We start from the raw sequence: 72089 nt of genomic DNA, 5'->3' as shown, positions 1-72089 counted from the left end.
TTTATTCCAAATTAATGCCACTACTATATTGAAAAGCAAGTAATTAATCAAAAGATGACTGTATTGTGGACATTGCTTCTTACTCGACATGGTGTTGCCCTTGACAACCAGAACAACACAGTTTACAGGCAACCTGGGAAGAGCTTCTGGTGCTGTGAAGGATGCTGTGGTCTGTTGATGGAGCTGCACAATCCCGAGCATTCCATCATTTCCATTCAAAAGTGCTACCCCTATAAATTCCTAAGTTGAATTTATTTAGCTCATATTTTCAATTCCACAGTTCAAGAACTAACACTGTAAAGGCCTTCATACTAAACGGTGATCTTTATGTTGAACTTGAAGAATAGAGCTGAGGTTATTTTTTTTCAAGGTAATTAATTATTGGTTTCCTTCTTTATAACTTGGATTTGATTAAATCCAGCCAGGTATCTCTAACTCTGTTCATCATATTCTAAATGTTAGAAAATAGGAGCGTTTATCATTCCCTTTCTTTTCTAGTGTTTCTTCAAAGAATTATATATTGTAATCCACTTCCACTAAATAAATCCCTTAAAAAAGAATTCTATGTCTGTCCTTGACAGACTAGTTGTTTTAGTTTGGGCATATCAGACTAGAATGGTTGTTTTGTTATGTTTTGAGAGTATTTGGCTCCCTATGTTCAAGATAACAGCTACCATCATTCTTAAGTGTTATAACCAAAAAAAGTCCACTCGGGGCCAGCTATGGCAATGCACGACTATAATAACAGTACATTACATGTTAAGGCAGGTGGGGTATGAGTTCATGGTCAGTCTAGCATACAGAATGTATTCATTGCACATATACATACTAACATACAGGTAGACAAACAATGTCCTGGAGACACTTTGAATAGTAATATATCTAACTCTCCTGAACTCTCCAGTCTTTGATTCGTGGAACTTTGCTTCTGCATACTCTTCTCAGTGGAGCTCTTAAAACTTCCTCTTTGATTGGTCATACAAAAAGAACGTATCACAATTAATTAGAATATCAGATAATTATGACCTTATGACCATTAAAAGATGAGACTGAGTCAATTCTGAAAAAGAAGTGAAAGTCAAACTGTCCAAGTGGACATGTATATGAGTGTCAGAGAAGTCAAGCTGCATTCACAGAAAAACCAGTGTCTCTGTATGAATGAAATCTGGAATGGAAGATAAAGAAATGTTACAAAAATGAAGAACCGAGATAAAATAAAGATCGCAGATCATATTCATTATTTATTTTCTCACAAGAGGCAAGCATAGCATTACAGAGAATGGGCTATACACATGGAGGTTTGGAATCTATGTGGGGTTCTGAAAAAGAACCCCATCAGTTTCAATCTTCACCGAAAGAATAAAAGCTCCTAATTGTGCCCAGACTCTGACTAGATGATAGTGTTCCAGAAAATACCTATCTTTCCTCAGAACTTATGCCTTTTAAGGATCAGTGTCTTCTTCCAAGCACTCGCAGAAACAAAGGCAAGATCCAAGCTCTGTGTCCTCCCACCTAGAAACAGCATCGTTCACTCGTTAAAAGCAGCTTCTCTTTGTGCCATCTGATTATCAATCTGTCTTTCTGCATTCCATTTTCATCTATATTGATATCCCAGATACTGTATCCCTGTTACAACAATATAGTGCATGCTTCTATAATATCACTAACTGATCACAATGTGTATTTATTTCTGGCTCACAGAAAGTCTGGAGGTAGAGGGATGAGACTTCATGGCAGAGAATTCAAAAGAATACCGAGGTTTTACATTATCTTGATTCTATTTTTCTTTGGCTGGTAGAGACTTACATGAGTTCTATTCACAGTCATCCACTGAGGTAATCATTAGAAAACAACCAGTTTGCAAGAGGAGTGGCTGGAGAATATGGAATAGGAGGGTAGAATGTTTCTCATGTAAAGAATTCAGTATGTTTGCTACACTTCTCCCTCCCTGTCTCTCCTCATCTTTCTCTTTCTTTATATTGTTCTCTTTCCCGTACAAAGATGTACACTTGGAATATTTTTGCACTTTGTTGTTGAAGCATTTGTAAATACATTATTTCATTTGTTCTCCTCAATATGTGTGCCCTGCTTCATCTCTCAGTGTGGGTAATCCGACCAAAGCATAACACTAATGAAGGAGTAGTCTATTGTTTGATCTAATCTAATTCTAATCTAATCTAATCTAATCTAATCTAATCCGTGATTACAGCCCCTATCTCTAAACTCTGCTGCTATGTTTAATAACATTCAGTCTCAGTCACAGAAGCTTACAGGTCCAGTCACAGCACAGATTCCCAAGCCCCACCCCTCAGTGTCTATGACTTGGTAAATCATATGGTATCTCAAACTTTATACAGTTGTCACATACACTGCTTGCTGGGGGGGCTGTTTTAGGGTTATATTATATTATTGCATCATTCATGAATTTAAAAACTTTATCTGTAACCAAGTACTCAACTAAAACATTTTCTCAGAATAAAAGTAGTACTTGGAGGACAGAAGAAGCTGTGAGTGATGCCTGTAGATTCACTGTAGCATCCACTTGTGATCAGTTTCCCTATCTGCCTACCTAGACACAGACCAGAGGCTAAGTTTTGGTTTCAGAAGAAACAGAGCATGCTGGTTAGCCTCTTTGGAGGAAGGAACTGCCAACCTCTTTCTCTAAGCATCCCATCTGTCCAACCCACACTGAGCTCTTGTGTACATATTCTCTGTTTAGAGGAAAAAGAGAGCAGGAACAGTTTTGCATTTCTTCCTGCCCATGTCTCTGGCAGACATAATCACAGACCATCTGTTCTCTTAGAATCTTCCCACCCTTGATCTTTCTTTTCTTCCAGACGTTACACTTCCAAGAAAGACAGAGTCATTACCGGTTACTTCTGCTCAATTCAGATTCCTCAGAATTTGGGGGGTTGGAGGGAAGGATCATTTCTTCGCTTGTTTGTCATTGTTTTGCATTTGGGGGAGTTAAACGCAGAAACCAATGCACATATTGTTATTATTCCCAAACCCCAAAACTCAGTGTCTAAAAGCGAAAGTTCTCAGCCTTTCTTAAATATAAACTCATTTAAATACTAATATGTTAATAGAATAATAATAAATATATATCTATAAGCAAATGAGTTTTTTCGGATCCAAACCAATCTATCCTAGTATGTAAAATTAGAAAGAAAAAAAAAGATAACTTTTTTGTGGATGTACTTTTGCTTTCAAAGAACTTTTAAAGCTATTCTTTAGGCAATTTTAAGAAAAGACTGTTGAATCTGAAGATATTTTCTGCTTCTTCCTGTCTTCTGAACATCCTCTTTTTACCTCTGTTTTGTTTGATGAAACCCTAGAAAACTGATACCGAGGTAGTATATCTGAGGTGAGCTGGCCTAGATCCCACAAACTATAGCGTGAGAAAGAATAAATTCCAGTCCACCAGATTCGTGTGAAATGACTTGTTCTGAGGCGGTCTGCAGGACTGAGAAAGAAGATCTGCAATTCCAAACTGCTAAAGTCTCCACACTACAGCAAAGTGATAGTTTCAGCAGCAGCATCAATAATACCATTGTCACGCTATCCTCCCCTTCATGCCCCATTTATCTGGGAGAGAACTCCAAAGCAAAGATTAACCAGAGGACTTCAGCTGGACTTGTCCTAGAAATGAGACATGTTCTATACAGATGAGTCTTAAACAGTCACTTTTAAAAATCCTTTAACTCGTTATATATTTTCTAGTCCAAGAATATGAGGCAGTTTCATTGGCAAGGGTATATGCACCGACAGTTAATTTACGTTTATGTACACACACATCCCTATTCTTAAATCTTCAAATCTTCACAGAGGCCAATAAGCCAGAATTCCTGGTGAACTGCTGTTAAATACTTAAGCTCATGGCCTGAGTTATTCAAACTGCAGAATCCATAATAACTGATCAAGCTAGATTCCATGGAAAAATGAGAGAAGTAGGAAAAGATAGAGAGGCTTGCTTTTGTGAAATACACTAGTTTTTACTACAGATTCATCATTCTCCATCTAAGAAACACATATTGGTTTGTTGATACTACAAAGCAGGTCGAATAAATAAGGTCTGGTTGCTAGCCTGTTACTCACAGTCATGTATGTAGGATATACACAGTCAATGTTTACAATGTAAGGATTGGCTATGAAACGTTTAGAGGCACAAGTGACACATTCATCCATATAGGTTTCTAAGGCCATGGTAGGTGAGATCTCTAAGCAGACATTTTCAAAAATTAGAAGGCTGCTAAGGAATATGGTTGGTCTACTTAGTGCAGGGAAGAAATGTCTGAACAGGACACTTTTTACCACAAGCAGTAAGACAAACTACAAATAAATAGGACCTCATGAAACAAAGGCCTTCCATACAACAAAGGACACCATATTTAAGTGAAGAATTTGCCTAAAGAATGGGAAGAATCATTACCAATAGTGCATCTACATAGTGTTAGTACCTGTACTAGACAAAATACAAAAAAGCTGAACATCGATAAACAATGCAGTCTTTAAAATGGGGTATAGAAAAACCACGCACCTCTCAAAAGATGAAACACAAATGGCTGAGAACCACTTAAAAATGTTAGACATCCTTAGTCATCAGTGCATTCAATTCAAATTAAAACCATTTGTTTGACTTTTCATCTTACTTTAGGAAGAATGGCCAAGTTCAATAAAGCATATGACAGCAGATGCTAAAGATGCAAGGAAAGAAGAACACGTCTTCATTACTAATGGAGAAGCTAACTAGTACAATAACTATGGAAATCAGATTTTTTCAAAGAGATGAAAATGTGTCTTATCAGAAGATTCCATTTACTATTCTTGGGGCATACCACCCAAAGCACTGCACAGCTTACTACAAAGACACTCTCTCATCTGTGTTCATTACTCTATTCATAATAGCTAGAAGTTGGAAAGAGCATAGATGAATAGATAATTAAAATATGTCACATTTACAAATGGAATATTATTCATCTGTTAAAAATGAAATAATAAAATTGACATATAAATGGTTGGTGCTAGAAGTAACCATCCAAAGTGAGATAACACATACCCAGGAAGACAAACATAAGCCATTTCCTCTTATAAGTGGATGTTAGCTTTTAAGCTTTGGATATGTGGGTTTCATTTATTATATTCAAAGAGATGGGGTAGCTAGTAAGGAACTGGAGGGGAGGGGAGAGTTCTCCCAAGGAAGGTGAATAGAATATAGTGCTACAAAGGGATAAAAGGAAAATTAGAGTAGGAAAATTAAATGGATTTATGGCAGAGGGGGATAGATAAAGATAACATCAAAGACCTTTTCAAAGACATGTATACCTATTACCTGGTAATATTCACAAATACATACATATATTTAATGTATTTAATTGGTGCTATCACAAAATGGAGGACACACAACCCTAGCTGGATATCATATGCTACCAAGTAAAGCCAGAAACACCAAGAATAGGCTATATAGTTTTGAATCATTGGCCAAAGGGGTACCATAGATATCTTAAACAGTAAAAGGCTATTACCAAATCTGTTAGTTGACCCACACACTCTGATGGTAAGACCCTGTTGCTGAAGATAGCACATGCTTAAGGCAGAACATGGTGAGATTTACATGGTACTCAGTCTCTAATAACTAGCAACCCCAGTGCTAGAGGGTGCTGTCTGTGTTACCTAAGATTAAAGTAATCATCAGTCTCCCAGATATGAACTCTATCATCAATCCCACATGCAAGATGCTATAGGAGTATGACAGTTACGGGAATACCAAATACTTTTTGATTGAATTTAAGGCCCGCTCAAAGATATGAAGCTTTTACCTGACACTGTTAATGACATCAAGGTCATGGGACTGTAGGGAAAAGAATATTCTTGTTATTCTATCGAATAAACATAGTAATAAAATGATTCTTAAAAGGATATTTCTATGTCTATAGGTGAGTATATTTCTCAACATTTATCAGAGAGTTTCTTCTTGTAGTAAATGCTAATAAACACACACACACACAAAATCACATAACTAGACAATGTACAGAGGGTGAAAGAGCTTGGATCACAAAGCCTTGAAAGGCTCATAGCCCTCCCCTCAAATCTCTAACATAGGTCTAATGTAGAAAGAGGAAGTAGAAAGATCTTAAGAACAAGAGGTGGTGGACCACCTCAACAGAAAGCAGTTTTAGAACACAATGGGGGTGATGCACTTGTGAATTCAGAGATGGTGACCAAGCTTACAAGACCTATACAATCTTAAAGGAGAAAGAATCCCAGCATAGAGGAAAAACAAAACAACAACATAGGCACAAAGTCCCAGCACTAACCTAGAGGCTAGCTGGAAGACTTTCTAGGGAGCAAAGTCTAATTTTCTTTATTGGAATGACACTGGGTATATCAACTACATTCCAGGGCTGGCTCCATGCTCAGGGCTAGGGGATAAACTCAGGTAGTGCTCAATTTTTTTTTTTGGGGGGGGTGGTTTGGCTTGAGTTTGGTTTTTAAACCAGAGAAAAACACAAAGTTGTTTGGGTAAGAGAGAGGTCTGAGAGAAGTTATGGGAGGAGGAAGTAGATCTAAGCATATTACATGAATTTCTTGAAAATAAAAACATAAAAATATGAAATACATGGAAATGTTGGGAAGATTCTGAGGAACTATTAAAAGTGCTTGAAACTAGGACATTAGAGGGAGACATGGAGTAAACATTAAAACTGAGCTTGAAAATCAAAATATTGCCTAGAGTTAGTGAAATATAGAAGACAGAGCTATCAATGGTGCTAAAGCAGGAAAGCACACATGAAAAATTATCCTTTGGAAAGAAATACAAAAGTGTCCAGATGAAAAGGAGATGATTTCAGAGTTGATCTAGCCTATGGAAGGCTGTTCCAATGATACATGTGCACATTCACTCAATCAATACTTATTGAACCCTTGCAGATAGCACGGAGCATGTTGTCATGTTTTATTCATTCATTAATCCATCAAAAATGTATGCATTGAGACTTGGGCGGGATGCTAGGTGTTGCAAATAGAACATTAAACCAGTAAGAAGAAATCTTCACCTATATGGAGCACCTGTTCAGAACCAGACATTAGAGTTTGTCCTCCTGTGCACTCACAGGCTAGTTAGCGTCTGTGTCCTCTGTTGAACCGCACTGCTCAACACTCAAACCACACTGTTCCCTGTTCTGTGTGTGATTTGTCAGGCAGCACTTACTAAGGTGACTTTACTGAGGTGGCCTTAGCTCTCTACTATGGCCTCCTTAACACTCCTACATTAACATGACATTTTGTCCTATGCACATCCTTTTATGTTTGTGATTAATTTCATATAGAACTATCTTCTTGCGGACATTCTAATATCGTCTCATTTGCATAATTATATGTAGATTACAAACATCTCTGTGTATATAATCTCAGTTATATTTGGCAACTATCTGGCGGGGGGAGGTAGTTTGTCTGAGAGCAATCTCTGTGTATTTTATAAAACAGAGAGGTGCACACACACACATGCACAGTTCTTTGTTGGCATTGTGATAACAAAGAGACCCAGGAAAGATCTTAATCCGTCTCCAGGAGCATCTAGTTTGTGAGGAGGAAGGGACATTTGAGCTGACAAGTCTGACTTAATAAACGGTCAGGGATCCTGGAGGAGGCATGGCTACCACTTTCTGAGGGAAAAAGGAAGGCCTCACAGACTGTCATACTCCCTCCCACACAAATGCTCTACTTAGAAACACTCTGAAAAACGTTGCCAAATCAGAGAAGTTGTGGCATTTGAGCTGAGCTTACAAGGAAAGTCAGGGATCTCCAGAAATGCAGAAAATTGTCAGGTTCCTTAGGGAAAAAAAAAAGTTGGTATTTTAGAGATTCTGGTTTGGCATGCCTTTATTTGTGATTTGGTCATGGTGCAAATTTCTTCCAAAATATTCCACTCCTTAAAATATTATTGATTAATTTCCAGAAAGTGAGAAAATGAAAACAAATGTGTATTAAAGCTAATTAAAGTATTTTATACTGGAAATTATAAAGAGGACGGGCACCAGAGGCCTGTGAATGACTATCCAGCAGCCACGCATGACCTGCAGCTGGCCTTTGTAAACAGTTTTATCGTTACCTAGCCAGGTCTCTCATTGGCATGTTGTTTGTGGATGGATTCCTGCCTCAGATCTAGCAGACCACATGTACTGCCAGCCAACCATATCTACTGTCTGGATCACACTGGAAAAGGCATGCCAGGCATTGGTCTAAAGAATGGGGAAAAGATGAGGATATTAAATGACTGCATTAGACCCAGGGCAGTTCTGTTTGAAAGCATAGTCTGTGAAAAGTTGGTGATTTGTGATTTAAAAAAAAAAAAAAGAAGAAGCACATAAATTGAATATTAGCTCTTAGAAACCTCTATAGTGAACTGAAATAGAAACTTTAATGGTGTAAATTTACTAATTATTAAAATACTCAGCCTTAATTTTATTTTATTAGCTTTCATGTTTAAAAATCACTCCCTCACATTTGGTTTGCTTAATATCAATATATTAATATCAATATATTAAGAAACGAAATTTTAAAAATTTGTCATGACTCAGTAGTTCAAGCAGTACTACTCTAGATGACAGGGAGCCCACATTATCTATCTAAAGGGCCGAGGACCAATGCAAAAGGCCCAGGGCAGTTTTTGTTGGCTACCAGTTTTGTTGGCTTTTTAGTGGTTGAGAAAGCAATTATCTTTGTGTTGTATCTTTTCATCCTGTCTACACTCCCCACTGAGACAATGTGACTTGAAAAGGGAGACACAAAACAGCAGAGATCCCAACCAGCTCCATTTGGACCTAACATCCAGAGAGCTGCCTAGTTTGCTCGTTTAAGGAGACAGTCTCTGGATATTGGAGTTTCCAATTATTAGCTTCTTTGTGTTTTTAGATCAGGAGATATTAAATGGAAAAAATATTACCCATTCCCCTGAGTTAAAAAACAACTTATGAATTTCAATATTGAAAGTGCTGATTCTGTAGTAAAATTATTCATCAGTCACTCAAAGTCCCTTCAAGACCCAAATAGTTATGAACTTCTGTTGCTATTGCCATCGCTAATCAGAATGTTTCATACATAGTATGGAATGAAGGAATTATACCCTGTGAGGAAGTAACCCCCCAATATGACAGCAGAATATATGCGGGCTTATCTCCCTGGACCCTTGTCCCCTTTGCATTATGCACAGCTTGCATCCTAATCTGCCGTGTTCTCTATATGTGGTTGCCTGGATTCATTTCTGCACACCAAAGCCTTCTATGGGGAGAAGGTCCTTGCTGGGCAGTGCTGGTAAACAAATTAGAGGAACTCCATTATGTTATATGAAAGGCCTAGCATTTTTCTCTTGCTGATTGTAATTAAGTTCATGTGCAGGTCAGCTGCAAAGGGCTCTCTGCGATCACGGCTGCTGTGGATGGCAGAGCTTTGTCATATTTAATACTGCAGCTTTGCTGTGGGTAGCTCATAAGAACTGGAGCCATTCCAACCCAGGACTGCCTCGCTTTGTGTCTGTGAACCCTTACGGCACAGTATGTTCTGCAGCTCACATCGCTCAGAGGGGGGAGGGGTCCTGGATCTGCAAACACAGCTGCTTTTGAGGAAGCAATTCCCAATTAATTTATGATCATGAATAGCTGATTCCCCGGACTTCCACGTGATAAAGTCTTTTGTAAGTTTAACATAAATGCCACATTACAAGGTAGCATTTGGTACGTGTTCCAATTCAGAAGCTTCAATGCCACAATGCCACAAATTCTGCCTACACCATCTTGGGGATTCAGGGATGAGCCTTCTGGAGGTTTTGGCTGAATAATTCTTGAAGCCAACACGAAAAGTTCCTCTTGGGTTTTCGTGATGTGTGCACCTAGAAGCCAGTGTCTCTCGCTGTTCGTCATCAACCATTGTTCCTGTGAAATGGGCCTCCTCGTTGAGCACAGGGCAGTCCTCAGAATCTGACACTGGCTTCGGCCACTCTGGGGAGCTACATGGGATCTCAGTCATGCTGGGAATATCTCCTTTGTGCAAAATGGAGAAGTGCTATTTATTCGCAATTACACGGTATGACTAGGAGTCTCTTCCAGGCAAAGGGGAGTCCGATCTAAGTGAGGTTCATTGAAAACCTTTCAGGTAAAGTTAGATACATGGTTCTTTTCCTAACACCAGTTACTGCAGGAAAACAAGATGTCTACATACATTTTTAAAAAACCATTCAGCACAGACTTCCTTCACTCTTGTTTGAGAAGGTCAGGTGCAAAAATATTACAAAAAAAAAAAAAAAAAAAACAAAAAAACAAAAACAACCACATAGTTTTGATTAGTACTATCATTCAAGACAGCTTGAGAGCATTTTTTTAAATAAATGGTGTGTGTGTGTATTATAATTTCCTCTGAAAAATAATCTCCTTAATGTATATATGTGTTTTTCTATGCATGTATATAATAGACATATATGTATATGCATATATGTATGCATATACCCATTTACGTATAAATTTCTCTAAAATTAATGTCCTTAGTACAAACATTTATATCTGATATATATGCATACACTATATATACGTGTGTATGAATGTATGTATAACAATAAGAAATATATGCACACATGCAAACTTTCCTCGGCACACTCAGTGCAATGACAGAACCGTAGAGACATGCAGACAGCACTAGCTTCATTTCAACGTGAAACTGGATGCTCTGCAGGCTCTCTGAGCTTCCTAAATAGAAGCTTCTGTGTTAGGGAAGTTGCAACTTTCTCTATAAGTAGTATGTGAAGTTCTGCCAGGCTCTAGCCCTTTGCTCCAAATGTAAGTCCCTGGAATCTGAAATCTAGAAAATTACCATTTCCACAGGGTTTTCTTAAAGAAAGGCTCTAAATGAGCTCAATAAACTTTTCAATATCCAAACCTACCTAAACCATGGCACATTTGTAAAAATCTTAAGAAAAATACTGGCTCATAATTATTAATTAAAACACAGACTGTAGAGTTTTAGTTATAAATTTTAATTTTCCTTTACATAGTTTGACTTTGTATTAAACTCCAGCTTTTAAATAAATCTGTACTCCCAAAGTTATTCAACATATCAAAAACACAGAGGCAAACAGGCAGCAATGATAGAAGTGTTCATAATACCCATCAGGAAATCTCTAATTTCACTGAGAAGCTGGTGTTGGGTATGTACATGCGTGTGGCATGAGGGCTGAAATTTTAACCAATCTCCCAACTGAATGAGTCTCAGGCTTATGTCCTGTCTCTGAAACTCAGAGAGATACCCACCATGGAGCTGTAGCTGGCACTTACGGATAATCTAAGTACTTTATGTAATGGTCAGCTGTGTATCCCAGAGGACAGCCACACAGAAATGAAGGGGGAAAGCACAGCTTCCATTGTTGGATACAATCATGCTTGCCTTTGATCAAATTGCCCCTCCTTCCCTTCTTTCTCTCATTGTTTGATTCCGTTTTTTTCTTTTCTTTCCTTATATAGTATCCTTTTTTAATCATTTTTCCAAGTCACCATCATGAGATTTAATTTCCCAAAAGAGAAGATCAGGCTCTTAGCTCGCAAAAGAATACCATGAAGAGCTGGAAGACAGAATTTGTTGCCACTATTCTCTCTCTCTCTCTCTCTCTTTTTACATGGATGACTTTTTAAAATTTTTTATTAATTACAGTTTATTTACTTTTTAACCCCCCTGTAGCTCCCACCCTCCTCCTCTCCCAATCCTTTTAGCTGCCTCATTTTTCTCAGAATATGTTTGAAACTACAGGGGATAAGGGACAGTCTGGCTGTTTGGCAGATAGCGCCCACCAGCAACAGTGAATTCAAAGAGCTTCAGATCTGAGCTTGAATCCACACTTCAGAACATGGGTTTAACCACTGTGAGATCTTTAAAAATAGTTTTATTTCTTGGCACTTAAGTTTTCTGTTAGATGGCAGTGACCATGCTTATGACATAGACATAAAGGAAAAGTTCAATGGCACACACCCACACAGCACATCACAGAATGTCTGCAAGCGTAACTCTTCCTCAACCAAGACCATAGCCAGGAAAGTCAATCAATCAATCAATCAATCAAAACCCATTCTGAAATGGAGGAGATGGATTGGACAATTCATGCTCTCCAGGCTCCCCTAACTGTCAGTTAGAGTTGGAATATGAGAACCTTACATTCAACACAAAGTTGCCAGTTCTAATTGGGATCAAGTGATAGAAAAAAGAATCAATATCCAGTTACTAAGGGTTATAGACATGGTTATTTTCATTCCCAACCCGAAATCTAGTGCCCTCACTGATCAGCTGAATTCTATCTTTAACTTTGCTTTCAAGGTCTTGCCTGATTTACCTGACATGACACAGATAGATCTTACTCTGCTGCGTTTCTATCTACTCTCCATCTCTGCCATCTGCCTGATTTCTTCAATAACCCTTCTCAAAATAATAAATAATTTATTCTCTTGTAAGGTGTCCTGTCTTGCATCTTCTATTATCTAATCTTCCTGATGTATCTGAGTTCCTATATCCTGGATTTAAGTACTCACCACTTTGACTTTCAGTGTAATCCTTGTTTCTTCATCACTCCTATGGCTTCTGCCTGATCTTCTCAAGGGACATCTGCACATGATGTATGTAAAACCCTTACCCAGTTTCCACATTTGCTTACTTCCTTACAGTTTTACTTACAAAAATACACAGTTGGATCACTCAGCATTTTGAAAATGACCTGTTCTGATGTCATACACTGAAGAATCATATGTCTAAAATCAATTCAGTGTTTACTGTATCTTGTGACACCATAGAATCAGGACTACAATCTCCCTTCTAGGAGGTAATGAGAATATAAAATTGATAATAGAGTCAGCAGTGAGGAAAGATAAAGAATGTGAAAATTCTTTTGGAAATCCCTGTGCATCATAAGAAGAAAAACAAGAAATGAAAAAAGGAAGACACATAAATTGCACTTGTTTTAAGTTAAAAGTTAGGTTTCCTGTGGGTATGAAGGCAAAAGGCATAACATGGATATTTAGGATTATGAGTACTCAAAAGTAAATTTTATGCACACAAATATATTTCAAGTATCCTCAAATGTTGTTGTTAATAAAAGTGGTATTTATGTTTCCCAAATAAAATGTGAGAGTCTCTAATGATGGTCCTCAAAATATTTATCAACATTTTTGATGTCGTACTTTGAAATAAGCACTTAAATATCTTGGAAAATCATAACCAAAATTCATGTTTTTCAGTACTCTGTACTGGTGGCTGTTGACATTTCATCATACTTTGTTTTTAACCAGGAAAATGTAATAGATATAATGTCTGCTTCTCTCTCACAGTCAGAGCCACTCTCTTCTCCCTATTTAGAAAATAGACATGGAAGAATTACAATAGTCTTTGTAGCCTTGACAACACATGTGGTTTGTGTCTATGATCAACCATTTACTGTAAGTATTATATTTATGCACTTATTTTTTATTTGAACTTGCTGTTACCTTTTAATATTAAAGTTTCTTTGTATGTCTGTGTATTTGCTTATATTATATAATATAATAACATACTAATAAGTTATTATATTCCATACAATATTCCATGTATCATTCAGGTCTAAAGTGCATGTAAATTGCTTTTTAATTTCTTGTTATAATTTTATAAACCATGCAATAAGGAACACACTTATCTAAATGTCTAAATTATTGCAGCATGAAATGTGTATTTTTGAAATGATCCTAGGTAATGTGGAATTGCTCTCCAAAGCAGAGGAAACTATTTAAAATTCTAAATACAGTATACAAAATGATCAGCCTGTGTTCCAAAACCTTGGTCTTGTTAAACATGTATGGATAGCATCACCTTTGTATTCATTTATAATCCCCATTATTAAGGAGAATTGTGGTTTGAAGGTGAAATGTCCCCTATAGGTTCATAGGTTTGAACCATCAGACTCTAGCTGGTGGCCCTGTCTTGGAAGGTTAGGAACTATTAGGAGGTGATGCTTCATAGGGGAAGTGCTTTTAACTGAGGACAGACTTTGGGGCTGGATAGCCTATCCTCACCACTGTTCTCTCTCTCTGCTTCCTGACTGTGGATGCCTCCTCCATGCCTCTTGCTGTGTCATCCCACCGTGATGGGCCATTTCATTCTAAAACTGTAAACCAAAGTTACCTCCCCTTTTTTAAGGTCATAATAATGAGAAAGTTACTAATATGGAAAGTGAATTTCATAAGTGTTTTTTTTTCCATTTTGTTACTTAACTGTTCATTATATTTGTATTTGCCTCAGCAGAGTTCCTTGCCTTTCCATTCATATTTTCATTTTCTTCGGTGTTAGGTAGCAAGCCCAGTGCCTCACATACCAAGCAAACACTCTACCCCTGAGCCACACTCCTACCTTCATTGTCTTTTTCTGTTTTTATATTCTGTAAACTCTTAACTTGATATTCGATATTGCATGCTGTGGTTTGAAGGAGAGAGATGGAGGGTAAGTGGCATGATGATATAGAACAAAGCAACTGTGTTTCAAATAAGAAAAAAATAATAATTTCTTCTGCAAAAGTCAGCACTGTCAGAGAGTCAGTGTTCTGGCTACTTTGATGTCAACTTGACACAAGCTAGAGACATTTGAGAAGAGGGAAATTTAATTGAAAAAATATGCTTTCATAAGATTGAGCTGAAGACAAGCATGTGGGACATTTTCTTAATTAGTGATTGATGCGGATGGAGGGTAGCCCATTTTGTGTGAGGCCACTGCTGGGCTGGAGGCCCTGAGTTCTATAAGAAAGCAGGCTGAAAAAGTCAGTAAGCAACACTGTCCATGGCCTCTGTATCAGCTCCTGGCTCCAGCTTCTTGCCCTGTTTGAGTTCCTGTCCTGACTTTCTTTGATGATTTAGTGATATGGAAGAGTAAGCCAAATAAACCCTTTTCTCTCCATGTTGCTTTGGTCATGGTGTGTTATCATAACAATAGTAACCCTAAACTAAAAGAGTACATATAATGAATGAATTAAAAGTTTCAGACTGTCTTTCATGTTCATTAATACTTCTTAATTAGTTAATTTGGTAGATCCTTTGTCTATGGTTCTGTGTGACACACTACCAAATCTTTAGCTTTTTTTTCTGGGCCTTAGCAATTTGCTGAGAATGTAGCCAATAATATATAACAAGCTTTTTTGACATGACCTGACTTCTACTAGTGAAATTCCATATTCGTTATGCACAAGGTAAGCATCTATCGAAAATCTCTATTGATCAGATGAGCTTAATTTCCTGTCTATTACATAAAATTTGATAAACTGTCACAGGATTAGCATGATTGTTAAATGTTAACAAACTTAATGAATCACTAAGATTTGTTTCAGTACTTGTTAATTTTGTTTTTATCACCTCAGAACTATGTTTTCTCTTTATTTTTGTCAGGTGTTTGCATTTTTGTTTTTCTAAAAAAATATTTAATGGTAATAGATGTTTCCTCTTTGGTTTGTCTATTCATAACATTTTAAATTTTTCAAAAGTTAGTTATCTTTCTCGTTGATTCAAAGGTTACCTATCTTCTCATTGCTTTATATGTTTTACATTATTAAAATGTGTTCTAAATGTAATTAATATTATACCTTCCTTTCAAACTAAAGAACTGAGATCTTTCATTCTGGTCATTCTAATGTCTCTCTTCTCATCTTCTACTCATTATTTCCTAAAATATTTTCTTGTTTTACAATAGAATAGAGTCTTTAATGAACAAAGTGCTTCAGAAAAAAAAATTGAGGGGACTAGAATTTCAATACACAGAATCTAAGTAAAAACTGAGGTAACGTAGGCATGCCTCTAGTCTTAGCATTCGGGAAGCAGAGACAGGGAAGTCAGTCCCCAGGAAGAGCTGGCTACAAAGACTAGCCAGACTCAGTGAGCTCTGGGCTCAAGAGAACCTGTCTGAATAGATAATGTAGAGATCAATTGAGCCAGACGCCCAGTGTCAACAAGGGGCCTCCACACGCATGGGAACATATGTCCAGGCAATGCATCTTCACCCATATGTAATCACAGAGGTAAAAGCTCACACACACACACACACACACACACACACAAAGTTTACAGTTTGGTAAAATCAATACTATTGTTATCACAGTATACAACTATTTTTCTAGTGAACTATGTAATTTCTCAATTTCCCTGACATATTTCGCTTTTCATTTCATTTCATTAATTCTGAAATCACTTTTGTATTTTTCCCTATTCAGTCTCTATGCATTATAGCACACTCCATTAGTTTTTCTAATAATAGGAATGTCATTCACAAGTATTGATTTTTATAGCTGTAGACAGCCCGTTCCCTTAAACCTTTAATATGACTTATCCTTTTCTTGTGTGTTATTATATTATTGCTGGTGGGAGTTCTACTGTCATTTACATATTCACCTGCGTGGCAACACCGTCTGGCTGGAATCAGTTCCTTGGGTGGAATGGCAAGAACGTGGTCATCCTTGCAGATTGGACCAGACAAGCCATCTTCACTCCCTCAAGATATTTCGGTTTGCATCTTTTGCATCCTCTCCCAGTGTTTCTCGGGAAGTTTGCCTCAGAGAGATAGTTACTTATTCTAAGCATATTTTGTCTAGCATATCTATGTGCTTGGAATGGAGTGTTACATTCCGTGCATATAAAATTCTGTTTTATAATTTTTCACTTTTTACTTTAAAAACAAACTTTCTAGAGCCATTATTATTTTAACATGTATCATCTTCTGCTTATAAATGTAATGTGTGTTAGTTATACAAATTAAAACATGACTGGATTGCATTTTCTTTAAACCTCTTTTCAAAAATAAGGCACTGTTAATAACATTAAAATGTGATGCTGTAATACCAGCAATGGTTATTCAACCACATAATGTAAAGACATTTAAAAAGCAATTGTATATTAATAATTTTCTTCATTCTTTTAATCATCCTGGGCACGTATTGAGTTTATTTAGGTATTCCATTTTCAGGCCAATTTTGTGGGAATATTGACTGACAAATCACACATTTTGATATGTTATTAATATTTACAGAGCACCCAACCCAGGTTTATCACTAATGTCACCTTGAGTAAGAAAATGATGCTGAAACATTATTTAAATTTATGGCAACAAGCAAAAGCAATTATTATTATTTTTATTTTAGAAACTGATGCATGAAGTTCATCTCAAATGGCCATCTCATAGAATATTCATTACCGGGAATTGCTGTCAACTTTTCTCTGAAGAAAGGAAGTTTAGGGAAGCTAATAACTACAACTACAAATAAAGCTGGGTCCTAAGAGGAAAAACTTATTCTCATGTTGTTCTTACGGAAATAAATTTATATTCCCCGGAGTCTTAAAAGACGAAGCGGTAGAAACATTACTTGCACAATTGGTCCACATGTGTGACATAGTGAGACAGAAGGCAACCCAAGGAAGCAAGTGCACCTGCTCGATGCATGGGGTAAATGCGCTTTTATACCCGCTCCATGATAAGGACAGGATGAGGTTCCGTTGTTAGTTTTTCCTAAGGGGTAGTCCTTGTTCTCCCCAAAGAAGAGGAAAATGAAAACAGGCTTTCCATATTCTTCCTTCCAAATATGGTAACATGTATGTCCAGAATTTTTCAGGGGGACATTACATTAGTTTGTTTCATTAACATATATTGTGTTTCAAATGTCAACACATATTTGGTCCAGTTAGAAACTTGGTATGCTCTTTTGAAGAGAAGCTAATCAAGCTTTTAGAAGGTAATCCACTCTTCTAAATCACCCAATAGCCCTTCCTGGAGAGACAAACTACCATAACCATCTCTACTTCTTTCCAGTCCTTTTGGTAACATGAATAATAGTTCTTCTTCCCTGTATCATCATTCAGGGCTCCAGGCTTTTGGAAAATAGCCTAATGTTCAACACAGAACTTCTCCCTCATCCCATTTGTATGATATAACAATTGCTTGGTTACAGGACTCACTGCTTCTTCATAAACCAGTCCAAGGTTGTCATCACAATGCAACGTAGAATATGTCATTGAAATATCACCTGATTTCTGCCAACCAGCAATAACATTCTTTAGATTACAATTTTCCCTTGACATTGAGCTGTATATGTTTATGCGCTGTCAACCATTTATATATGTTAATATTGAGAGTCTACCAGCAGGGCTCAGGCTCCCTGTTCCGTTAGCAGGCTTGAAGTTCAAGACTAGAATTTGGTGGGAGTGTTACCCTATCTGTTACTGTAATAAAGTGCCCCGACCAAAGCAACCTAAGGAAAGAGGGGTTTATTTTGCTTCATAGCTCATGGTTACAGTTAATCCTGTTGAGGAAGGCATGGTAGCAGGCAGGGAAGACATGCCTAAAGTAGGCCAGCTAGTTAATATTGCAACTGTAGTCAGGAAGCAAAATAGCATGAATATTAGTCCTCAGTTTTTACTTTTATGTGTTGCATCCAGGACCCCAGCTCTTGGAATGCTGCCTCCTGTACATAAGGCGGACTTTCTCACTATAACTGACCTAATTAATGTAAAGCCCGGTGGTTCACCTAATATAGAGATATAGATATATGCTATAGAGGTATGGCCAGAAGCCTGTCTCTTTGGTGAGTCTAGACCTTGCCTTATTGACAATCAATAGCAGTCATCACCACAGAGCTGTTTTGGGTAAAAAAAAAAAGAGAGAGAAAGAAAGAAAGAAAGAAAGAAAGAAAGAAAGAAAGAAAGAAAGAAAGAAAGAAAGATTCCTTACTTAGGGAATGTGACCTCCATTCCAGTGGCTCATTTCCTAGTGTTTTGTTTTTTATTGTTGTTGTTGTTGTTTTTCCCTTTAAACAAAATGGTGTTGAAATAGAGATGGGAGCAGATTTAGAAATCTCCAATGTGCCATTGTCACTTTCAGATAAAATCGCCAGTTCTATCAGATTATGATATAAGGTCAATAATTTGAAATAGCAGCCAAAAGACGCTGTCTCAAATACAGTCACAGGACATAGGCTGCAAACAAAAATTTGAGGAAGATGGAATTCAGTTTACAGCATCATTAATATGTGCTTTTTGCTCAGGATGCTGAATCTCCACTTGTGACTTTTTTCCTCAAGACAAAAACATAAATAAAATATCTGAAACAAAGTTTAAACAGGGTATGATTATAATTTTCAAGGGAATAAAAGAAAAATGATCAAAAGGCAATGATTTCAGTTTTTATAACTGAATAACATAATTAATTACTAAATTAAATAAAAACAGATTTGTCCTTTTCTTTCTGTAGAATTCATTACTCCCCATTGCCATGTGCACACACCACTCCTATGAATCCACACAAGGCAGTTTTACACTGGTAATTGTTTCCTCTTTGAGAGAAACAGAGACACAGAGACAGAAAGATACAGAGACAGAAACAGAAGAACACAGACAAACAGAGGACAATGCCTGCATGTATATGGTATTCCTTCCAGCATGGGTGTCTATACCAGATGCATGTAGAGAGCTCAGGGGTCAGTGTCAGCTGTTGGTCATCACCTTCCATCTTATTTGAGACTGGTCTTATTTGAGGTAGGTATTTTATTCCTTGGTACCTCATATAGCAGCGTACTTGGCCCTTGGGTCTCCAGGGATTCTATCTCAGCATCTCATCCCATTGGAGAAAGAATGGGATAACAAATACAACACTACGGTACCTGTGTTTTAATGATCCTGCCTTAGGCCTTTACACTTGCATGGAAGTCCACTGAGCACAGAGCCAGCTCCCTAACTCCCCAGATTTACCCTCTGCTTCCTAAAACTCAATGCATTGCAACCTTGTTCTGTAAGTTTTCAGTGTAATTTCTTACCTGGACCTCATACAAGATGTGGGTATTTCATTTGGGAACCACAAGACCTGAGATTTTGAATGAACAATAAAACCAACAAAACACATGAGTGCGTGACTGTATGATCTACATAATTTGTCTAAATATTATAAATTTTATTTAATCAAGTTCCCAAATATTCTACACAATGAAGGTCCTTTTTAAAACACCCATGCCCAAAAAGCACACAAACACAAAAAGTGAGACATTTCTTGAGTGAATTCAACAGAATGCTATGATATTAACAGGTATATTCTCTCTCTAATCTCTTGAATTTTTGAGACTGTAACAAGACATTACTGGTGTTCTGCACAGGTAAATTATAAACAGCAACTGCTTATTCATCTCATGGTTTTAGAGCAGTGGTTCTCAACCTTTCTAATGCTGCAACCCTTTAATACAGTCCTCCAAACATGAATTTTTTTTTCACTGATATTTCATAACTGTGATTTTGTAATGAAAATATCTTATACATAAGATATCTGATAAGTGACCCCCGTGAAGAGGTCATTCAATCCCCAAAAGGGTTGCACACCCTTTTGAAAACTGCTGTTCTAGAGGCTGGGCATTTCAAGATAAGGGACTGGTGCAATATTCATGCTGGACCATGATGTGGTGAAAAAGAACCTAACATCTATGAAACAGAGGGAGGTTTGGCCTGGGTTTACTCTAATGAGACATCTTCTCTTACTATGGAATCTGATGTATCTCCAAACGCTGTTATTTCTGCGTGTATAAATAACTATTAATGTGATAGTTTACATAATGGTTTTGTACAAACTCTTTGAAGTGTAGAGGGTTTGCCTCGGTTACAGTTCTCTTGAGAGACAGAACCAATAGATTAAGTAAGATAGATCATAAAAGATTCATTAGGGTAACAGGCTCAGGAGACTCTAACCACAAATGCAGAAATGTCCCAAGACAGGCCATCTGCGAGCTGGAAATGTGGTGTGCTGGTGTCAGGGTCTGGTTGAATTCTGGAAGTCTCAGAATGACAGAAGCAGATGGTACAGCTCCACAGGAAAAAAAAATATCTGGGTGAAATGCTTTATTTGTACAAAAAGGTGATTATATTAAAAGATTGTGTGTTGAATTGTGTGCCGTGGGCCTGACATCCCACGTGCTGCTAGCATATGTATCACCATTCAGCGTTTGCAAAGACTGGGATTCTGATGTCAGGAGCATGAGAAGGGTACAACCCAGCTCCTGGAGAGACAAGGTTGCCACTTTTGTTTTATTCAGACCACAGCCAGATGGGTCTGCCCTACTTAGTCCATTCAGAATTATAAGCCAATTTGGCCTGTTAACAGCCCCAGCAGGCTTTTGTAAAGATCTTACATGTACATACAAGTGTGCCTTTTAAACACACACACACACATTCAGTAATGACAGTGCAAGAACATGGAAGTATGTTTATGATAACATCAGTGGGAAATCCTCTCCTCTCTCTTTCCAACTTATTTCTGACTCTATTTAACAGATTATAAACACGGTGAAAGTTTTAAGTAACACAAGCACTTGGCTAAATATTGATTTGCTCCTCCCCAAGTGCAACTGGTGACAAGAAGTTGTGATGGGTAGGAAACTAACTGTATTTGTGATGGGTAGGAAACTAACCGTATTTGTGATGGGTAGGATACTAACCATACCATCAGGTCAACACACATGTACTGAAAACCTAAAGCTTTAATCATTTTTCACTTATATAAAAGTGTTTTGAGGTAGCTTTTCCCATGAATATTACAATCAGGATATTAAGAATTGTGAAAAATGTGAGACAGTGTGCCTCTTGGAATTTTATTAGTTCAGTAATATAGACAAAAACTATATACACAATGAATAGAAGAGAAGTTATTGAAAATGTTATATTTGGTATGCATGAAATATGTCAAATTGCTGCTACTAGCTGTCTTTTGCTCTGGACCTACTAGCAAAAGTAGCAATAGAATAATATACTATTATTATAAACATGAAATCTGACCGAACTCCTTGCATGTGTCCTATGGCAAAGGTATTCCTCACAGACACCTTCCATAACCACAATGCCATAAACAAGCAAGATTATAATAGGGGATGAACCTGGAATTGTAGAACCAGAGGAACTTAGAATAATAATCAGAAAGCTCATTCATAAAAGCCACCATGACCCACTCAGTCTAAGTAACTTCTGTTTCAGAAAAGATCAGAAATATGCAGGGTGGTACGGCTACAAACAGTAACTCCAGTTTCAAAAGCTACTCCTCATTGTCAGATATATGTTTAATCACCTGTGTTGACATCAGCAGGCAAATGTAAAAGATCAGACATGGGCATACACGTGTGTCCTCCTAAAGCATGCTAATGAGAGGACTCAAGTAGACACTATGGAGAAGATCTAATCAAACTGTCGAGTGTCTTGTTTAAGATAACAAACACTCATCACAAAAAGACTATATACTATTTAACCAAGCTTTGTGTTCTAGTCATACACATGAGATAGGCTTATGAGTACATGTCACTTAGTAGGTACACATAGATGGCAAGTTCAAGTGTAATTACTTCCATTGGAGAGATCTTCCACTCTTTCAGGAAATGTATAATATACATTGTAAAATATTGAGAACATAGAGCTTGTAAAATTTTAATGTGCACACAAAAGTCTTTTACAACCTTCTCACTCACTAAGTGGTCACACATTAAAATAAAATAAATCTTCACCCAAAAAGAAAGCACTTAAAACGTGCAGGCTTTTCAGAATTTAGCTCCTCAAAGAATTCATTTTTCTTAATAGTGTCAGATATAATAAAATCATCCATTCCAAGGAAAAATAATTAAAGCACTTAGCACAATGTTTTACTTTCTGTATTTAAAAATCAGCTATTTCTTGCCATCATTTATTTGGGGGTTCCATTAGATTTTAGGTTGCTACATAGAGTTTTATACAGTGGGCACTAATGACTTGGGGATCTCAGGCAATGGTTACTTAAGTCACAAAACCAAAATACCTGCCAAGAACCTGTGTTCTTCAGAATTTTGCAGAGAATGCAAAATGAACATGAAGTCAGCAAAGGAGCAGCATAAATCCTACCAAGTGATATTCTGTGTGTGTGTGTGTGTGTGTGTGTGTGTGTGTGATTCTAATTTTTCCCAAGCCACAGCAAGCATTGGCAGAAACAGCGCACTGCACTTTGTTGTTTTCATCCATTTCTTTTTAATATATTCACTTATTTAAATATTTACTGAGGGTTTCCTGTATCGGAGGCACTTCTCTTTGTACCGGAGGAGTATACTGGAAAGCGAAATCTTCAGTTCCAGACCTCAAAGCGTTGAACAACTTGCTTAGAAAAATGTGTACTGAGGTACATCTACTCCACCATGTTCTTACAGCGTTACTTCAAGCGATGGGTGGTGAACCGCAGGTAGGAGCAGTGACACTGGTGAGGGTACTAGGTAAAAGTTCACAGACTGGGAAAAGGAAAAAGAATTCTTTGCAGAGAGGCTGTATAGGTCTTTACTGCTGAAATTTTTTTTTTTTATGAAATCTTCTCAATGTTTTCTTTCAGGAGCCAAATTCCAAAACCTGTCAAACACTTGTGTAGACTTTCAAGTTTGCTGGAAAGTACAGAATCAGGTTCTGAGGCAAGGCACATGCTTAACCTGTGCTAAGACAAACGTGCAAACAGTTCCCTGTGCACACAAGTAGCAGGGTAAAACCACTTACACAGCAGTTGCTTATGAAAATAAGGCAATCTCCTTGAAGGTTGCTAAATATAATACATCGCTACAAATATTTGTGTTGATTAAATTTTCTTTCTGAAAATAATACAAATACAACAAAATAAATCATTTAGTCACAACGTAATGCATAATGTTAGATATTTATAATGTTCATTTCAAATAAAATGGGGCTTCTAAAGTCTATGCCTTCATCAGACTGTGTGAGTAATTATGATTGCCACACTGCAATGAATATTTAGATGTATTATATATCACTGCTGGGTGTGGAGCAGTTAAGTGTCTAATAACTAGACACACCTGAGAGGTAAAGGTTCACAGTTACAGACATTTCTTTAAATCAGTATTTATTTTATGATGGTGATAATAATAATAAATCCTGCCAGGTTTTGCATATGGGATAAAAATCTAGAAAAGATTTAAAGTGGAAACACCTGGCTGTAACTATCAATGCCTCCCAGTAAATTTCGGTGTTATCTATTGCTCAAAAATATAAATCTCATAATATTCCCTTATTTAAATAACAAATTGTCTCACAACTTCTGTTTCAGTCCAGAAACCTAATATGCCTTCATTTAAGTGGTAAGCATGAATAGTGTAAGATTTTTTTTTTAATGCCATAGATGGTCCGGAGGCTACCTCTAAATTGCTGCCACTTAACTTTTCAATAGATTTTCCTACCTGGAATTCTGAGATTCAGTCATACTGGTTTATACATTTGGAGGTCAATCTTAGAAACAGCTTTATTATAGCCATAGTCATTGTTTCTTCCCACCAAATGCTTACACACTCACGGAAGTGTAGGGACCTTGGAGTACTGTCTGTTCTTCTTTCTCATGATCTGTAACATGATCTGTGAGGTAACACAGGAAGTGAAAGCTCTTTCAATTTGTATTGACTAGCTGGGAGTTGAATCCTTACTGTAAAGCCTTCTCATTTAAAAAGAAGAAAAGGAGGAGGAGGAGGAGGAGGAGGAGGAGGAGGAGGAGGAGGAGGAGGAGGAGGAGAGATGGTGGTAGAGAATCAGGAGGAACAGGAGAAGGAGATGGAGATGCGATATGCCATTTGTGTCTGAAAGCTACAGGCCTTTATTAAAGACAGAATCATGCTTGTATGCTTTCATACTTAATCTAGTGTATTTTCATTATCAATTCCTAAAAGGTATGTAAGCATGTTTTCAATATAAAAAAAGACATTCAGGGAAATACAGATGTCTATCAAATGTATTTCTCAGAATCTTACAAGATTTCAAAGAGCTTCATCCTAAAGAGCCCAAATAACTAACCACCCTTATTCAAGTCCAAAGAGGCAAAGCAGCTTTTTATTATTAGGCAATTTAAAAAAATTTATATTAATTATTTAGTAATGCAAAAATGTTGCATGCTACCCCCAAATCTCCTTTGGCACATGCTTATAATTATGATGTGACGATGAATACAGCATATGCCTTATGCTACTCAAAACCTAGTGGTGGGATTATAGAAACTAAAAAGGCATGACATCATAATCCACAGACTTAGCATTTCCAATCTCTGCATATTGACCTGTGTCAGGAGTTTTGTATGCCTGATTTTCCCCAATCCTGGCCTGTTTACATAGCTCACAGTATTATCATCTCCCTACCAATGCACGGTGCACATGGTAGTTCTTGTTAATATGTCCCCATGATTTCTGCACTGTGGTTTATCAAGGTAATGTTTACTTATAAATATGTGATTAGTTCCCTGAGTTATAGGACCATTCAGAATTTTATTCAGGTGAGATTACTGTGCCTGATAAAAATCTAAGTCAAATTTGGCCATTCGTGCAATATTTTTCATATATTTCAGCATACTTTAAACTTGCCTAAAACTATATGCATTCTGAGACTTGTTTTAGATGTAGACCTAAAATAACTCTAAGTGTTCACAAACACTTGAATTTTCTCTTATCAAATCATCATGTTTTAACACTTTGAACTTCACTTTCTTGTTTAAGGAATTGGAATATGTTAAAAAGATTTGAAATACTATACACAAATTTAAATGGCTGAAATAAGAACCAGATGTCAGGAAGATAGCAGCCAAGAGAGTTGAAGTATGATGGGCTGTAGCAAAAGAGTCTAAGGAAAAAAAAAAAAAAAAACTATGGAGGACTATTTAAGAAGACACAAAAGTTTTCTGTGGATATACCACTCTCTTGCCTGAAGAGTAACTGTGACTTAGGGTATTAATAGCGAGTATGTGAGTATGTGATGGTTAGATTTAATTGTCAAAGTGACACAGTCTAGGTTCACCTGGGAAGAGAGTGTTTGTGAGAGACTGTGCAAATGCTTTTGGTATGTAAGTGTGTCTATGATATAGTATCTTCATTGTATTTATTAAAGTGGGTAGACTGATCACTTTCAGTCAGAGAACTCCAGATTGTACAAGACGGAAGAGGAAGAGAGAAGCACTGGCATGTAAACATTAATTCAGTGCTCTCTACTCTTGATTGTGGATATAATGTCACTGGCTGCTTCGAGTTTCTGACACCTTAACTTATCAGCAATGGTAATAGCCTAGAATTATCGGGCAAACAAACTCTTTCTCTCTTAATTGACTTTTGTCAGGAATTTTACCAAAGCAAAGAGTTAGAGAAGGTTCATCAGGTTCACTACAGTTGTAAAGATCATGGTCAAATGATTAATTCTTTATTTCTTTTGCCCTGTTGATTTGCTTGTAAAAAAAAAACTACTGAGATATGTTATCTTGCATGATATTTCAATTATTCTTTCAGCATGTTAGTTTATAAAATTTTTAGCCCTATTAAAAATTAGTCCATTTTACATTATCCCCAAAGTAAACTTTTACAAAGTAAACATGTACAAAGTAAACTTTTCCAGGAAAAATAAATTGTAACTGTGGGAATCAATTCACACTGATATGCAAATATGAATTACCAGAGAGCACTCTCTGTTTTATTCCTGTTTTTCTATGCTTTCACTCTTCTTTCCACAAATACTGATCTGTTTTATCAAGATGCACTAGGAAACAGAAGCTAAGAAAGAGGTATAGAAATAATTCCCAGCAAGTGAAAACTGATAAACAGACCTGGGACTGTCTGGAGATAGGAGAGCACAGGTTGGATGAGCTACAAGAAATCAGGCAGTTCTGAGTTCAAGTGACATAGAAAAGACCAGTCACATGCGATCTGAAGTTATGAAGTAGTGGTACTTGAATCCAGAAATTAAAATCTAGAAAGTGAAATTTCTTTGTAGTGGTAAAGGCTTTGCAGATGGAGAAAACATCATAACACTAAAAATGGCTGAAGTCACACAAGAGTAAGGAAGTTGGCAAAGGAAAATTAGATTTCTTCTAAATCAGTGGGAGAGCCATTGGAAAAAGAAAACATGGGAAATTATATAATTTGTTCATAAGTAGGAAAACCTAGCATTCTAGTCATTGGGACAAAATTGGGCCACAGTAGAGAAAATCAGAAAGCTATATAAATAATCTATAGAAAGAGTTCTGGTGTTGTGTGGTGATTTCTCATGGTACATGGTCATAGAAGATATTCCTAAAGGGAGAGCTTAAGTTAAGACACATTTTGTCGGCACAATGATGAGTTGTTAGAAAATTTAAATTTTGAGGAAAAAATACAGTTAATGATGAGACATGCATTTTACACTTCTTATTTGGCAAAGTAAGAGATAATGAAACTTGTGAAAGAAATAAAAAGAAAAAGGGAAGAGTGTCTAACAATGATAAGAGAAGCTTTGTGTGTTATAAATTTAATGTGATTTTGGAACATTCATAGAAAGATGTAGTAAATAATCTTGAAGGATGTCTGTGTAGTCTAGTGAAGATGTCTCAGTTAGGGTAAGATATTCAAAATCATTATTGTGTCATTGCTGGGCAAAGCCACAGTGATGTATGAACCATACTGATGTAAAAGTAGACATGAGCTAAGGGCCCTTTTTTGTTTTGTGAAGCTATCTCTGGTATGGACAAATAATAGCAAAGAAGAAATAAGTTAAGAGAGAGATGGAAATAGTCAAATATAAGTGATAAGAACTACACATTGTCAAATAGAAGAAAAAATGGGGTGCCATTCATGGAAGAGAGTCTTGAGAAACTGGCAAGTTAGGGATAGAAACATACTCATTGATGAGAAGGCTGTCGGTTTCAGTAGCATAGCTACATGTACCCCTGAGGCAGGGTTTTCAGGTAGAGAGCTGGAGACACGGTGTAAAAGAAACTATTTTTAATCTATAGCTCTAAAGAGAAGCAGAGAGATGGGAATATGATGCCTCCCTCCATTCCTTCTTCTTCTTCCTTATCATCATTCATTCTTCTGGCCTCACTTTTTTACTTCCTTTTTTAAATTCAGGCTGGCCTGAAACTTTTAATTCCACTGATGCAGCCTCTCAGGTGGCTCTGATTGTAAACCTCTTTAAACAGACACTAAACGACGCTGTTTATAGCAATAAGAGAACAATAGATGAGAGAAATGCTGGAAAAGGAGAAAAAAAAACAGTAGAAACAAAGTCTCTGGGAATATCAGCAATGCAAAGATCCATGGTCTAAGAGATGAGGCTGTCTTTAGATAGGCAATGTCTTACTTAGGACCCAAAGTTTTTCTTTAAGTAGGTCACCACAAACCAGCCATCTAATATCTGAAGACTAAAAATTCATCCTGAGAAAAAGAAAATGTTCTTCAGTATTTAAATCCACACTACACTTGTTTCTATTTATTCCTTTCAACATCTTTAGAGGAGAAATTTGTTCTTGCTTACAAGGCTCTACATTTTGTGGTTGCCTATATTTAGGACAAGTAAAAAATATGCTTAGAAAAAAAATAAACAATCTTGAGATATTTTACAAAAAAAAAATCACCACAAACATTCTCCTGGTATCACTGTTAAGTATAATATTATAAAGTGCATTGAAGATAAACCTAACCCTAATTTTCCTAATAAATGATGGAATATTCCAGAATCAGGCTCTTCCAAGGACAGTGAGACATGTGGTGGCTCCGAGTTCAAGCAAAGCGATAGGGTCTTCATCCTTCTTATGCAATGGTTTTGCAAGTGATGCTTCAGTTCTTACTGTGGCTCTCTGCTCTTATATGAGATAAATCCAGGAAGCTTTTTAAAACTTTTCATCAAAACACAATAAACGGATTTGGCAAGATGGCAGCACCAGGATGACTCTCTTTCTGACCAGCAGCACAGCAGGATCGGCACAGTGACCAGCAGTCAGAACTCGCCGCCCTAAAACACAAGTGATTATGTTTCCCAGGTGAAAGGATACCCCATGCTGGGGGATTCAGTCAGCTTTAACTCACCCAGCTAAACCGCAGAAGAGATCCCGGTTCCACCAGGCTTTTGGTCGCCAGCCCAGAGCCACATGCCAGCGTGCTCTGATCACTGTCCCAGACTGAACTGTGGGCACCACAACATCAGAGACTGTAATTTCCAGTCAAGAGATAACCCCACGTTTCAGGAAACGATTGGGACCGACCTTAGGTCACCCAGACATCCCCTGGAAAAGACTTGGGGTTCCACAGGTGCCCAGGAGCCAGCCCAGAGCCAGAGCCAGGGACCCAGGCACCAGCACAGAGTCTTGCCTGAGCACCTGACTTGCTGCCCCAGATAGAACTGTGGGCCTCAGGGCACCAGAGACTGAGTTTCTCTGTCGAGTGCAAACCCACAGGGAGGGTAACACCTGGTCTAATCTCAGAGCACTCAGCCGATACCACCACCCCAAAAAGGTCTCTGGAAAAATTATCCAGTTTCAGCAGATGCCCAGGCACCCAATCCCCAGAAAGGCAGAAAGGCAGAGCCATGTAAGTCTTTGCCTGCGGGTTCTACTTGCCATCGCAGAGAGAATGGCTGTCCCCAAAGCAAAGACTGGGTGTCTCTGTCATGGGGAAACACCACACAGAGGAAGGGGGGTCATCAGCTCCAATGCTGAGGACACCCAGCTCCAAAAGACATTCTGGATTCAAGCAGACTCTAGGCTCTAGCCTTCTACTGCAGGCACAGAGCACTGTGCTCACCTGCCATTATTGAGTACCACTAGGGCACTGGGGCACACAGCTGCATCCTCAGACCTACAAAAGCCAGAGAGCCATTACAGCAGCTCTCAAATACTGCTCTAAGGATCAACCAGTTATCCCTAGCTAAACTGACAAAACTGTGGGAATCCCTGGTTCTTTAAGAGGGCTGCACCCAACAATTACGACTTAAGAGCAACAGCTGCTGCTCCCTAAGTTCAGAGCAAGAAACCCAGCAGCAGGGTAGCCATCACCAGGACCACGCCTGAGGAGAGGAGAGCCTTCCTGAATACCACAGTTACCACACAGGTCCATAAACCTGAAGTGAACTGTGACAATTCCTGAGAAGCACCACCACTCAGTTGACCATACCCAAAAAGCAGAGGAGAACTTCAGAACCCCTCCAAGTGGATTCTCCCCACCCCAATTCAAAGCAGGAACCAGAAATTAATGGACAACACCTGAGACAGAGATGAGTAGAGTCCATCGAAAAAGCACAAGCAACAGAAGGCAAAGTAATATAGCATCCCCAGAACCCATTTATCCAGGGGCAAGTAGCCCTGGAAACCCTAACATAAGTGAAATTCAAGAAGATGACCTTACATCTATGCTTATGAAGAGGTTAATGGAGGAAGCAAATAAAATGCATAAAGAATTAGGGGAAGATATAATAAAACAGGTTATGGTAATCCATAAAGAAATACAGGAAGATGCAGCCAGTTTGTGGCGTTCAGAGAGGAAATGATTAAATCACTGAAAGAAATAAAAGAAACAGAGGAATGTTCAAACAAACAGCTGAAGGAACTGAAGGAAAAACAGGAAAATACAGTCAGACAGGTGAAGGAAATCAACAAAAGAATTCAAGATCTGAAGATAGATTTGGAAAAATTAAGGAAAACACAAATGGAGTAAATCATGGAAAGGGAGAACCTAGGAAAGAAAATAGGAACTACAGAGGTTAGCATAACCAACAGACTACAAGAGATGGAAGAAAAAATCTCAGGTGTGGAAGATACAATGCAAGAAATCGATGTATCCATCAAAGGAAATAATAAATCTAAAAAATTCCTGACACAAACCATCCAAGAAATGCAAGACAACATAAAAAGACAAAACCTAAGAATAATAGGAATAGAAGAAAAAAAGATTCCGTCCTCCAAGGCCCAGAAAATATTTTCAACAAAATCATTGAAGAAAATTTTCCCAACTTAAAGGGGAGGCCTATAAGAATACAAGAGGCCTACAGAACACCCAATATATTAGACCAGAAAAGAAAATCCTTCCGCCACATAATAATCAAAGCCATAAGTATACAGAGCAAAGAAAAAATACTAAAAGCTGCAAGAGAAAAAGGCCATGTAACATATAAGGGCAAACCCATCAGAATCACACCTGACTTCTCAACAGAAACTATGAAAGCCAGAAGAGCCTGGACGGATATCATGCAGACTCTAAGAGAACAGAGATGTCAGCCTAGGCTACTGTACCCAGCAAAACTCTCAGTCCTCATAGAAGGAGAAAACAAGATATTCAACAACAAAAACAAATTTCAACAATACCTACAAACAAATCCAGCGTTACAGAAGATACTAGAAGGAAAAACACAACCCAAGAAAACTACTTTAAAGAAAACACAGGAAAAAAATAACCTCAATGCAGCAAAACAAAAAGTAACCAAGCACACAAATACACTACCAAAGCCAACATCAATATCAAGGGATCTAACAGCCACTGGTCATTAATCTCTCTCAACATCAATGGAATCAATTCTCCCATAAAAAGACATAGACAAACAGAAGGGATTTGTAAACAAGACCCAACAATCTGTTGCATAGAAGAAACACACCTAAATCACAAAGATAGACATTACCTGAGAGTAAAGGGCTGGAAGATGGTTTTCCAAGCAAATGGACGCAAGAAGCAAGCAGTAGTAGCCATTCTAATATCTAATAAAATAGATTTTCAACCAAAATTAATCAAAAGAGATAGAAAAGGACACTTTATACTCATCAAGGGAAAAATCCACCAGGAAGATATCACAATCCTGAACATCTATGCCCCAAATTCAAGGGCACCCACATTTGTAAAAGAAACTTTAATAAAATTTAAACCACACATAGACCCCCACACATTAAGAGTGGGAGACTTCAACACCCTACTCTCAACAAAGGACTGGTCAATAAGACAGAAACTAAACAAAGAAACAATGTCTCTGACAGAGGTCATGAATCAAATGGACCTCACGGACATCTACAAAACCTTTCACCCAAACAAAAAAGAATTTACCTTCTTCTCAGCACCTCATGGAACCTTCTCCAAAATAGAGTATATAGTTAGTCACAAAGCAAGACTCAACAGATACAAGAGGATTGAAATAATCCTTTGTATCCTATCTGATCACCATGGACTAAAGCTGGACATCAATGATAAAAAAATAGCAAAAGGCCTACACAAACATGGAAACTGAACAACTTGATACTAAATGACAGCTGGGTCAGAGAAGAAATAAAGAAAGAAATTAAAGTCTTCCTAGAACTCAATGAAAATGAAAACACAACATACCCAAACTTGTGGGACATAATGAAAGCAGTGCTAAGAGGAAAGTTCATAGCAATAAGTGCCTTCAAGAAGAAATTTGAAACATTCCATGCAAGCAACTTAGTTATTCACTTAAAAGCTCTACAAACAAAAGAAGCAGACACACCAAAGAGGAGTAGATGGCTGAAAATAATCAAACTCAGGGCTGAAAGCAATAAATTAGAAACAACTTAAACAATTCAAAGAATCAATGAAACCAAGAGCTGGTTCTTTGAGAAAATCAACAAGATAGACAAACCCTTAGCCAAACTAACTAAAAGTCAGAGAGACACTATCCAAATCAACAAAATCAGAAATGAAAAGGGGGACATAACCAAAGACACTGAAGACATCCAAACAATAATTAGGTCTTACTTCCAAAGTCTATATTGCACAAAATTTGAAAATCTAAATGAAATGGACAATCTTTTTGACCAATTCCACATGCCAAAGCTGAATCAAGACCAGGCAAACCAATTAAATTGTTCTATATCGCCTAAGGAAATAGAAGCTGTCATCAAAAGTCTAACATGCAAAAAAAAAAAAAAAAAGAAAAAAGCCCAGGGACAGATGGTTTCAGCACAGAATTCTACCAGACCTTCAAAGAAGAGCTAAGACCAATACTCACCAAATTATTCCACAGAATAGAAACAGAAGGAACACTACCAAACTCATTTTATGAAGCCACAGTCACCTTGGTACCTAAACCTCACAAAGACCCAATAAAGAAAGAGAATTTCAGGCCAATCTCCCTCATGAACATCTATGCAAAAATACTCAACAAAATATTTGCAAACCGAATCCAAGAACACATCAAAGATATCATCCACTACAACCAAGTAGGCTTCATCCCAGGCATGGAGTGGTGGTTCAATATATGGAAATCCATCAATGCAATCCACCACATAAACAAACTGAAGGAGAAAAACCACATGATCATCTCCTTAGATGCTGAAAAGGCATTTGACAAAATCCAAAATCCATTCATGTTTAGTCTTGGAGAGATCAGAGATACATGACACATGCCTGAACATATTAAAGGCAATATACAGCAAGCCTATAGCCAATGTCAAACTCAATGGAGAGAAATTTAAATTATTCCCACTGAAATCAGAGACAAGGCAAGGCTGCCCACTCTCTCCATATCTCTTCACCATTGTTCTTTTTTCCCCCCAACCTTCTTGTGGCATTTTTTTTTAATTTTTCATCAATTACACTTTATTCATTCTGCATCCCCCCATAAGCCCTTCCCTCCTCCCCTCCCAATCCCACACTCCCTCCTCCCTCTGCATGCATGCCACTCCCCAAGTCCACTGATAGGGGAGGTTCTCCTCTCCTTTCTGATCTTAGTTTATCAGTTCACATCAAAAGTGGCTGCATTGTCCTCTACTATGGCCTGGTAAGGCTGCTCCCCCCCCCCCAGGGGGAGGTGATCAACGAGCAGGCCAATCAGATAATGTCAGAGGCAGTCCCTCTTCACATTACTATGTAACCCAATTGGACTCTGAACTGCCCTAGGCTACATCTGTGCAGGGGTTCTGGGTTAACTCTATGAATAGTCCTTGGTTGGAGTATGAGTCTCTGGGAGGTTCCCTGTGTTCAAATTTTCTTGTTCTGTTGCTCTCCTTGTGGAGACCCTGTCCTCTCCAGCTCTTACTATTTCCCAGTTCTTACATAAAATTCCATTCACTCTGCCCAACAGTTGCCCATCAGGCTCAGCATCTGCTTTGATAGTCTGTAGGGCAGAAGCTTTCAGATGCCCTCTGTGGTAGGTTCCTAGGTTGTTTCCTGTTTTCTTCTTCTTCTGATGTCCATCCTCTTTGCCTTTTGGATGGGGATTGGACATTTTAGTTAGGGTTCTCTCTCTTGCTTAGTTACTTTAGATGCACAGGTTTTAGTGGGTTTTTCCTATGTTGTATGTCTATATGAGTGAGTATATACCATGTGTGTCTTTTTGCTTCTGGGACAACTCATTCAGGATGATCCTTTCCAGATCCCACCATTTACCTGCAAATTCCATGATTTCCTTATTTTTCATTGCTGAGTAATACTCCATTGTGTAGATGTACCACAATTTCTGCATCCATTCTTCAGTTGAGGGGCATCTGGGTTGTTTCCAGGTTCTGGCTATTACAAATAAAGCTCCTACAAACATGGTTGAGCAAATGTCCTTTTTGTGTACTTGAGCCTCTTTTGGGTATATGCCTAGGAGTGGTATGGCTGGATCTTGAGGAAGCGCTATTCCTAGTTGTCTGAGAAAGCGCCAGATTGATTTCCAGAGTGGTTGTACAAGTCTACATTCCCACCAGCAGTGGAGAAGGGTTCCCCTTTCTCCACAACCTCTCCAGCAAGTGTTGTCACTTGAGTTTTTGATCTTGGCCATTCTCATGGGTGTAAGGTGAAATCTCAGGGTTGTTTTGATTTGCATTTCCCTAATGGCTAGTGAGTTTGAACATTTCTTTAAGTGCTTCTCTGCCATTCGGTATTCCTCTGCAGAGAATTCTGTTTAGCTCTGTTCCCCATTTTTTAAGTGGATAACTTGGTTTGCTGCTTTTCAGCTTCTTTAGTTCTTTATATATACTGGATATGAGTCCTCTGTCAGATAAAGGGTTGGTGAAGATTCTTTCCCAATCTGTAGGTGGTCGCTTTGTTTTGATGACGGTGTCCTTTGTTTTACAGAAGCTTTTTCAGTTTCATGAGGTCCCATTTATTGACTGTTGCTCTTAGAGCCTGTGCTGTTGGTGTTCTGTTCAGGAAGTTTTCTCCTGTACCAATGAGTTCTAGGGTATTCCCCACTTTTTTTTCTAGCCGATTTAATGTGTCTGGTTTTATGTTGAGGTCTTTGATCCACTTGGACTTCAGTTTTGTGCAGGGTGATAAGTATGGATCTATTTTCATTTTTCTACATGTAGACTTCCAGTTGGACCAGCACCATTTGTTGAAGATACTATCTTTTTTCCATTGAATGGTTTTGGCATCTTTGTCAAAGATCAGGTGTCCATAAGTGTGTGGGTTTATTTCTGGGTCCTCTGTTTGGTTCCATTGATCCACATTCTGTTTCTATGCCAGTATCATGCAGTTTTTAAAACTGTTGCTCTATAGTATAACTTAAGATCAGGGATGGAGATACCTCCAGAAGATCTTTTATTGTAGAGGATTGTTTTAGCAGTTCTGGGTTTCTTGTCTGGGTTTCCATATGAAGTAGAGAATTTTTCTTTCCAGGTCTGTAAAGAATTGTGTTGGTAATTTGATGGGCATTGCATTGAATCTGTCGATTACTTTTGGTAAGATGGCCATTTTTACTATGTTAATCCTGCCAAGCCATGAGCATGGGAGATCTTTCCATCTTCTCATATCTTCTTCTAATTCTTTCTTCAGAGATTTGAAATTTTTTTCATACAAGTCTTTGACTTCCTTGGTTAGGGTTACTCCAAGGTACCTTATGTCATTTGTGGCTATTGTGAAGGGTGTTGTTTCCCTAATTTCTTTCTCAGCCCTTTTGTCATTTGTATACAGGAGGGCTAATTTTTTTGAGTTAATTTTGTATCCGGCCACTTTGCTGAAGGTGTTTATCAGCTGTAGGAGTTCCCTGGTAGAGTTTTTGGGGTCACTCACATATACTATCATATCCTCTGCAAATAGTGATAATTTGACTTCTTCCTTTCCAATTTGTATCCCCTTGATCTCCTTCAACTGTCTTATTGCTCTAGCCAGGACATCCAGCACTATGTTGAAGAGCTATGGAGAGAGTGGGCAGCCTTGTCTTGTCCCTGATTTTCGTGGGATTTCTTTAAGTTTCTCTCTGTTCAGTTTGATGTTGGCTATAGGCTTGCTGTATATCGCCTTTACTATGTTTAGATATGTGCCTTGTATCCCTGATCTCTCCAATACTTTGAACATGAATGAAGGTTGGATTTTGTCAAAGGAATTTTCAGCATCTAGGGAGTTTATCATGTGTTTTTTTTTCTTTCAGTTTGTTAATATGGTGGATCACATTGATGGATTTCCGTATATTGAACCACCCCTGCATACCTGGGATGAAGCCTACTTGGTCATAGTGGATAATATCTTTGATGTGTTCTTGGATTCAATTTGCAAGTATTTTATTAAGTATTTTTGCATCAATGTTCATAAGGGAGATTGGCCTGAAATTCTCTTTCTTTGATGAGTCTTTGTGAGGTTTAGGTACCAAGGTGACTGTGGCTTCATAGAATGAGTTTGGTAATGTTCCTTCTGTTTCTATTTTGTGGAATAGTTTGAAGAGAATTGGTGTTAGCTCTTCTTTGAAGGTCTGGTAGAATTCTGCGCTAAAGCCATCTGGTCCTGGGCTTTTTTTGGATGGGAGACTTTTGATTACCGCTTCTATTTCTTTGGAAGATATAGGACTATTTAATTGATTTACCTGGTCCTGATTCAGCCTTGGAAAGTCAAATCGATCAAGAAAATTGTCCATTTCATTTAGATTTTCAAATTTTGTGGCATATAGACTTTTGAAGTAAGTCTTAATGATTGTTTGGATTTCCTCAGTGTCTGTAGTTATATCCCCCTTTTCATTTCTGATTTTGTTGATTTGGGTGGTGTCTCTCTGCCTTTTAGTTAGCTTGGCTAAGGGTTTGTCGATCTTGTTGATTTTCTCAAAGAACCAGCTCTTGGTTTCATTGATTCTTTGAATTGTTTTATTTGTTTCCAATTGATTGATTTCAGCCCTGAGTTTGATTATTTCCAGCCGTCTACTCCTTCTTGGTGTGTCTGCTTCTTGTTTTTCTAGGGTTTTTAAGTGAGCCATTAAGGTGCTTGAATGAGCTGTCTCAAATTTCTTCTTGAAGGCACTTCGTGCTATGAACTTTCCTCTTAGGACTGCTTTCATTGTGTCCCACAAGTTTGGGTATGTTGTGTCTTCATTTTCATTGATTTCTAGGAAGACTTTAATTTCTTTCTTTATTTCTTCTCTGACCCAGCTGTCATTTAGTAACAAGTTGTTCAGTTTCCATGTGTGTGTAGGCTTTTTGCTATTTCTGTTATTGTTGAGGTCCAGCTTTATTCCATGGTGATCAGACAAGATACAAGGGATTATTTCAATCTTCTTGTATCTGTTGAGGCTTGCTTTGTGACCCACTATATGGTCTATTTTGGAGAAGGTTCCATGAGGTGCTGAGAAGAAGGTAAATTCTTTTGTGTTTGGGTGTAAAGTTCTGTAAATGTCTGTTAGGTCCATTTGATTCATGACCTCTGTCAGAGACATTGTTTCTTTGTTTAATTTCTGTTTGGTTGACCTGTCCTTTGTTGAGAGTGGGGTGTTGAAGTCTCCCACTATTAATGTGTGGGGATCTATATGTGCTTTAAATTTTATCAATGTTTCTTTCACAAATGTGGGGTCCCTTGTATTTGGGGCATAGGTGTTCAGGATTGTGAGGTCTTCCTGGTGGAATTTTCCCTTGATGAGTATGAAGTGTCCTTCCCCATCTCTTTTGATTAATTTTGGTTGAAAGTCTATTTTATCAGATATTAGAATGGCTACTCCTGCTTGTCTTCCAACCTTTTACGCTCAGGTAATGTCTATTTTTTGTGTCTTAGGTATGTTTCTTGTATGCAACAGATTGCTGGGTTTAGTTTACGTATCCATTCTTTTAATCTGTGTCTTTTTATTGGAGAGTTGAGTCCATTGATATTGAGAGAGATTAATGACCAGTGGCTGTTAGATCCCTTGATTTTGATGTTGGCTATGGTCATCAGGTTGTGTGCTTGGTTGCTTTTTTTTTACTAAAGTGAGGTTATTTATTTCCTGTGTTTTCTTGAATGTAGCTAGTTTTCCCGGGTTGTATTTTCCCTTCTAGTGTCTTCTGTAATGCTGGATTTGTTTGTAGGTATTGTTGAAATTTGTTTTTGTCATTGAATATCTTGTTTTCTCCATCTATGAGGACTGAGAGTTTTGTGGGGTATAGTAGCCTGGGCTGACATCTGTGTTCTCTTAGGGTCTGCATGATATCAGGCCAGGCCCTTCTGGCTTAAATAGTCTCTGCTGAAAAGTCAGGTGTGATTCTAATGGGTTTGCCATTATATGTTACTTGGCCTTTTTCTCTTGCAGCTTTTAGTATTTTTTTTTGTTCCGTATACTTACTCTTTTGATTATTATGTGGCGGGAGGATTTTCTTTTCTGGTCATTTGTTGGGTGTTCTGTAGGCCTCATGTATTCTAATTGGCCTCTCCTTTAACTTGGGGAAATTTTTTTCAATGATTTTGTTGAAAATATTTTCTGGGCCTTGGAGAAGGGAGTCTTCTTTTTCCTCTATACCTATTATTCTTAGGTTTTGTCTTTTCATATTTTCTTAGATTTCTTGGATGGTCTGTGTCAGGAATTTTTCAGATTTAACATTTTCTTTGACAGATACATCGATTTCTTCCATTGTATCTTCTACACCTGAGATTCTTTCTTCCATCTCTTGTAGTCTGTTGGTTATGCTTACCTCTGTAGTTCCTGTTTTCTTCCCTAGATTCTTCCTTTCCATTATTTCCTCCATTTGTGTTTTCTTTAATTTTTCCAATTCTATCTTCAGGTCTTGAGTTGTTTTGTTTACTTCCTTCACCTGTCTGAGTGTACTTTCCTGTTTTTCTTTTAGTTCCTTCAACTCTGTTTCTTTTATTTCATTCAGTGCTTTGAGCATTTCCTTTCTAAAGGACATAAATTGTTTGGCTGCAGCTTCCTCTATTTCTTTACGGATGGCAATATTCTGTTTGAGTTTATCTTCCTCTATGTCTTTAAGTATCTTATTTGTTTCCTCTGTTATCATCTTCATGAGCATAGTTGTTAGGTCATCTTCTTGGATTTCAGTTATGTTGGGGTGTTCAGGGCTACTTGCCCCTGGGTAACTGGGTTCTGGAGATGCCATATTGCTCTGTCTTTTGTTGCTTGAGCTTTTACGCTGGCCTCTACCCATTGTGTTATCTTAGGTGTTTGGGGTTATTTTCTGGTGGTTCCTGGGGATCCTGTGGTGGAGAGAATCCCCTTTGCAGAAAGCTGGTTTTTCCTGAAAGATGTCTTCTCAGCTTTTTGGGTATAGTCCCTGGATGGCTGGTGTTTTTTCAGGAGTTGCTCACCTCAGGGATATAGACCTGAGTGGTAACTGTGGTCTTTGTTAGTCGAGAGGGTTCTCCTCTCACCCAGGGAAGTCCTGAGGGCAGCTGCCCTGTTTCTGGGTTTCTTGTTGTAAATTTAATGATCAGCTGCTGTGACCCAGTTGGACATCAGGCGCACAGCAACTGTTTGTGCCTGTGTCTGGAGCACAGCTGAGTGATCGCTCCTCGGCCCCACTGGTCTGCTAGACTTTTTCTAGGGAAGGATTGGGTGATTTAAGTCAGTACAGTTTCCTTCCTTCCCTGTGGATTCTCTGGAGACATGGACTCCCAGTGTCTTTTTTTGCCCTGGTGCACACTGCTCAGAGTCCGCCAGCTGGCTGGCCGCAGAAACTGCCTGTGCCTGGAGCACAGCTGAGTGATGGCCGCTCAATCTCTGCCAGCTGTCTGGTGCGCAGAAACTGCCTGTGTCTGCCTTTGCGGCCTTTGGGAGCCTGGGTGTCTCCCTAAGCTGGGTAATTTTCCAGCGACCTTTTCAGGCTGGGGGTGTTGGCTGAGTGCTCTGAGATCAGGCCAGCCGTTTCCCTCCCTGTGTGTTTGCACCCGACAGTGAAACTCATTTGCTGGTTCCCTGGTGCCCACAGTTCTATCTCAGGCAGCGAATCAGGCGCGCAGGTAGGCAGGGCTCTGTGCTGGAGCCTGAGCCCCCGGCTCTGGCTCCGGGTTGGCTCCTGGGGTCCCCGTGGAACCCGAGTCTTTTCCAGGGGATGTCTGTGTGACCTAAGGCTGGTCCCAATCGTTTCCTGTACCCTGGGGTTATCTCTTGACTGAAAATTCCAGTCTCTGATAGTGTGGTGCACACAGTTCAGTCTGGGACCGTGACGAGAGACACTGGCTTGTGGCTCTGGGCTGGGGCTGGGGCTGGCGGCCAGCAGCCAAGCATCTGGTGGAACTGGGATCTCTTCCGCGGTTTAGCCGGGTGAGTTAAAAGCTGATTGAATCCCCCACCGTGGGGTATCCTCTCACCTGGGAAACACAATGACTGTGTTTTATGGCCGCGAGTTCTGATTACTGGTCAATGTGCTGATCCTGTTGCTGCTGCTCAGAATGAGAGTCTTCCCGGCACCGCCATCTTGCCCCTCCCCTTACCATTATTCTTGAAGTCCTTGCTAGAGCAATAAAACAATTGAAGGAGATCAAGGGGATACAAATTGGAAAGGAAAAAGTCAAAGAATCACAATTTGCAGATGATATGATAGTATACCTGAGTGACCCCAAAAATTCTACCAGGGAACTCCTACAGCTGATTAACACCTTCAGCAAAGTGGCTGGATACAAAATTAACTCAAAAAAATCAGTAGCCCTCCTGTATACAAAAGACGAAAGGAACGAGAAAGAAATTAGAGAAACAACGACCTTCACAGTAGCCACAAAGGACATAAAGTACCTTGGTTTGAACCTAGCAAGTCAAAGACTTGTATGAAAAAAAAAATTACAGTCTCTGAAGAAAGAATTAGAAGAAGATATTAGAAGATGGAAAGATCTCCCATGCTCATGACTTGGCAGAATTAGTACAGTAAAAATGACCATCTTACCGAAAGCAGTCTACAGATTCAATGCAATTCACATCAAATTACCAACACAACTCTTTACAGATATTGAAAGAAAAATTCTCAACTTCATATGGAACAACACATAACCCAGAATTGCTAAAACAATTCTCTACAGTAAAAGATCTCTAGGAGGTATCTCCATCCCTGATCTCAAGCTGTACTATACAGCAACAATATTACAATCTGCATGGTACTGGCATACAAATAGACTGGTTGATCAATGGAATTGAATAGAAGACCCAGAAAAAAACCCACACACTTATGGACAGTTGAATTTTGACAAAGATGCCAAAACCATTCAATGGAAAAAAGACAGCATCTTCAAAAATGGTGCTGGTCTAACTGGATGTCTACATGTACAAAAATGCAAATAGATCCATACTTATCACCCTGCACAAAACTAAAGTCCAAGTGGATCAAAGACCTCAACATAAAACCAGATACACAAAAAAACTTAGAAGAAATAGTGAGGAATACCCTTGAACTCATTGGCACAGGAGACAACTTCCTGAACAGAACCTCAACAGCACAGGCTCTAATAGCAACAATCAATAAATGGGACCTCATGAAACTGAAAACCTTCTGTAAAGCAAAGGACACTGTCCTCAGAACAAAACGAAAGCCTACAGATTGGGAAAGGATCTTCACCAACCCTATATTTGACAGAGGACTAATATCCAGTATATATAACGAACTAAAGAAGCTGAAAAGCAGCAAACCAAGTTTTCAAATTGAAAAATTGGAGTACAGAGCTAAGCAGAGAATTCTCAATAGAGGAATATCGAATGGCAGAGAAATACTTAAAGAAATGCTCAGCCTTATTAGTCATCAGGAAATACAAATCAAAACGACCCTAAGATTTCACCTTACACCCATCAGAATGGCTAAGATCAAAAACTCAAGAGACAACACATGCTGGAGAGGTTGTGGAGAAAGGGGAACCCTCCTTCACTGCTGGTGGGAATGTCAACTTGTACAACCACTCTGTAAAGCAATCTGGCGCTTTCTCAGACAATTAGGAATAGCTCTTCCTCAAGATCCAGCTATCTGACTCCTAGGCATATACCCAAAAGAGTCTCAAGTACACAATAAGGGTATTTGCTCAACCATGGTTGAAACAGCCCAGATGCCCCTCCATTGAGGAATAGATGCACAAATTGTGGAATAATGGAATATTACATATATATATATATATATATATATATATATATATAAACAAGAAACAAGGAAATCATGAAATTTTCAGGTAAATGGTGGGATCTGGAAAAGATCATCCTGAGTGAACTATCCCAGAAGCAGAAAGATACACATGGTATATACTTACTCATATAGACATATAATATAGGATAAACCTACTAAAATCTGTACACCTAAAGAAACTAATCAAGAGGGTGGACTCTTGCTGAAATGCTCAATTCCCATCCATAAAGGCAAAGAGGATGGACATCAGAAGAAGGAGAAAAGAGGGAACAAGTCAGGAGCCTGCCACAGAGGACCTCTGAAAGGCTCTGCCCTGCAGACTATCAATGCAGATGCTGAGACTTATGGGCAACCTTTGGGCAGAGTGCAGAGAATCTTATGAAAGAAGTGGGAAGCAATAAGATCTGGAGAGGACAGGAACACCACAATGAGAGAAACAGAACCAATAAATCTGAGCATAAGGGTCTTTCCTGAGATTGATTCTCCACCCAAGGACAATGCATAGAAATAACCAAGGATCCTTGCGCAGATATAGCCCATAGCAGTTCAGTGTCCAAGTGGGTTCCATAGTAATAAGAACAGGGACTGTCTCTGACATGAACTGATTGGCCTGCTCTTTAATTACTTTCCCCTCAGGGGGAGGTAAGAAAAGGCAAATTAACATTGGAAAATAAGCATAACACCTCAAGATCATATGCACTGTTTGTTATTAGCAAAACACACGGACTTTTTGACAGGCCTTGTGGCTCACACTTGAAGACACAGGGGAGACTAGGAAAGAAGACCACTCCAAGTTTGAGGCTAGCTTGCGATAGTGAGTTCCAGTGATACAGCTTTCCCTGAGCTGCTGCTTCTTCTTCTTCTTCTTCTTCTTCTTCTTCTTCTTCTTCTTCTTCTTCTTCTTCTTCTTCTTCTTCTTCTTCTTCTTTTTCTTCTTCTTCTTCTTCTTCTTCTTCTTCTTCTTCTTCTTCTTCTTCTTCTTTACTTAATTATTTTATTAATTACAATTCATTCATTTTGTATCACAGCTGTAGCACCCTCCCTCGTACCCTCCCAATTCCACAGTCCCTCCCTCTTCTCCTCCCATGCCCCTCTGCCAGTCCACTGATAGGGGAGGTTTTCCTCCCCCTCTGTCTGACCCTAGCCTATCAGATCTCATCAGGACTGGCTGCATTTACTTCCTCTGTGACCTGGTAAGGCTCCCCAACCACCACCACCACAGCGGGGAGGTGATCAAAGGGCCAGCCACTGAGTTCATGTCAGAGAGAGTCTCTATTCCCATTTGGACACTGAGCTGTCATGGACTACATCACTGCTGGAGTTCTAAGTTATCTCCATGCATGTTGGATATATTCTTAAGCCGACCTCTAGCCATCTGCTTATCTGTACCCATTGCTGTTTGTTCCTGGAGTCTGTACTTTAGACTGGGTCCATCTCTCTCTGGTGTCTGCAGTATTCTGGAAGATGAGAGTGGACCACCAGTTAAAGAGGGGATGTTGGTGTTTCAGTTCTAGCTAAGGAAGGAAGTTCTCAGGCACATTTGTGCAAACACCAGAGTGTGCATGGAAGTGTGCCTTGAAGGACAGGGTGCTAGAGCATGTAGATTCCTGGAAGGGTGGATCATAAGTGCAGGTGGGGGTGCTGTCACAATTCAGAGGTGCAATGCACATGCATAGGTGCCCTGAATGCCTCAGTGGCCCATAGGCCTATGGCCTGTGGTCCTGTGCTCCAGGTATTCAGATATGTCTGGGTTGTACCATCTTGGCTTCAGGAATTGTTTACCTGGACTCCCTTGGGAGACCCACAGAACAGGAGCTTCAATGTTGAGAATGCTGTCCCAAAGATCCATATGTTGCCCACAGTGGGTACCTGGGTGAGAGGGACCTGATGTCTGGCTGCTAGGGTAGAGGGACCCTGGATCTGGGGCTTTGTGTGACTCACTTGAAGGTGCACTCACTCAATGGCAGGAAGCCCATACTTGGGTTAGCCTCCTCTCCTTTTTCAGTCAGCTAGCAGGGAGGCTTGTCCTTGGGGCAACCACTGCCACCTCCGCCAATCATGGAGTCCCATACTTTGGGAAAGCAGAAGTTCAGGGGGGACGAATATTTGCCACTCTCAGGCCCCAGAGATGTCCACAAGTGACCTGGATCCAAACTGGCCAAGTTCAGAGGTTGTAGCCTCTCACCCAGGAATCCTCAATGTTGATGTTCTGGTTTCAGCTGTCCCCTCCCCCCCCCAATTTCAGAGTTTCGGATTCCATGCCCCTCAGATACTATGCACCCTGTTTGCCATCATCTTGGACTCCTCCCTCCAATTACAGTTCTTAAACCCATCAATAAGATAAGTTAAGAATGGACCCAAATAGAAGCATAGACGCATAGAACCTTTTTTTTTTTTTTTTTTTTTTTTTTAGTTTAAAACAAAAACACCAAGGCAGAAATCTGTAAACTTTTAGAGGCTCTCAGTGGTAGGATTAAGCATCTTCCCTAGGGTCCTGCTTGCTGTTTATCTTCTTTAGGCCTGTAAATTTTGGTATGTTTATCCTTTATTATATGGCTAATATCCATCTAATATCCATTTATAAGTGAGTATATACCATGTATGTCTTTCTGCTTCTGGGATACCCCACTCAGAATGATCTTTACTAATACCATCCATACAGGGAATCTTATGAAAGAAGGGGGAGATAGAAAGACCTGGAGGGGCCAGGAGCTCCACAAGAAGACCAAGAGAGCCAAAAATTCTGAGCCCGGGGGGGATGGGGGCTGCAGAGAGTGTTGTATCAACCAAGGTCCATGAATAGGGAGGACCTAGACCCCCTGGTCAGCTGTAGTCCATGGGCAGTTCAGATTCCATGGGGTATCCCTAGTAAGTGGAGCATGAGCAGTCTCTGACATGAACTCTGTTGCTGCTCTTTGATCACCTCCTCCTGGTGAGATAGCCTTACTAGGCCAGAGAGGAAGAGGATCCAGACAGTCCTGATGAGACTTGATGGCTAGGGTCAGATAGTAGGGGAAAATGACCTTCCCTATCAGTGGACAAGGGGAGGGACATAGGGCGCAAAGTAGGAGGGAAGGTGGGACCAGGAGGAGAGGAGGGAGGGGGCTACAGCTGGGACACAAACTGATTGAATTGTAATTAATAATATTATTTTTTAAAGTCTGAATTTAAATATTTCAAAAAAAAAGATAAAAGAAAAGAAATCTGTTATTTCAGCAGCTTCCCAGAGGAGAAGGATGAAGGAGAGTAAGAAAAGAAGCCATGCCATTTTAAAAATTAGACACATGGCATGAGAATTTAGGTTTTAGAGCCGTCATTCTCCATCTGTGTGTCATGGCCCTGTTGGGTGTGGCATATCATCTATCCTGCACTTAAGATGTTTACATTATGGTTCATAACAGTATGATAGTTATGAAGTAGAAACAAAATAATTTTATGCTTTGGGTTTAGCACGACAAACCCAAAAGGATCCTAGCATCAAGAAGGTTAAGAGCCACTACTTTAGAGAAAGATTAAGGAAGCTCAAACTGTTGATAGGGGAGAACCTAGAGTATCAAGAAAAGTGTATTTAGGGAAAAAAAGAGAGAGAGAGAGGGAAAGAAGAAAAAAAGATGCTTTTCTGAATAATTCAGAAATGCTGGCAGAAATAAGACTGTGGGTCTGAAACCTTCTACACTAAGGGAGGATTCTGGGAAGGAAAACATAGTGTCTTATTAAAGAACTAATTCCTGTGCCCATCACTTCAGGACTGTTGACGGTGAGCCAACATTCCTAGAGGTGGTGCCTTACACAAAGTGATTGAACTAGCACAATTCCAGTTACATCTTTCCCCAGGCCAATCTATAGATTCTACCTTCTTGACTGGGAGTATTTTTTCCTTCTCTAATGATAGGACAGTCCAGGTCATAGAGTGAGATCCTGTCGCAAAAATAAATAAATAAAACCCAAACAACAACAGAAAGAAATGAAGGGCCTCTAATATGAAATCACAATGACGACCTGTTTCGTGTGCACTCACACAGCCCAAGTTCAGCGTACCATCTGAGAATATGCTGAGGGAACAATGAGTCACTTTTCTTTCCAGCTGGGGGTGTAGCATGATAGTTACTCTGAGAAGGAACATGGCATCTTTTAATCAAATTGAAAATATGAACATGCTTGTGTGTGTGTGCTCGCACACATGCACGCACATTATCTTTTATGCCTAGATATATACACTGAAAATCTTTGCAGTCAGGAGAAATGTGCAAAATAGCCTTATAATGCCTGATGACTCAAAATTCATCGACACCAGATAAGGAAAATAATAATTTATGCTTCAGTTTCCACTCATGGGGGACAGAATTTTCCAACAGAGAAAAATCAGTGAATTGCAGACAATCTTAATCATTAAGTTCAATTTTGGATACACAAGAACACAAATGTTATTTTGCAGCATATAGTATGTGTCTTTAATGTATGTGTCCTAATAAAATGTCTAATAGATGGAGATAAGCAGACGATTAGAGACCTAAGTCTCTGGGGTTGGGGAGATGGCCCATTGCTTTCCCCAGAGACCACAAGTGTGAGGACAGGTCTTTGGATCCTCTAAGCCCACTTCAAAACCAACTGAGCATGATGATTGCCTATAATCCCAACACATGGAAGAGAAAGGCAAGAATCCTCTGATCAAGCTGATAAGCTTTACTGTTTGGGTTTGAGAGACTCTGTTCCAGTAGCCAGGAGCCACTCAAGGAGGACAAGTAAAGTCAATTTTAATCCCTCATATGCATGTGTACTTGCACACACCTGCACATGCTCATCACACACAATATACAGAACGGAAGAAAGGAAGAAACAAAGGAAGGAAGGAAGGAAGGAAGGAAGGAAGGAAGGAAGGAAGGAAGGAAGGAAGGAAGGAAGAAAATTAAAGAAGCCATAAGTTTATAATTATAAACTTGGCATGGATAATAAAACAATAAATATCATTCCCTGATCATTACCTGTACATTAGTATTACAAAATATTATATGGCCTTTAAAAATGCTTGGCATGCATATATATAGCTATAAAATGTAACTTTGGGGACAATAGTTTTACTACATATGTATTAATATTAACATTACAAAAATTAAATATCTTTCTCTTTTTCCAAATTTATTTTTCACCACTCTGACTCTGAATTTAGCATTTTAAACAACCTCTGCCTTGTATATTTATTTTCCTGCCTTTCCAAAAGTTTTAATCTTCAAAACACATCTTATGAAATATCTTCAAAATAGAATGTTCTTTGTCTTCCTCCTCCATCTTTCTGCGTCCTCAGAACCCAATGCAGCATCATTTTAACTTCTCAGACATACTCAGTCCACATGGCAAGGTTAAGCTATCTCACCATGTTTTTGTTTATGCATGTTTGTCTATTGTAGCATAAATGGTCAGATAGGATTTCTATGAAACTAAAGGTCTCTGAAAATAGAGACAATTACACAGGCACCATCTGAACTTTTCACTAACAACTAACCTGTGAAACATTGTTCAGTGAGGACATTTAATTAAAAGGGAAGATTATATGTTCACAGTAGCTTAGTTTATCACAACTAAATTCTGAATGTCCCAAAAGTCAACTAATGAGGAAACCTCTCATAAATTATAATATGTCCACTCAATGAAGTATTGTGTGCATTTAAAAATGTTATTGTGAAACTCTGGCCAAAGTTTGGCTCTGAGTTTCAGTATTTTCTTCAATACTCTCATGGGTAGAGTCTTTCAGAGACCCTCTGTAGAAGGCTTCTGTCCTGTTTCTTGTCTTCTCCTACTTCTGATGTTTATCCTGTTTGACCTTATGAATCAGGATTAAGCATCTTCCCTAGGGTCCTCCTTGTTTAGCTTCTTTAGGACTATAGATTTTAGTATGTTTATCCTATATTATATGTCTAATACCCACTTATACTGAGTATATATAATATGTGTCTTTCTGCTTCTGGGTTACCTCATTCAGGATCTTTTCTAGTTTGCACCATTTGCCTGCAAATTTCATGATTTCCTTGTTTATAATTGCTGTAAAAGTACCATTGTGTAAAAGTACCATTCCTCCGTTGAGGGACATCTAGTTGTTTCCAGATTCTGGCTCTTATGAATAGAGCTGCTGTGAACATGGTTGAGCAAATGTCCTTACTGAATAGTGGGGCATCTTTTGGGTATATGGGTATGAATGGTATACCTGGATCTTGAGGTAGCACTATTCCTAATTTTCTGAGGAAGTGCCAGATTGATTTCCAAAGTGGTTGTACATGGTTACAGTCCCACCAAAAATGGAGGAGTGTTCCCCTTTCTCCACATACTCTTCAGCATGGAAGAACAGGGAGATAAAAAGACCTCCAGGGGGCCCTGCAGAGACTGATACTCCAACTAAAGGCCATGCATGGAGAGGATCTAGACCCCCTGTTCAAAGGAAACCCAGTGGCTGCTAGTTTTCTAAGTGGGTACCAAAGTAAGGGGTTCAGGGGCTGTCTCTGACATGAACTCAGTGGCTGGCTCTTTGATCACCTTCCCCGGGGTGGGGGAGGGCAGTGTAACCTTGCCAGGCCACAGAGGAAGAAGATGTTGCCAGCCTTGATGAGACCTGATAAGCCAGGGTCAGAGAGAAGAGGAGGAGGTCAGGCAGCTAGGGAAAGAACCTAGGGGGAGAAGAGGGAGGGTGAGTGGGACTGGGAGGAGATGAGGAAGGAGGCTGCAGCGGGGATACAAAGTGAATAATTTGAAATAAATAAATAAATAAAATAGAAAAAATGTTATCGTGGAGTTAAACATACTAAAATTTCATTGAGAATGTCTAAAAAGCAATTCTGAATAGTTAATCAGAAACAGAAAAATACATAAACGTCACTAGGAACTAAAAGGCAATATGAAATTGCTTAAAATCACAGAGATATAAAAAATGGTTGATCCTTGATATTGAAGGATATTTGTCAGACTTTGTAATTTTCTTTTTTAGTACTCTATTTTTTAATGAAATATCCTCATACATGACTGACTCTTTCAGATTCACACATGAGGCAGGCATATTCAGGGACCCCTCTTTTCCCTTTGTCAGAGCATTGCTTACTAACCGCACTGGAAGCTAAAAGAAATGTTTTCAGGTACACAGCGAAGAATAATTTCTAATTCCAACTACTTAAATAAGGATTTAAAGAAAATAAATATGCAGTAATAGAGTAATCATATGTTACCAACTAGAAAAAAAAACGAAACAAAACTGTGTGTGTGTGTGTGTGAATGTCTGTACATGCACATGAATACGGATAGAGCAGGAATGTGAAGTTGATAAGTCTTTAGGAAATATGAATGTAGGTCCCAGTTACAGAAATTCCTTAGCACATGATAGACAGTTTTATTCACAAACCTTTATTTTTTTAGAATGAATGTGAGTAGACTTTCTTTACATCATTTCCTCCATCGCCCCTATCCAAATTCTTCTGTTTCTCCCACAACTTTCTCTTCTAAATTCATGTAGTTTTCTTCTCAAATCATCACAGAAATACACACACACACACACACACACACACACACACACACACGCATGCACACACACACTCCCTCATCATACACCACTGGGTCTAACTGTTATTGTCCATGTGCACTTAGGCTTGGGTGACCAACCCAGGTGGCTGTCCCTGAAGAAAATTGGCTCTTTATGCCTCAGCCATTGATTGTCGGTACTGCTTCAGCTAAGAGTGGAGACTTATGAACCTTTTCCCCCATGGATCTTGGCATGTTGACATTTGCATTCAATTGTATGAGAATACATGAATCAGGCATCCGTGTCTTGATTAGTTTGTAATTGTGCCCTTGATTCTGGATATTATTGTCTTTCTGCTCCTCCCCTCCATGTTTCCTGTCCTTGAATGTAAGGGTCATATTATAGATGTCCCATTTGGGGCTTAGTAGTTCATAGTCACTTATATGCACTTTGAACTGTTGTGGTTCTCTGTAATAGCTGCTAAAGCAAGCTTCTTTTATAACCAGTGCACTTGTCTGTTGGCATAAGAAAAAGAATTTAGAAGGCCTTGGACATTCTATTAATGTAGAAAATGGTAGTAATAGATTCTCCATTGAATATATGACCTTTCCATGACCTCAGGTTCCTGATGATGTGATAGCACCAGAAGTGAGTTTTACCCTTTAATAGAAATCTGTTTGTCACCTCTGAGGTGTGAGCGCCACTGTTGTACTAGTGGGCATGTCTTTCTTGCCAAGTCATTATTGTAGTTTGCTGGGATTGCAGTTAGGTGGAGTTTAATAACTTTTCCCCTCCAGCAGCTTTCACAAAACCTCCTAATACTAAATAAGAGATCTAGTCTTCATGGAGGAAGCCTCCAGGTCAATAACAGCTTGATTTCTCTAAGTCCTATGACAAAAGTAGCTGGGCTCTTCAGCAATAATCTTGCCCTCAAGTACAGAAAGGCCAAAAAATTTAAAATAAATTAAAAAGGGCAATTACAATACCATATATTGTTTTCAGAATGCCCACTCCCAAACCAATAACTTGGCAAAACTAGTTATCACAAGGCTTCTATTTAACTTAAATATTTAATATAAATTAATGTATTTATATATAATTGTAAAAATTATGCTTATTGATATGTTCTGTGTACCTTGAATACATGTATGTAATGTGTAATTTTCAAAGAAGGTAACTGTGTTTATCATTGTTCATTTTCTTTAGAGGAAAATATTTAAAATCTATTCCCCTAAGTTTTGAGGCATATAGTATATAACCATCATATGGGTATCAGCATATATTGCGTCACCTATCTAAATTTAGTTTTTCATCCTTTTCTTCCTATCATTTTCCATAAGTGTCATTGTCTTGGATGGTCTTTGGTATAATCTGAAACAGTCTACAGTCCTGAATATATGGTGATGGCATCTAGACACACCTTGAATGAAATTATCCACTCTTCTATATCTCACCCCTTACTGATGAGGTAATGCCACCTTCCTAATGTGCTTTAATTGTTGTAGCCCTCTTCATGATAGTTTGGACCTTTGACTTCTATTCTTTCCAGTTGAAACCTTTAAATAATTAATTTACTTGGGGCATAGGTTTCTTTACCAAATCTCAGTTAGGTCTTCAGTCATCATTTTTCAAAGTTGAACATGTGCCTAACGCCATTTACATTCTCCCACTATGTGCCAAACATGACTCTCCCATTTTTTTTTTTTTTTTTATTTATCTTCATGTGCCTTGAATTTTCTTCAAGTTTCTAGGGGCATGTGCTCATAGCCTTGCCTCCTCCCGCTTGCACACTTTTATCACCTGTGTGGTAGGAATATTTCACAATATTTATAACTTCATTGGTTTTACTTGGTATGACTGCCATGCACTGATTTTCACATTTCCACAGGAGCCTGGTAACCATGACTTGTTTAACCGGTACTTACGACATACTGAGTTGTCTTCTACTGGGACACTCTTCTCCATGAATCAAGAATGTTAGTATTTTTCCACTTCTATTTTTCTTGCCTATTTCGACTTCCACAGCCTAATGTGCCATTTATGACTCTTCCCATATCCCACTTTCTCCACTGCTACTTATAAAACATGATCAAGACCACCACAGAGAGTCCAGGCAGTTCTACATATGCTATTTATTTATTTTTTTCTTATTTCATTTTAATTTTATTTCAATTTTTGTTTTGTTTTTTCCTTTTTCATTGTTTATTATTATTAATTACATTTTATTAACTTTGTATCCCAGCTGTATCCTGCTCCCTTATTCCCTCCCGACCCCACCCTTCCTCCCTCAGCTTCTCCCTGCCCCTTTCTAAGTCCACTGCTTGGGGAGGACCTCCGCCCCTTTCCTCTGGCCCTGTTTTATCAGGTATCTTCAGGGCTGGCTGCAAAGTCCTCCTCTGTGGCCTAGCAGGACTGCTCCTCCCTTGCGGGGGTGGGGAGGTCAAAGAACCTGCCATTGAGTTCCTGTCAGAGATAGTCCCTGTTCTTCTTACTATGGGAAACCAATTGATTATTGAGCTACCACGAGCTTCGTCTGAGTAAAAGTTCTAGGTTATATCCATACATAATCCTTGGTTGGAGAAACAGTTTCAGAAAAAAACCCTGTGCCCAGATATATTTGGTCCTTGTGGGGCTCCTATCCTTTCCCTGTCATACTAACTCCCCTTCTGCCGAAGGTTTGGTTATGAGTCTTAGTATCTGTTTTGAAACGCTGCTTGGTAGAGTCTTTCAGATGCCTTCTGCGGTAGACTCCTGTCAAATGTCCAATGCACATCTCATTTGTCTTTCTAAGTGAGGATTGATCATCTTACCTCGTGTCTGCTTTCTTGTTTATCTTCTATTCACAAATCAGTCTTTGATTTGAAAGAAGATGATTTGGACATTTTTCTGTGGCTCAGAAGAAACATCATTGATCTCCCTCTGTAATTCTGACTATCCAGTGGTTTTCCATCACTGAACACACTCACACTAATTTAAGGATATTTGATGAAGAAAACACATTTCTAACATTTTATAAGACTCTTCAAAAATATCTGTTACTCATTACCACCTTTGGGTTATTACTGTTGTTGAATGTTCCAAAGATCTAAAACCTGAAAAACTGTACTAAGTTTGCTCCACAAGGAAAGAACTAATTTTAAACCACTTAGTCACCAATCAATCTTAAGTAAATCAAGCACAGGCAATACCTGACCCAATTTGTTTAGAAATTCACTCATTCAGCTTCATGACTTCTCTGTCATGCAGGGCATCTGTCAGCTTAGAGTCAAGAAAAAAGGCTTATTGAATTGTAATGTTGAACTAATGTTGCTTTTGCTATCTCCTACATTGGGGGAAGGAATGACAGGGAGTCCAAGAAAGAAGTGAAAATTGGTCTTTCTTTCTTTCACTTTTCTTTAACCTTCGCAAAGAGTTCAAATGTTCACTCTGTCCTTTCTATGAACCTACTATTTACAGCAACCTCTTTTAACCTATATATAATGCATGAAGAAATCCAGGCAGAATAATATTGCATGCAGGCACTCATATGACTGATTGCATTGAACTCTGAAAGCTTTCAGATGTCAGGATCACACTACTGCCAGGTCCCCAGCTAACTCCATCTGCCAAGGCAACTCTTGTCAACTCCCAGAAAAATTATGCATAATTTTATAGGATGAGACTTCAAGTGTCTCGATCTGGAGGACTTATATGACTACCTCGCTTCTCTGAATTATTTTTCATAATATAATATCTTCAATAGGGTTTCATTAATGCTTTCCACTGAATGGCAGAGTCTATAAATCTGTGTGGTGATTTAAAGGTATCTATGACATGTGAACAGGAGGTAATACTGTAAATGAATACCGATTTTCTCTTCTCCTCTTTACTGATTATTATAATAGCTAGCTCTTTTTCTTGATCCCATCCCTCACACTCTACCCAGGGCAAGGAAAGTAGGACAGGAAATACATAAGGATGGCAGACACTACTTCTAAATCAGTGAGAGTTCTAGTTCTGTCTCAGTACCCAGGGCACCTGGACTTTCATTTGTCATGTCATTCTCAGAGAGGTGAATGTGATCAGTGAAAGTGACCCAGTGAATTCTATTCAATATAGACTATTTAATTAATTTTAAATTTCTAATATATCCCAGTTGAATGGCTAAGCTTTCATATTCCATCATGAACTTAGGCACAGGTAGTTTATTTCAAAGTGAAAGTCAAAGAACAAAGATAGGAAAAGAGAACAGAAAAAAAATCCAGTAAGGTGGGAAGGTTGGTACTATGGGCAAATGAGGGTGGATCTAACACAAAAACCACAATACAGGCCATGCAGAAGATATGAGCGAAATGGTCTTTTAAATTATGCAGCCTGAGTATTCAGCAAATTCTATCACATGTCCTTTTAGGTTGTGTTCTAAACCCATTGATTTTCTCATATTTCTGCTTTGCAAAGGATGTACAGCCCAGAGCTAATTATGGTATAGACCTTTGGAAACTAAATCTCTAAGAAAAAACAGAAATACTGTGTGGTTTAAAGAAAGCCTGACTCAAACCTGAAAACAGGGGTTGTCAATAGGTATGGTCAAGGTTAAGAATCTGTACAGTATCAATACCCATTCTAGGGATGCTCAGTATAGTACTATGTATATTTGGACAGGTTATTATTGTCAGTGTCTTTCCTGTGTGTGGCAGGATGATACAAAACGTTGTTCATTTATACTCAGTAGATAGTTTGTTCTTAAGCTTCCCAATGCTGTAACCATATAATACAGTTCCTCATAATACAGTGATCTCCAACCATAAAATTATTTATTGCTACTTCCTAACTAATTTTGGTAATCTTATGAATTGAAATGCAAATATATGATGTGAAGAATATCTGATATATGACCCCAAAAGGGATAACCCACAGGCTGAGAATCACTACACCGGGTACGAGTGGCATTTTGCCTTTTGGAACAGTAAAAATCTGTCACTAGAAAATGTCAAATGCTGTATCTTGAGGTAGCACTATTCCCAGTTTTCTGAAAAAGCACCAGACTGGTTTTCAAAATGCTTGTACAAGTTTACATTTCTACCAGCAGTGGAGAAGGGTTCCCCTTTCTCTGCATCCTCTCCCTCATGTATTGTCACTTGAGACTTTTTAATTAATTATTTTTTATTAATTACAGTTTATTACAGCTGTAGCCCCATCCCTCGATTCCTCCCAATCCCACCCTCCCTCTTCTTTTCCTATGCCCCTCCCACAGTAGCCCACTGATAGGAGAGGTCCTACTCCTCCTTCCATCTGACCCTAGTCTATCAGGTCTCATCAGGACAGGCTGCATTGTCTTCCCGTGGCTTGGTAAGGCTGTTCCCCCTCAGGGGGAGGTGATCAAAGAGCCAGCCCCTGAGTTCATGTCAGAGACAGTCCCTGTTCCTATTATAGTAAATAATAATAATAATAATAGTGAAAGAAAATATTAAATGCACCATGGCAGGCTAAAATGCTTCTCGTTTCTAACACTGAGCTGAAATATTTCCCTGAAATGAATTTTATAAATCACAATACTTCTGATTGTTTATCATGCCACAGAAAACACTGAGAAATAAGGCTACAGGTAGTCTCTTAAATATTTCTTGTCACGAAGAAAAATTACTTATATTAACTCTCCCTTCTCTCTTTCCTTTATCCTGCCCTCCCTTTCAGTAAACTCTTCCCTTCCTCTTTCTCTCTTTCACTCTATCTTCATTCCTTTATCCTTCTCTCTCTCATACTCTTTCTTTCATTTTGTTTTCCTTTCTTATCCATTTATCATCTAGGTGCAGTAGATAGACTATTTAAGGAAATAAGTTTTGTAATGACAGAAAACAGTTCATTTAAAAATTAAATAAAATGTGGATATACTTGTTATTACTCTTGTGATTGAATTTTATTATTTTCTTCAGGAGTTCTAAAGCCAAATGGGTAATAAATACTGACTAAAATCAAGAATTTTCCATTCTATGGAGGCAGAGCACATAGTAATGATAGAGCAACCCACGAATTGCTTATTTTATGACATGAGCATTTCTAACTGACTTATTATGCTTGCTATTTAATTATTAACATAATAGTATCAGTGAGTATTGTTATGGAGATTTCACAGATGAATAAATTGTAGCCTTGGAAAGTAGACTAAGTTGTCCAATTTCTGGCTAATGATGTTGTCAGAGTTAAATTCTTCATGTCTAAACCCAAAGCTGTAGCCTAAACAACTGTAGAAACTTAACAACAGAGCCATCATTGCTCATCATTTCTGCAATCAACATTTTGTCCTAAATATTTTGTTCTAAACAAGCTAAAATCTTGTCACATCAACATTTTACATATAAACCATTTTCTAGAAGGTTGTCTAAATTGGAAGGGTAATTTATAGTTTCAGCAAAAATTATAAAAAGGATGGAAGTTTGAACATGCATTTATATTTTTTCAGAAAATAGTACAACAGTCCAATATATTTATACTTTTGGGTTCAAATCAGGACACTTTCCACAGGAAATGAAGGTCACTGTTTATGACTATACTGGCATAGTGTGTAAATATTATCTATCTTGAATACATTGGGAACAGTGGAGAACATCCTTTATTACTGCTAATTTTAGAGTATATTTAATATTTTTCTGAAATAATGTATTTTATTTATCTTTGCAAATAGTCTTTTATATTCCATATATCTTAAATTCTTTTTCTCTTTTTTATTTTTCTTTTTTATTATTTTTATCTTTTTATTATTTTTTCTCTTTTTTATTGATTTATTATTTACTACAATTTATTCACTTTATATTCTGGCAGTAGCCCCCTCCCTCATCTTCTCCCAATTCCACCCTCCCTCCCTCTTCTCCCCCTAGGTTCCTCCCCTAGTTCACTGATAGAGGAGGTCCTCCTCCCCTCCCCTACTACCTGACTGTAGCCTATTAGGTCTCATCAGGACTGGCTGCATCCTCTTTTCCTGTGGCCTGGCAAGGTTGTCGCCAACCCTATACATACACAAGGGGAGGTGATCATAGAGCCTGTCACTGAGTCCATGTCAGAGACAGCCTCTGCTCCCATTACTAGGGATCCCACATGGAGACTGAGCTGCCTATGGTCTACATCTGAACAGGGATTCTAGATCCTCTCCATGCATGGTCTTTATTTGGCACATCAGTCTCTGCAGGCACCCCTGGACCCAGATTTTTTGGCTCTGTTGATCTTCTTGTGGAGCTTCTGTCCCCTCCAGGTCGTTCTATCTCCCTTCTTTCATAGGATTACCTGCACTCTGCCCAAAGTTTGGCTATGAGTCTCAGCATCTTCTTTGATGCCCTGCTGGGTACAGTCTTTCCGAAGCCCTCTATGGTAGGCTCCTGTCCTGTTTACTGTCTTCTCCCACTTCCCATGTCTACTGTATTTGCCTTTCTGAATGAGAAATAAGCATTTTCCCTGAGGTCTTCTTTGTTTAACTTCTTTAGGATTATAGTTTTAGTATGTATATCCTACATTATTTGTCTCATACCCACTTGTAAGTGAACATATAGCATGTGTGTCTTTCTGTTTTGGAGATAACTCACTCAGGATGACTTTTTCTAGTTCCATCCATTTCCCTGAAAATTTCATGATTTCCTTGTTTTTTCTTTTTTCTTTTCTTTTCTTTTGCAAATTCTGCACTAAATAAATATTTATTTTACATTCAGCAGGAAAAAATGGATGCAAAATCACCAAAATTATTTTTAAAAACATATTCTGAAGTGCTATACTGTAATTTTTTATTGTTTTTTATTTTTATTATACTTTATTTACTTTGTATTCCCCCTCTAGTTCCCTGCCTCCTCCCCTCCCAAACACTCCCTTCTTCCCCTTTCTCCACACACACCTCTCCCCAAGTCCACTGGTAAGGGAGGGTTTATTTTTCTTCCTTCTGATCCTAGTCTGTTAGGTCTCAGCAGGAGTGGCTGCATTGTCTTCTTCTGTGGCCTGGTAATGCTGCTTCCCCCTCAGGGGGAGGTGATCAAAGAGCAGGCCAATCAGTTCATGTCAGAAGCAGTCCCTGTTCCCATTACTATGGAACCCACTTGGACACTGAACTGCCATGGACTACATCTGTGCAGGGGTTCTAGGTTATCTCCATGCATGGTACTTGGTTGGAGTATGAGTCTCAGGAAAGACCCCTGTGCTCAAATTTTTTGGTTCTGTTGCTTTCCTTCTGGACCTTCTGTCCTCTCCAAATATTACTATTATTTCCCACTTCTTTCATAAGATTCCCTGCATTCTGCTCAAAGTTTGGCCGTAAGTCTCAACATCTGCTTTGATAGTCTACAGGGCAGAGCCTTTCAGAGGCCCTCTGTGGGAGGCTCCTAACTTGTTTCCTGTTTTCTTCTTCTTCTGGTGTCCATCCTCTTTGCCTTTTGGAGTGGGGATTCAGCATTTTATCCAGAGTCCTCCCTCTAGATTAGTTTCTTTAGGGTACAGATTTTGGTAGGCTTATCTTATATGTCTATATGAGTGAGTATATACCGTGTGTGTCTTTCTGCTTCTGGGATAGCTCACTCAGGATGATCCTTTCCAGATCCCACCATTTACCTGCAAATTTCATGATTTCTTTGTTTTCATTACTGAGTAATATTCCATTGTGTAGATGTACCACAATTTCTGCATCCATTCTTCAGTTGAGTGGCATCTGGGCTGTTTCCAGCTTATGGCTATTACAAATAAATCTGCTACAAACATGGTTGAGCAAATGTCCTTATTGTGTACTTGAGCCTCTTTTAGATATATGCCTAAGAGTGGTATAGCTGGATCTTGAGGAAGCGCTATTCCTTGTTGTCTGAGAAAGCGCCAGATTGATTTCCAGAGTGGTTGTACCAGTTTACATTCCCACCAGCAGTGGAAGAAGGTTCCCCTTTCTCCACAACCATGTGCTCTCACTTGAGTTTTTCATCTTGGCCATTCTGATGGATGTAAGGTGAAATCTCAGGGTTGTTTTGATTTGCAGCTAATGAGGTTGAGCATTTCTTTAAGTATTTCTCTGGCATTTTATATTCCTCTACAGAGAATTCTCTGTTTAGCTCTGTTCCCCATTTTTTAATTGGATTACTTGGTTTGTTGCTTTTCAGCTTCTTTAGTTCTTTATATATACTGGATATTAGCCTTCTGTCAGATATAGGGTTGGTGAAGATCCTTTCCCAATCTGTAGGCTGTCATTTTGTTCTGATGACGGTGTCCTTTGCTTTACAGAAGCTCTTCAGTTCTATGAGATCCCATTTATTTATTGTTGCTCTTAGAGCCTGTGCCGTTGGTGTTCTGTCCAGGAAGTTGTCTCCTGTGCCAATGAGTTCAAGGTTCTTCCCTACTTTTTCATCTAACAGGTTTAGTGTGTCTGGTTGTATGTTGAGGTCTTTGATACACTTGGACTTTAGTTTTGTGCATGATCTATTTGCATTTTTCTACATGTAGACAACCAGTTAGACCAGCACCATTTGTTGAAAATGCTATCATTTTCCATTGTATGGTTTTGGATTTCCTTGTTTTTAATTGCTGAGCAGCATTCTATTGTATAGATGTATCACAATTTCTGTTTCTGCTCCTCAGTTGAGGGACATCTAGAATTTTTTAATAATTAATTTTTATATTTCAGAACTTTTTTCATTTTCTTTTTTATTTTATTTTATTTTTTTAAGTTTATTTTTCTCATTAGTTACATTTTGTTAATTCTGTATCCCAGCTGTATCCCTCATTCCCTCCCCAATCCCATCCTCTCTCCCTCATCTCCTCCCTGCCCCTTTCCAAGTCCACTGATAGGGGAGGCCCTCCTCCCCTTACATATGACTCCCTTTTGTCAGGTATTTTCAGGACTGGCTGCAAAGCCTTCCTCTGTGGCCTAGCAGGACTGCTTCTCCCTTGGGAGGTGGGAAGGTCAAAGAGCCAGTCATTGAGTTCCTGTTAGCAATAGTTCTTGTTCCCCTTACTATGGGAAACCAATTGATTACTGAGCTATCACGGGTCACATCCAGGCAGAGGTTCTAGGTTTTATCCTCTCATGGTCTTTGGTTGAGTGTCCATCTCAGAAAAGACCCTGTGCCCAGATACGTTTGGTCTTTGTGGAGCTCCTATCCTTTCCACATCAAACTCCCATTCTTTCATATGATTTCCTGCACTCTGTCGAAGCTTTGGTTATTAGTCTTAGTATCTACTTTGGAGCACTGCTAGGTAGAGTCTTTCAGATGCTTTCTGCGGTAGACTCCTGTCATATGTTCAATGCATATCCCATTTGTGTTTCTAAATGAGGATAGATCATCATACCCCGTGTCTGCTTTCTTGATTATCTTCTTTACGTGTATAGATTTCATTATGTTTATCATATCTTTTAGGTCTATATAAGCGAGTATATTCCATGTTTGTCTTTCTCCTTCTGGGATACTTCACTCAGAATGATCTTTCTAGATCCCACCATTTGCCTGCAAATTTCATGATTTCCTCCTTTTTGGTTGCTGAGTAGTATTCCATTGTGTAAAAATATCACAATTTCTGCATCCATTCCTCTGTTGATGGACATCTGGGTTGTTTCCAGGTTCTGGCTATTACAAATAAAGCTGCTACAAACATGGTTGAGCAAATGTCTTTATTGTGTACTTGAGCAAATTTTGGGTATATGCCTAGCAGTGGTATAGCTGGGTCTTGAGAAAGCTCTATTCCTAATTGTCTGAAAAAGCGCCAGATTGACTTCCAAAGTGGTTGTACCAGTTTACATTCACACCAGCAGTGGAGGAGGGGGTCCCCTTTCTCCACAACCTCTCCAACATGTGTTGTCATTTCTGTTTTTCATCTTGGCCATTCTGATGGGTGTAAGGTGAAATCTCAGGGTCATTTTGATTTGCATTTCCCTAATGGCTAATGACGTTGAGCATTTCTTTAAGTGTTTCTCTGGCTTCTATATTCTTCTACAGAGAATTCTCTGTTTAGCTCCGTTCCCCATTTTTTAATTGGATTACTTGGTTTGCTGCTTTTCAGCTTCTTTAGTTCTTTATTTATACTGGCTATTAGCCCTCTGTCAGATAAAGGGTTGGTGAAGATTCTTTCCCAATCTGTAGGCAGTCGTTTTGTTTTGATGACGGTGTCCTTTGCTTTACAGAAGCTTTTCAGTTTCATGAGGTCCCATTTATTGATTGTTGCTCTTAAAGCCTGTGCCTTTGGTGTTCTGTCCAGGAAGTTGTCTCCTCTGCCAATGAGTTCAAGGTTCTTCCCTACTTTTTCATCTAACAGGTTTAGTGTGTCTGGTTGTATGTTGAGGTCTTTGATACACTTGGACTTTAGTTTTGTGCATGATCTATTTGCATTTTTCTACATGTAGACATCCAGTTAGACCAGCACCATTTGTTGAAAATGCTATCTTTTTTCCATTGTATGGTTTTGGATTTCCTTGTTTTTAATTGCTGAGCAGCATTCTATTGTGTAGATGTATCACAATTTCTGTTTCTGCTCCTCAGTTGAGGGACATCTAGAATTTTTTAATAATTTATTTTTATATTTTAGAACTTCTATATATTTTTTTTCATTTATTTACTTTCAGCCCAATTATAGTTCCCTCCTTCTTCTCTTCTTGGTCACACCCTTCCTTTTTCTTTCCCTTCTCCCTCTCACCATTACTCCTCAGAAAAGAGAAGCCCCCTCCTCACTACCAAAGCATCTGAGCACATCAAGTCACACCAGGAACAGTGCACTCTCTTCCCTGTGGCCTAGAAAGACAGCCCCATCAGGGGCAAGTGATCAAAAAGCAGGCAACATAGTCCATGACAAAGACAGCTGCTCTTAAAAAATGCATATTAACCATGGACTTGGCACAGGCCTGTATTCCCAGCACTTGGGGAGGCAGAGGCAGGCAGATCTCTGTGAGTTCAAGGCCAGTCTGATCTACAAAGCAAGTCCAGGAAAGCCAAGGCCATACAAAGAAACCCTCTCTTAAAATAATAAATTCATTCATTCATTCATTAATAATGTAATTAAAATAAATTAAAAAAAATAAAAGTTCATATTATTTGATCACAAAGAAAAATGAAATTATAAACTGCAGGTTAAACAATGTTACACTAGACAACATTACACTGAAGAAATTAACTCAGAACGGAAACACAAATGCCACAGGTTCTATCCTATTTGTGTATCACTGCTCTGCATTTTTGTTTGTTTGTTTGCTTCTGTACATAACCTAGAGTGACGCCGAAGCAGAAAACAGAGAGGTTATATAGCACAGGGCAAAAGTTGCTCATCTTTGAAAACTGAAAAGTTTCAGTAAAGCTGTATGCCGTACACATAGGATAAAGTAATTAAAATTACCAGAAAAGTAGTTTAGACCTAAACATTATCTTTCCTAATGTCATTTCAGAAGTTAACAGAAAATGTTTGCTCTCACTTAAACCATTCTTTCTTTGAGAAACTCTCCTGTTTCATCTTGAATTAGCTAAATCACAGCTTGTCCAGAATCTCTTTTCATAACTGCTTTCTTAACTAATATCTCTCATATTTCCTTCTATAATGAGGTTAATTTTCAGGAGCCTATGCACCTCTGACCACTGTCTCCCATAATCAAGCTCAGCCAGTCCATTGGCTTTGCTCTCTATTTCTATCAAGCTCTTCCTCTGAATGAGAAGATCCATGCTTTCCGGATTGTGGGAACCCACTACAGTGTTGAACCTGTACCATGACTTACATTCAGCGATATTAAGAAATGATGTATGGGCATGTTAGCAGGCTGGGGTTTGTCACCTTTCCAGAAAGTGTGAGTCAAAGTCTCTGGTTCTCATGATCACCATTGACTCTTGCAGAAGAGGACAGACTGATGCAAAATAAAACAAATATTAAAAATAGATACAGAAGCTGCCCCTACCCCAAACCCACAACAAAATATGTGGACAGAAATAAATAAATAAACAAACAAACAAATAAATAAATAAATAAATAAAAATATGTTTTCAAGAGCCTTCACAAAGAGAAAACCTTCCTAGAACTTTTATTTGGGACCAGAATTATCCTCTTTTTTTTTTCTTTTTGTCATTCAAGTTCTGACTTTCAAAATTATGTGATTATAGATTGCATTGTTTCAAGCCACTTAAGTCTGTGGAGATGTGCTACAGGGGCAACAGAAAACTGATATTACTGGTGAGTAGCACTTTAATATAGATCTACCCGTGTCAGACCCTTGCATTTAAACTTATAATAAATATTCTCAAATTAAGATGACTGTTCTGGGCTTTCAATGTTGAGAAGTGCATCACCCCTTCTTATTCCTCCACTCAGTGCCACCGAAAGCGTTGGGCATTGTGGGTGCAACTAACAGAATGAAGACTTACAAGGTGAGGAAAGAAAAAACAAACAGATGAGGATGGAAGGAACAAAAAAGTTCTTTCACTCCCTTTCTTTCTTCTTTATTTCTCTCTTTTCTTTCTCTCTTTCTTTCTTTCACCCTTTCTTTCTTTTTTCTTAGCGTAGGCATGAAAGTAAAGAAACTGAAGACTGGGAAAACATGAATAGACTAAAGTCAAGATAGGCAATAGAACATGATGTATACAGAATATATTATAGAGTCCAATGAAAACTTCTCCAGATAGAGTTGCACTCAAATATAGTACAGACTAATAAAAATGTAATTTGAAAATATTCAAACACTAAGAACGTAGCACATTTGCAGAGCACTTGTTTGGTATTGATAGAGCCCTGGATTCAATACTCTGAAAAAAATCGGGAGAGGAGAAAAAAACAACAATAAAAAGGCAAAACTGAGCACTAACACATCTCTAGGTGGATTGATGTATTTGTTAATGAAACCTAAATTAGCATATAAGCTTTAAATATAACTAATGCAATTTTATGCTACCTACAAGAAAAATTTCTTCAAGAACAAAAAAATAGAGTTAAGCTGAATATGTGAATATAGAAACACACATAAATGCATATACATATAAATATACATATAAATATATAATGCAATTAATTGGCTCATTACTAACAAGTACAAGAAACTTCTGAGACAAGTAAATAACTGACAAAAGAGACTGGAGACTTAAATATTTTTTTGTTAGTGACTGACAAGATAATTAAAAATATTTAATGCCACCAGCCAATGGATTTAATCAACATTTGGACAGTGTCCTAGTCTACAAAAGAACAACAAACATTCCCTTAAAGTATGAACATCTAATATACCTGTACCACAAATCAAACTTCAATAATATTAAATAATTAAAATCATCCGGTGCATCCCTTATAGAAGTGGAATCAAGCAAGAAATAAGAAGAAAGTGATAATATATGTCTTTAAAATCCATGGTGTTGGATATCAAGAATAGCTCAAAGTGGACTGAACTAAATTCAAGTGAAATCTTACCATACAATTTAGAAAACAGATAAAGCAATTTGAGGTTGAAAACATCAACAATACAAACACCTGCTAGAAAATAGAATGTGTCAACACAAGACACTAGTGATGGAAAAAAAGAAGCATAGGAATGATCTCTCTTAATTAGTAGAAGAGAGAAATGCAAAGGGGAGTTAATGAATTTTCAAGCAGGAAAAAAGAAAAAGACAATTAATGAAGCCAATTGCTGATTGCTTGAAGTGGACATTGAAAATGACACATCTCCAGCTACAATGAGAAAGAGACACATTGCTAAAATTCATCAGTAAAAGAGGGGACATCGTTACAGACACAGCTCTGGTGGTTTGAATGTGAGGTGCCCCCTTGCCACATAGGCTCAGGTGTTTGTACACTTGGTTAGCATTTGGTGTCACCGTTTGGGGTGATGCACTGCCGAAGGAAGCACGTGCCTGTGCATAGGTTTTGGGAACCGAAAACCTTGTTGCCCTCCAGTTCATTCTCGCTGCTTAGCTTGCTGTTAAAGTTGTGATCTGTCTCCTTCCTGTTTGCACATTATGTCTGTTGCTTGTAACCATGACATACCATAAGCCAAAACAAAGCTTCCTTTGGTCCTGTATTTTTTTTTATCATCCTAAACAAAAAGTAGCTAAGATAATAATAAATTCTGAGAAGATAATAATGTTATAAACTTAGGAATCTCTCTGTAACTTCCTCAGTTTTATAAACTATATAAAAATCTTTGAATCTATTACTACAGTTGATGTTGATAGAATGAGATGCCCCTATGAAAAATGAGGAAAAAGGCAACTCTTAAATCTTTCCATTACTTTTTTCAACAGTGTTAATACTAGTCAGTGCAATAAGACTGGCGAAGAAAAGATAGAGAGCGGAAAGGAAATACAAAGTTAAAGGAAAACTATTTTCTATTCCCATGTGATAAGCTTTTCTACATGCAACATCCCAGATATTCATTTTTTAATTATTTTTATTTTTATTTTATTAATTATAGTTTATTCACTTCGTATCCCCCCTGTACCTTCCTCCCTCCTCCCCTCCCAATCTCACCCTCCCTCTTCCCAACCCATGTCCCTCTCTCAGTCCACTGGTAAGGGAGGTCCTCCTCCTCTTCCCTCTGGTCCTAGTCTATCAGGTCTCATCAGGAGTGGCCGCATTGTCTTCTTCTGTGGTCTGGTAAGGCTGCTCCTCCCCTCAGGGGGAGGTAATTAAAGAGCAGGCCAATCGGTTCATGTCAGAGACAGCCCCTGTCCCCATTACTATGGAACCCTCTTGGACATTGACGTGCATTGGGCTACATCTGTGCTGCGGTTCCAGGCCATCTCCATGAGTGGTCCTTGGCTGGAGTATTAGCTCAGAAAAAATACCCTGTGCCCAGACTTTTTGGATCTGTTGCTCTCCTTGTGGAGCTCCTGTCCTCTCCAGGTCTTACTGAGGAGGGAGAAAACAGGGAACAGGACAGATACTCATTTTTTAAAAGTAAGGAAGTTTACCAAAGTCCCAAGATATTATCGCCAGATAACAATTACCAAAGTCCCAAGATATTGTTATCACCAGATAACAATACCAGCCAGTTCTCTCTCCTGTTACGTGGCTCTGAGGGACTGGACTGAGTGTATCAGTCTTGGCAACAGAATTTCTTACCCACTAAGGCACCTCACTATCCCTCAGTAAGATTTGTATAGGTGTAAATACTACTAATCTACAGGATAAGAAGTTATAATAACTAAAATAATTCTGAAAATAAAAAAATAAGATGAGAAGCATCAACTATTTTGAATTTAAGAATTTTTTGACTTCTTACCACAACTGTTTTATGCCCAAATTATCATATTAAAATATACTGTAGATATAACTCATGCTTTACTAACAATGTTCTTTTTCCAGAATTCTTAAGTTGTTCTAAATTGTTCCTAAATTTTCAGAAAATTGGAAATAATTAGCTAAAATTTACATGAAACATTATCTGAGATGTCACACAGAGATTAAAACCTAAAGTAATAAAGTGAATGTGCTTTTATTAAAACTAAAGTTTAGTAAATCTCTTCTACTTCTTACAATTATGCTAGTTAGTGCTTTCAGATGAATAACTGAACTATATATTTTCAAAAATAGCACTTATTTTCTCTACATAAGTTGTTATATAATCTTTCACATGAATTATAGCAGGCTTTCTAAAACATTAGAAGCCTAGGATGCTGTTTTGTGTCAATACTAGCTCAGCATTTCCATTGTTTCATGTAGATACTTGTGTTTCATATGTATTGCTCATAGTTATAACATTCTCAGTTACCATGACATAATACTAATTTTTGACATGTTATATAGCACAACCTTTCATTTTGTTCTTTAGAGTTGTCTTCTAATTTTCACCTGTGGTGTTCCAGAAGTAGTAGGTTAAAATTAACAATGTTGAAATAATCCCCCAGGATGCTGTTTGTAAAAGCATTAGATTATTAATTACTTGAAAGAACTGGTACACTTATCCAGGCATGGTGGTGGCATGCCTTTAATCCCAGCACTAAGGAGTAAGAAGCAGGCAAATATCTGTGAGTTTGAGGTCAGCCTGGTCTACAAAGAGAGTTCCATACCATCACTTTTAATATATTATATTTATTTTCAGACTTCTATTGGCATTTCTTTAATCTATAGATTAAAAATGCTATAGATAAGTTAAAACTGTGACCATATTTGTTTCTGTCTCTCTGTCTCTCTCAGCATGTGTGTGTTCTAGCTTATAGTATTTTATTCTCTGTTTTATAAAAAGTGGGTTCCATATTAATGGGAACAGGGACTGCCTCTGACATGAACTTATTGGCCTGCTCTTTGATCACCTCTCCCTGAGGGGGAAGCAGCCTTACCAGGCCACAGAAAATGACAATGCAGCCACTCCTGATGAGATCTGATGGACTAAGATCAGAAGGAAGGAGAGGAAGTCCTCCCTTATCAGCAGGCTTGGGGAGGGGCATGAGTGGAGAAGGGGGAGGGAAGGTAGGGTTAGGAGGGGAGGAAGGAGGGTTTTATAGGGGGATACAAAGTGAATAAAGTATAATTAATAAAAATAAATAAATAAAAATAAAGTGATTACAGATCTAAAGACAAAATAACTGAGTTGATTTCCTTTTTAAAGATATTGACTCTATTACAATGGAACCCACTTAGATACTGAACTGCCATGGGCTCCATTGTAATAGGAACAGGGACTGTCTCTGACATGAACTGATTGGTCCGCTCTTTAATTACCTTCCTCTGAGGGGGAAGCAGCATTACCAGGCCACAGAAGAAGACAATGCAGCCACTTCTGATGAGACCTAATTGACTAGGATCAGAAGGAAGGAAAAGGGGTCCTCCCCTATCAGTGGACTTGGGGAGGGGCATGCATGCAGAGGGTGGAGGAAGGGAGGGATTGAGACGGGAGGAGGGAGAGAACCACAGGGGGGATACAAAGTGAATAAAGTGTAATTAATAAAGTAAAAAATATATTGACTCTATAATGCAACCATGCTAAATATTTTATTAATTATTTATTTACATGTTGGCTTTGTTTTGGCTACTTAGGTAAGATATAGACAAACTTGCTAATTTCCTTGCATGCCTTTTCACCTAATTAACTTACCAATTAATGAATTAATTTGTAGATGTATTTTGTTTTACAAGCCTAGATAAGTCTGTCAACATTAACCAGCATTGTGACAAATACGTGCTCTGTTTGGGCACTGTTAGTAAAATTGCCTTAAATATTTTTCCATTAAGAGTTTCTTTCTTATGAATTAAATGCACCATTAACTATGTTGAGAAAGATTTTTTTATCCTTTTAATTTTTATTTTACTAATATTTTCCATCATTAATAGATATTTAATTTTATCTAATGCTGTTTCTCAAACTGTTAATTCCATTGTTTTTGCATATTGTGAAGGATTTCAACAAACTTCATATAAAGGGGAGGCAAGTAGGACCAAAAAGGCTATTCATCATCTAGCAGATTGTCCCACAACCCTGAAAATAGAACATACTGGCAATTCTAAAGAAACTCGGTGGGAGTTAGAGAGATGGGGAAAGGGAAGAGAGAGTAAGAGAGATGGAGAAAGAGAATAAGCCTAATGTTGCAATGAAACGATAGAGGGATAGGGGAGAAATTCAAGAGGATAAGATAGGGAATAAATTAGATTTAAACCTGTTTTCTGCATGTGGGATTATTAAAATTTTTAATCAAACACAAAAGAAAACCGAACCAACCACCAGATTTCAATGGTAGGTTTTGAAGAAGTAGCTCAGATGTTAAGAGCATTTCATAGATGGAGGAAGATGCAAATTTAGTTCCCAGAATCCACAGGACCATTCACAACCATTTGAAGTTCCAGTTCAAGGGGTTGCAACAACCTCCTTTGACCTCTGCAGACACCGGACATACACATGGTCTATATGCATACATGCTACATGCAGGCAAATACTCATACATATAAAATAAAAATATATAAATCTTGGAAAAAGTAAAATGCCCTGCACTCCTCCACAGCTGCAACACTCAGGAGAGCTGACCCTGCATCACACCTAGGCAGCAGAGTCCAGCTGGCCCTAGTGTTGAGGGCACAAGTGAGCTGGCCCTTCCCCCATCTGCCTAAGTGCTGGCATAGTTGAGGGAGAAATTCCTCCTTCTCACCTTGCCGCTTGATCGTGAACTGATCCCAAGGACATGAAAGCAGGAGAGCTGGCTTGTTTATTGCCAGCTGCAGCAGAACACTTGGTGAGCAAGCCAGGATGTGGTGGAAAGCTGTCTCTAGTGATGTGGATGTGGGAGACCTGGCGGGCTAACCAACTCAACCACTACAGGTCCAGATCCAGGACTTTGAGTTGGCCAATGGCAACATCTACCCCATCTATGAACTGCTGGAGCAGATGAAGAAACCAGTCTTCCAGAACCAAAGCTTCAGTCTCTCCATGACACAGGGCAACCCCACCGAATCTAAAAGGAGTCCTGATGAAGATCCAGTATGGATAGTGTATCAGAAGCCAGAGGCCTTGAACCAGACCAATGACTCATTGCAGTGGGCATTTGCAAGTAAAGATATTTGGACAAAAAGATATACTGTGTGGCACACTGATACACTGTAGCTTCCATGATGAGATGGGATTTTGTTTGTCTCTTTCTATTTTGGGGGGGCGGGGGAGGTGATTGCAAGGGTGGAGGTAAAAAAAAAAAGTTAAAATGCCAATTTTCTAAAAATAAATACAATAAATAATATTGTATTTCTGAGAAAAAAACTAATTTGGTCATTTTATACTGTGCTAATTTATTCATTACAGTTACTTCGTGTCCATAGTTTATTTAGGGCATTTGCACTAGTATTCAGGAGTAACACTGGTTAGGGGAGTTCTGGACCTCACTTTTCATTTGGTTTTGGAATCAGTCATTTGTGAACTTTAAAGCCTGCATTGTAGAGTGTTTCCACTTATTTCCCTTCTGTATTCATTTTGCAGCATTTGATTTACTTGTTCTCTCAATGTTTGATGGAATGTGCCATAAAACATTCTGTCTGATGCTTTCTCTATGGGAAGCATTTTGAGAAAACACTGATCATTTTTTAATAGTTTTAGAACTGTTCAGTTTTCAATTCTACAGTCAGACAGATTTGATGGAATACAATTTTCTTAGAAATGTGTTCAAAATCACTAAATTTTACAAATTTACTCCTATGTAGTTATTGATCATATTCATTTGCTTCCCTTTTAATCTCTCAACTCACTGTAGTTATGTCTTCTTTCAAATTATAAATACTGAATTTTGAGTATTTACAGCTATTTTTAAGTGAGGACACGTATGCCAATTATTTTATTTTTTTTTATTTTTTGATTCAAACTTTTTCTCATCATCATTCCCCATATTATTCAGTCCCAAGGGAATACCCCTACATGCCCATGAGAAAATAAGGAGGGATAAATTATTCAGTACTGAGTGATGTCATTGAAATAATTTGACCTCTCCAAATTGTCAGTTGGTTCCTGGGCCTGTGAAATTTACGTATAATATTTGGACCCACTAGCCTAGACATGTCTCTTCCAAGACTGCCAAAGGAGCAGCATTAATCTCTAAGTCTACAAGTTAGATAACTGAAGCATTAGCTACTGGAATTAGCCTCATCACTGAGCAGAGTAAGATAAGAACAATGATAAATAAAGGACAAGTTTTAAAAATCACCCAAATTTTTAAATTTTTTGAAAGAATTATATATGAGAACTGCATTTAAATCATTTCGACACCTCTCATTCTTCATCTACCACTTTTGTGCCTCTGTGTTTGTGTGTGTGTGTGTGTGTGTGTGTGTGTGTGTGTGTGTTTGTATACATACTATTTAGTGCTGTTAAAATGTTATTCTCTAATAGTAGATAGGGTTGAAGACTTGGGGTTAGATTAGATTAGGCCTGTGTGAGGCCTAAACTCAGAGAAAACTGGCTTTCCTTCACCAGCAGGCTTCTTCTCTCGTTGATACCTGTAACTCTTTGTCTAGGGATGGGGCCTTTGAATTTTTTTTTCTATCCATATTGATATTGACTAGTTTGATTACGATACAGGCCTTGCACAGACATCCATAATGTTGAAATTCCATAAACTCAGGAGCTCTGTTGTGTCTAGAAGACACTGGCTAAGCTGGCATCCTGGTCCTGTGACTCCTTCAATCATTCACCCTGTTTCCAGTGACATCCCTGAGGCAGATGAGTAGGCGTTTTTTTGTTGTTGTTGTTTGTTTTGTTTTGTTTTGTTTTGTTTTTTGTTTTTTTGTAGGTGGGTAAGTACAGGGATGAGATCGCCACTGTCATTTGTTGTTGTTTGTTTTCTTTGTTTTTTTTTTTTTTTTTTTCTATACACTTTGACTGGATGTGAGTCTTTATAGTTACTTCTCAATCTTTGGGTCTGAATATAAAACTAGGAGTAATCACAAAAGTTAGGAATGTAGAAAGGGATCATAGTAGGAGGGAGGAGGAAGATGCTTTAGAGGGGGTGATTGTAGGACTTAGATACTCTGAAAGAAGGAAAAGGGAAGAATATTGTGTGAGACTTAATTTGTGAGCAGAAAGGAGGATAATACACAGAGAAAGTAAAGAAAGAAGGATAACACTAAGGGCAGTGAACACATTTATCCTTAAAACACATGTAATTGCAGCTATTAACCAATATATTTATTTCCCCCTTATGTTAGATATATTTTTAATTATTTCTTTTTTGAATGTCAAATAGCTTTTATTTCAGTTTTAATACAATATCATATATATTAAGTATATCTTAACTTTTGATAGCAAATGAGCTAAAAGTAGACATCCTTTTCAGATACTGAATTCAAGAGAGTGTGTCAAGGAAAATGTGGGAGAGTGTTTTCCCACACTGGTTTGCATTCATTACAAGCCTTGGTTTTATATATTTTCAGAACATTGGCTTATTTCTTAAAATTTTTGAGATTATATAATAATCTGAGATTGAATGTTCAAGTGATTACTTTTAGATTTCTTTCCTTTGTACTTTAATATTTAAATATACCATCTTATGCTGAAGTAACCCTGTAATGCCTTCTATAATTAGGTATGTATGCTATGAATTATTTTAGGTTTAAGCTTAGTCTAATTGCCATTATGATTTCTTTAATTATATACTACTTATAAATGAAATTTTAGTGTATTAAAATAAGAACATTTCGAGCAATATTTTTATTAATTACCCAACTTTATAAATTTTTATTTTATCATTTTTTTCACAACTTATTCACTTTATATCCCAATTGTAACCCCTCCCTCATCTCCTCCTGGTCCCACCCTCTCTCCTTCTTCCTCCATCCCCTTCCCCTACTCCACTGAAAAGGGGGATCCTTCTCCCCTACTACCTGACCCTAGCCTAACAAGTCTCATCAGGAAAGCCTGGATCCTCTTCTTCTGTGGCCTGGTAAGGCCACCCTACCAGGGGAAAGTGATCAAAGAGCAGTCAACAAAGTTCATATCAGAGACTTCCCATGATCCCATTACTAGTGAGCCCACTTGGAGTCTGAGCTGCCTGTGGGCTACATCTAAGCAGGGGGTCTAGTTCCTCTCCATGCATGATCCTTAAAGACTCGCTTTTGTCATGTGCTGTTTTGCTGCAAGCTGTGAACCAGCTGATTGTGGGAGGTTGGCTTGTGAGAGGGCACTTGATGT

This window comes from Meriones unguiculatus, chromosome 1 (genome assembly GCF_030254825.1).
Source record: "Meriones unguiculatus strain TT.TT164.6M chromosome 1, Bangor_MerUng_6.1, whole genome shotgun sequence".
Classification (NCBI taxonomy): domain Eukaryota; kingdom Metazoa; phylum Chordata; class Mammalia; order Rodentia; family Muridae; genus Meriones; species Meriones unguiculatus.
The sequence above is the reverse complement of the archived record's forward strand: the minus strand, read 5'-3'. Positions refer to the sequence as shown.